Source organism: Sander vitreus, chromosome 14 (genome assembly GCF_031162955.1).
Source record: "Sander vitreus isolate 19-12246 chromosome 14, sanVit1, whole genome shotgun sequence".
Classification (NCBI taxonomy): Eukaryota; Metazoa; Chordata; class Actinopteri; order Perciformes; family Percidae; genus Sander; species Sander vitreus.
In genome coordinates, this window is record NC_135868.1 from 5,253,393 (window position 1) to 5,325,481 (window position 72,089).

The 72,089-nt window shown below is 40.8% G+C and overlaps 2 protein-coding genes across 2 annotated transcripts in view; both read right to left on the minus strand.

The window, feature by feature from the left end:
• Positions 1-16,232: 16,232 nt before the first annotated feature.
• Positions 16,233-51,541, minus strand: dbpa (D site albumin promoter binding protein a). Its single transcript, XM_078267461.1, has 5 exons — positions 51,133-51,541; positions 43,330-43,607; positions 40,725-40,938; positions 21,291-21,544; positions 16,233-18,178 (listed from the first exon to the last, which is right to left on the minus strand). Exons 1-5 carry the CDS (start codon positions 51,326-51,328, stop codon positions 17,963-17,965), a joined length of 1,158 nt encoding a protein of 385 aa, XP_078123587.1. The 5' UTR covers positions 51,329-51,541; the 3' UTR covers positions 16,233-17,962.
• Positions 51,542-61,453: 9,912 nt separating this feature from the next.
• LOC144528593 (uncharacterized) overlaps positions 61,454-72,089 on the minus strand; it is a 12,490-nt gene continuing 1,854 nt past the window's right edge. Inside the window, exon 3 of the mRNA XM_078267272.1 lies at positions 61,454-66,369. Within this exon, the coding sequence (XP_078123398.1) occupies positions 61,801-65,904 (4,104 nt within the window). The 5' untranslated portion in view covers positions 65,905-66,369 and the 3' untranslated portion in view covers positions 61,454-61,800. The remainder of the gene's footprint in view (positions 66,370-72,089) is intronic.

The window sequence follows — 72,089 nt, forward strand, 5'->3', positions numbered from 1 at the left end:
TTAACGGGGATCAACCACTCGGTGTTTAATCGGTTCTCAGGGAGCTGTGTTTCAAAATTGGTCAGCTTGAACTAAAAATCTACCGATGTGGTAAATAGAACAATATTGATGGGCTTTACGTCCTTCAGCGATGCAGGAAGTGTTCCATTTATTATCATGTCAAGAGTTTATAGCCTCTGGCAGGGAGAGTTTTTCACAGAGTGATCCATCTTTTGAACATATTAATCTATGGACTTTACTGTAGAGGACTATTGGATAACACTGGGCTGATACTGAATTATCACCCAACTCTGCAGCTCTACTTTTAGATTCTTTCAGCTCATTGTTTTGGTTTTCTAGCTCCTTTAACTTTGTATTTTTGGTTCAGTTTCACCGCTCTCATCTGTGTTGTTTCTAGTCGCATCAGGAAGCTGTTTGAAACAAACAATCCGTGGTAAACCCACTGTACACCTCCTGCTCAGCACTAAATTCACTGACCGTAATTACAAATCAGAAAAAAAATGATATGATAAACCAAAAGGTGTTGTAAAAATAAATGATTACAAACGAAACTCGATCCACAAGAGTGTAGATTAAGACCACAAGTGGAAATGTAAACAGAGTAAAACACACAGCAGTTAACAGTTATGTTTTATAAGCAACACATTAGTACATTAGTACATAAGTATTTGAACAAGAAGGGGAATATATAAATATACATAAAAAGCAACAGTGACCAAAAACATAATAAAATACAAGTCAAGTGTTTGTCAGTTTGAACCTGTGGCTGCTGAAAATACAACCTTCTGTTTACACCACATGAAGGAAGGGGATCAATACAGCAGCTTAAATCAAGAAAATCTCAGTATAATTAATATTTAGAAGTGAAGCACTTACAATCAATCAATCTAACTGACATTGATTTGGTCCTTAGAGGCCAGCCATATTAGTGATTTGAAATTCAAATGTCTCTACATTTTTGGGTGGAACATCTACCACACTCTTTTATATTCACATACATTGTATATAGCTTAAAATCAGCCTTGATGTAATGCACTCTAAAAGAAAACTGAAACTAAGTAAAGAACTCGCTTTCTGCTGGTTATTTGCACACATGTTCTTAGCTGTGCTTGACTTAGCCATTTAACTGTTTAATAACTCTTGTTGACAACCAATATTGGCAATATTCACTGTATATTTGGAGCATTTTTAGCCGCTATATTGCAGCAGTGCACCTAATGAGGATGAATCTCACAGAACAAGGCCTCCCAGTCGCAGCAACACACACGTGAGCGCTCTATCACATTGTTAGCGGCCTCCGAGTTAAGCCAAGTCAATGTCGGTAGAAGGCTTAGGGACAAAGGTTAGAGAGACAGACAATTGATTTATCCGTGGTCACAATGGAGGGATGGTATAGGGACGACTGAATGTATGAGACTACATGTAGCGGCGAGTTTGATTGGCTGTATGTGCGTCCGACATAGCTGAAGCCCTAATTCAATTAAATTGTATTTATAGTATCAAATCACAACAAGAGTTATCTCGAGATACTTTACAGATAGAGTAGGTCTAGACCCAACAATTCCAGTAATTCCCCCAAGAGCAAGCATTTAGTGCGACAGTGGCGAGGAAAAACTCCCTTTTAGGAAGAAACCTTGAGTGGTGAGGAAAACTTCCATTTAGGGAGAAACCTCGGACAGACCCAGGCTCTTATAGGCGGTGTCTGACGGTGCCGGTTGGGATGTGTGATGAACAGTAATAACAGTCAATAATAGTCACAATAAAGATAATGGAACTATGACTAGAAATAGTAATAATTGTTGTAGTAGTTCATGGCGTAGCAGGGCATGAGAGCTGGGAATGAAACCTCCATGGGGGAAAAATACCCTGCCTGTTAATCAACATTGAAAGCCATGATAAAAGACATTTTAAATGCACTAAATCGTTTTGTTACTTAATGACGACTCTAAATCACACCTGCTTGGGAGACAGAGGAAAGTTTGGCTAGCCGGCTCAACCGCAACCAAGAAAATGATAGCTCTGGTGCTGGTGCTGGTACCCCCCCAACTTGCTTTGTATAATACAGTGGTTGGCGTATTTTCTAGACATAGTTATGCTTGAGCTCTCTACAGCAAGGATTAACAAAGTTAAATCATCGACTATAGACCTATCGAAAAACGCAGCAGCACAAGTATCAGTCCTAATGACCTCAGCAAAAAACACAATAAAAAAAATGTATCTAAAAAAATCAAATCAAATCACTAAATACAGGCTAAATACGTGGCGGCTTTTCACAAGTAACCAAGATTTGAAAAGGGTGACGCAATTGGGCACTGACTAATGTGCAACCACGCAGTCGGACAGAAATATAATGTGCCAGTACTACTCTGTATATTAGTGGGTACTGGTCCAGTATAAGCTCTGAATCACATCATCATTTTCACTTAATAAAAAGGCTTATCGCTGAAGAAAAAAAACAAAACAGGCTTTGTTCTTTTATATTCGTTAAATGTTTAATCTTGTTGAGTTTCATTCTACAAAATTATTTTTTTATTGAAACTGTCACCACATGTTTCTTTGGGCTGCAGAGCTCAGATATGAATGTTTTTGTCACATTAACTTAACTCAAGAATGTTCATTTATGCATTTATACAATCTGCAGAAGAAACAGCGTGACTTTAAATTGTTATAATTATCACTGTTCCTCATATTAGAACAAGCTTTTTGTTTTTAATTACAGAAAAAAAAAGATCTCCTTTTACCTAACATATCAGCAGTATATATTAACTCCCACTGTCAATGTAATTTTCATTTTCCATTGTTTTATCTTCACTTATTGCTTATTGATTCGTTCTGCTGTGTCTGGACGCTGTATCTTTCATTGAAGCATTATTTCTGCTGCTGAAACAACTTATCTTCTCCACAGGGATCAAACGTTTCATCATATTTGAGGTTAAACCCCCTCCTCTGGATCGGATTCATTTGTTGTTCATGTGAGCACACTCTCCACTGAACTGCTAAATCCAGAGTTAAGTAGAGAACCAGCTCAATAATTGAATGAAGTCATGGCTCAAAGACAGAGCAGTTTGTGAGGCACTGCTACTGCTGCTGCTGCTGCTTCTGCGATGTCTGCCTTTCAGGATGTCAGGCCAGCTGTGTTTGAAAATAAAAATGAATCACCCATTGTAATTTTAAGATGCTGACAATCCCCGGAGTCAGACTGCAGCTGAGAGTCTAAATTCTGTTTCCCTCCTTCTGTGACACAGAAACAATGTTTTACAATCACAGTGAACAGCGCAAAGCTGTAAAGCTGCCTCTGCATTTGACTTTATTTTTCTTTTCCAAGCGAGATATCGGTGTGAAAACCTGGCACTGAAGTCGCCATGATCGAGGTCCCACAATGCATTTCTGTCTAATCGAGTCCACAGAGTCCGCGTTAGCAGCAGCAGCCTGGAGACAATTAGATCAGACCGCCTGATTCTCTCATCAGTATGCTGCTGTTGACATTTCACTGCCCGCTTCATCGTCTCTCAGACTCATACTCTCTCTCACACACACACACACACACACACGGGTGTAAAAACAATGGTTTGAGAAGGGGGAGACAAAATAGGGGGTCTAGGGGTCCTCCGCCAGAAAAATGTTTTCGATTTCAATCCCATTTCTACATACATTTAGGGACTATGAAGATACAAAATCCAGGAAATAATTAAGGTGATTATAATGATAAATTCTGCTAGAAAAAAATAGTACTAAATAGGGCTGTTGGAACAAATTCCGAAAGTCAAATATAATTCAAATCAAAATCAATACTATTCGAATGCTAAAATTAATATTCAAATGCGTTTTTTATATATAGGTTGGCTAACGTTAGCTAATCTCCCTCTTCTCATGTCACGTCTGATGAACAATAAGTTACAGGAGTGAGAAACACAAGGTATTGTGAGCTAACGTTACGTACCGAGTAACGTTAGTACAGGGGGGGGAGTGACAGGCTGCGGCTGGAAATCGGAAGAAGGATGGGAAATTGTTTTAACATGACTTTAAAATCGACATCCACCGACATCCAAAATGCTTGTTATCATTAGTTAGCTCGTTCTGGTTTTCCTAACTGCGTCACGAGTTTTAGGAGCTTAGCTGGGAGCTTCATGGAGGCAGCAAAAGTTAATGTTAGCTGCCCTACAGCTGTCAGAGTTAGCATCAACTTCATATATTACCTTCTAACAGCTGGATTCTCAGTAACGTGACAATCTGCAAGAAACAGGTTGCTTTTAAATCACTAAAATAGTAGTGACAGTACCATTTGGCTTATTTATCAATGTCGTTAGCATCGTGGCTAAGATTATTGTTACTTAGTTTATGACAAATCGTTTCGGCTGTGCTTTCTAACATGATGTCGTTGTGCTAACCGAGCAACATTAGCCTCTACAACAGAGCCACTTCACTACATTTGTTAGATAATGCTTAATTACAGAGTTCTCTGTTGATTTGTGTTTGTCGCTGTGTGCGTGGTGGAAAATAATGTAAACAGAGAGCGGCGTGCCAGAAATGCAATGCGCCATGACGTAGGTCCCCTTCAAGACCAGGCTATTGTTGGAAGTCCCTCTAGTGGACAGACCGTGTAACAACTAGAGATGTTCCGATACCAGTATCGATGTTCCGATACCAGTATCGAGAAGGAGAAGTACTGTAGTTAATGCACCGATCCGATACCACGTAATAAAGCCCTAAAGAAAATCTACGTTGAAGTAGTTTATTTGTGTTATTTTTCCGTTATAACTGACTGTCAAACTGCATAATAAAAGAAAGTTCTGGGGCGTTCATGTTTCACAAAGAGTTTAACCTGAGCCAGACCGACAACAAAGATATAAATAATATCACATCCCATCACATCCAGGGATAGTAGTATACAGTTGTTAAAACATGATAAAATATATGACACACTGGTATCGGATCGGTACTCGGTATCGGCCGATACGCAAGTTCAGGTATCAGAATCGGTATCGGAAGCAAAAAATGGTATCGGGCCATCTCTAGTAACAACCACATGCTTATAGTGGCATTGGCAATGCATAAGCCTGAGTAGTGTAGTACATATTTATTTTTCACAATTTAAAAGTAGGGGGGGGACACAAACGGGATTTGAAAAAGTGTGGGGGACATGTCGCTCCTGTCCCCAGTGGAAATTACACCCTAGACGACATTTTTTTTATGAATTGTCCATGAAAGAGCTTTATATTTCACTATTTCAACCAATTATTTTTTCTTCCAGGTACATGAGACAGTAAGTCCCATGTCTTCCCTTCACCCTTGATGCTTCCCCAACAATACATTGATCTGTAAAGTAAAAGAAAAGAAAAATATCAATACATATGATCATCTCTAAGATGCGCCTTTATTTTGAAATTGCCACTTCATATTATTTTTATTAAACATTTTGTTATTTATTTTTTATGTCTGATAGAGCTTAGTAACACAATTGTGAAATCACATTTTAGTTGCTTTTTGTAAGTTGATATAAATGTAGTCTCGCTTTGCCAGACCTTCCTCCACAGCGCTGCGGAGGAGGGTCTGGCGAGTCCACACAGCATTCCGGGACGGAAGTTGAATGTCGAGGATATAGCCTAATATGAACGTAACCGATTGTATTAAATGAAAATCCTATTGTGGCAAACTTTGTGATATGAGCAAATATCTTATTATTGTCCAAAATTTAAATCAATATATAGTATCATAATATCCGGGCAGGAACGATGATTCATTGAGGATACATGAACGTATATCTTAGTTTAAGTCGTGAATAGAAAATACCACATAAGTTCAGCCGAGAAACAGTGTAAGTAGGCAAAATACTAAAAGTATCTTGATACATATGGGAAATAATAAGCAGTTTAAATGTACCTAGACTATGAACACAAACACATGTTGCTCTCATACAAGCCAGGCTTCCTCTCCCATAAATACAATAAAACCAAAGAAGTAATAAGCAGGCGTTCAGCTATAGATTCTAGACAAGCCTTTATTATCTCACAGGTGACAGCACACAGCCTATATACACACACACACACACACCATATATCCATGTACAAACTAACTACAGTTAATATTCAGTAAAACACACAGATCCATATACACAGAACATACACACCAAGAATATTGCATGGTATCACACTGGTATCAGTACTCCAACAGGCCTATATTGCACAGTCTCCTAACAACATTGAATATTGCACAGACCAAATGTAAGTAAATTCTGTAATAGAAACCCCTAAAACATCCAAAACCAGTTCAGCCCTTATAGTCTACTATTCAAATGTAGGCCCTATCACTTTGGACATCAACACCAAGACAAGCCAGACAAATACAATAAATTAACTGCACAGCTTAATTTCCTTGATTTGAATGCAAATGCACACACAGCAAATGAATAAACAGAGATTCAGCAAACTGGGACGCTAGCAGCAACAACACCTGCAAGCATGCAGAAGCCATAAACGCCAATAATAATTCATGCTCGAAAAGCACGAACCGAGAAATAACCAACAACAAAGCAGCCTCATAGCTTACTGACACTGACACTGACACTGCCAAGCTAACTGCCTAAAAGCCTAGGTTGTGTGTGCTACTGAAAGTGTTAGCGTACTCTTTGAAGGGACAGAAAAAGTGTGCACACCAGGAGTCAGTCAGTAACATCTAATGGAGGTTATGATTTTATCATTTACTTTGGTTTTTGCTTCCAAATAAGTTTAGTTGATCGTCTGACTCTATTTAAATGGCATCATGGTGCAGATGTCAGGAATGACGACGTTGAGTGCAATATTATAACTCTGCACGATGTCTTAATGTACCTAAGTGAGAAGAAGTTTCATCTTGCTGTTTGTGGGGAGTGAATTCAAACACTGTGCCCACCCACACACACACACACACATACACACACACACACACACACCTGTCTGCTGTGGACCTCACAGGGCCGGAGGAGGCTTGTGATTGACAGCTGGTTGGGATCAGGTGGAGCTGCTGCTGCTGCTGCTGAAGGTTTTTGAGGGCAAACGGAGCCTCAGAGAGACATTTAGAGTGACGTCCTCACAGCGAGACAGAGAGTGACACAGCAACAGATGTGACAGTTAAACCCTGATCTGACCTGCCGTCTGTGCTCTCTCTCTCACACACACACACACACACACACACACAAACACCCACACACACAAATTATGGTATTTTTGATAATACCATTACAGTCTCTCTTTCCCTTGCTCATGTGTTAGACAGAAATCCAAACAAACACACACACGCACGCACGCACGCACGCACACACACACACACACACACACACACACACACACAGATGTGTTTGCCAAAGGTTGAAATGGGCTCAGACATCAGCTTTACAAAGTGTGAGTGCTTGAGAAAAAGGAAAATAAGGCCTGAACTATTTTTGTCATTTAAAAGATGGCATTGGGTGAAATTCCTCTTCTGGGTTTCTAGAACCAAACAATGATGTCAGAAGAAAACAATAACGTCTGATTCCGACTCATTTTATTTCTGCCATCTAAAACATTTCAGTTCACCAGACCTTGAACGTCACTCAAAATGTCATCAGCACAATTTAACACAGGCCTTGTTGTTTTGGTCAGAACTCACTACATTAAACTGTTTACTTTGACAAAATCATTTTCCATTTTACTGTTTCATTTCATTCTGTGTCAAAACGTTTTCCTCCACGGTCCTCTCTTTAGTTTTTGATCATGGAAAGAATTATCATTTGCCTCCATATCACCAGAAATGTTGCGATAACTAAATGATCACAGCATGTAGAAATAAGCAGGGAGAAAGTGTGGAAAGTCAGTCAATGCCACATTTCAAGTGGGACATATCAATATTTGTATATTCAATTCAATTCAATTCAATTTTATTTATAGTATCAAATCATAACAGTAGTTATCTCAAGACACTTTACAGATAGAGTAGGTCTAGACCACATTCTATAATTTTCAAAGACCCAACAATTCCAGTAATTCCCCCAAGAGCAAGCATTTAGTGCGACAGTGGCGAGGAAAAACTCCCTTTTAGGAAGAAACCTGGGACAGACCCAGGCTCTTATAGGCGGTGTCTGACGGTGCCGGTTAAGGGTATGATGTGGCAACAGTGGCAATTATAGTCACAATAAAGATAATGGAACTATGACTAGAAATAGTAGTAGTAGTTCATGGCGTAGCAGGGCACTGCAGGGCATAGCAGGACGTAGCAGGGTACTATGCACTGTATGCTTAATGTGAAGTCTGGCACTCATAGTGACAAACCCACAGAGATTCATCACCAGACTCTGTAGCTTGATCGTTTTAGCATCTTTTAGTTTGTTGTTTTGGTTTTCTGGTCCTCAACTTTATTGTTCATTGTTTTGGTCCATTCTCCCCGCTCTCATCAACCTCGTTTCACAGTAGCAGTTTTCAGGCAAAAAAGCTCTAAACTCTACACACTATCTGTTTAGCACCACAGAGCACACAGACACAGTTAGCAACTAGTGCGCAAAGTGGAGCATATAGCAGCTAAAGAGCCAGTTTTACAGCTAATTTCTAAAGTAATGTCAATATTGGACTTACCTTCGTCAGGGGGCCAGAACCATGACTCCAAATAAATGGTATTGTCCCTCTCTGTCTGCTGGATGTGTAACTAGGCAACTATTTGCTAACACATTCCCCATGTTGACTTATACATGTCATATATACTATATGCTGATAATGAGTCAGTGTTCACAGGTTGTTTGCCAGAAATCGATTACGGTCCAGTGTGTAACGTGTTTAGTTGTTTATTATCAAAATCTGTGTTGCCCGTTCACAAACTTGAATATTTACCACCACCATCAATTCCAAGTATTCTTTTTGGCTTGAAATTTTACATTTGCGTTCACGTGAACTGGGGTAGACGCTCCATATTCATGCGCCATCTTGAAATACGTTAGCTGGTAAGGGACATACAGGACATACTGCTCCGCCTTTCACGTTTTCGCTGTCACATGATAAACTCACAGGTGCTGCTAACGCTGCGAACGGGTATCGTCGCTTCCCGGCCCCGGCAAGTTTGAAGAAGGAAACATGGAGGACCACACGTATTCAAAATCCAAATTTAAGGAACAGGAGTCTTCTTCTTCGCCCAGAAAAAGAAAAAGGATATTGAAAAGAGCAAAAGACCGGCTTTTTGAAGCGTGACGGCTACCGTAGCTGTAATACGTACTTTGAACTGCGTGGTGCGAGAGAGTTGATTGCAATATATGATCTCAACTCTAGATGGGAGAAATTCCTACACATTGGACTTTTAAAGCTTTAATTCTAAAGACTAGTGGAGCAAATTATCTCTAGACTTTTGATAAAATTGAGTTTTTCTGGAAAATATTGTAAGTCAACTAAAGTAATTGTGTTAGTATGGAAACAAAATGTACTTGGGGTTAACAGTAGTTTTATAGGTGGTAAACTATGGAGCACAATCGATTCAACTCTAGTAAATTAACACTAAACAGTTTTGGGTGGGCTATGATCCATTTCAATTACATAATTGCTGCTGCTAAACTGCACAAACAGCGCCTGAAAATAAGCCTACTTAATTTCAATTTGATTACTGGTATATTAGGTTTGGTGCAAGTTAGTAATGATTTTCTAAAAGAGTTGTGATCTTAAACATCCAATTTGTGTCCTAAATTTAAACAAAAGGGCTGACCCATTACAAAAACACACACTGAGACCCTTGTATGACTCCAGAATTGATTGACAGAAATAAACATCAATCTAAACAACAATTAAGTTATTAGAGTTTCTGATGCTATTTAATGTTTCAAAAGTAAATCCCTGTAATTTGGGCTTTTAATCTCCTGCGGCTAATACTCTTTAGTTTTGTTAATATTCCTAATTTTTCCACATTGATGTTTAAAGTTAATGTTTATGTTTAATGTCGTCAGAACACAGAACTGTGTGTATTTTCTTTAAAGCCGACCACCAGGAGGCAGTGCAGCCTCCACCTGCAGGATTTTCAACGCTGATGTTTTTTGATTGATTGATTGATTTAAAACATGTGAAAAGAAAACAGAAAGGGTCCTACAGAAGATAATAATATTACAAAAAATAGAAAGCATATCGAGATACATGAATAAGATGACATGAAGACATGAATAAAAAACACAGATTTTTTTTTTGACATGTCCAAAAAGGAGTGGGAAGGTCACTTATTGTGGCTTTCCTATGGGGATAAATGAGAAAGGAGATTGAAGGGAAGAATAATTTCTTAGAATTTGAGGGAGGCTGAAACTCTGTGGACATACTCTCACACACACACACACACACACACACACACACACACACACACACACACACACACACAGAGTTGTCAAGGCAACCAATGGGACTAAAGGGATGACAGCAGAGTGTAAAAGGAAGAGATCTTTATTCTGTGTGTCTCAGGTGAAATCTTCCAAATAATTAACTGACTTAATGTTGACTTGTGATTTTTATTTAGATTTAATTGTCTTCGTGTCTGGTTCTCCCTGAATTGATTTGAATGATTCTAATAATTTTGTTTTTTATAGTAAATGTTATGGAGTCACAACCTAAAAGCTTCTTAAATTGAACTAACGAGGCATACATGGGTGAAATGTGCCCACGTGTTTGTGTGTGTGTGTGTGTGTGTGTGTGTGTGTGTGTGTGTGTGTGTGTGTGTGTGTGTGTGTGTGTGTGTGTGTGTGTGTGCGTGTGGAGGTCAGCCATCTGGATTCCATTGAGGCTCGAGGTGGAACATTGAACTTACCTTTCACCCAGTTCTCCTGCTGGACACACTTTCATGGAAGCACAAATTCCTTACATGTATCTGTATTTAAATTAGCTGGATACATGGTTAGCGTAATTTGCTCTTACCCGTGTATCGCCGTGTGTATTTTGTCGTAAAAATATGTTTACAAATGCCGTAAACATATTCTTTGTAAATCTGTACAATCATTACCTGAATGAACTAAGCAGGACTGCCTAGTTGCAGGATCCAAATTTTCCTCAAAACTTGCTATTTTCAGCGTGTAACGTTGCTCAGAGGTTCCGGTTAATGTTCCTTGATGCGACCGGAGTTTAAAGTAAACACAAATAAAGAGGACAGTGAGGGACATCACGCGGAACTTCCAGCGGCACCAGAACTATTTGGTAAATGAACCGTTGTCGATCCAGATAATTAATTAACTAATAATCTTCATAATTTTCTCCTTCTAAGTTAATTATTTTTAAGTTATTCAACAGTAGAGGGAATATTATTGAATTAGTAACTGGATGATTTCAAATCCTTGTTCTCTGGGACTCCTTCGGTTTGACTGTAAATAACTGCAGCAGCAGGGTTAAAGGGCCTGGTACCACCTGGTACCACCTGGCACAGCTCGGCACAGAGCGGGCCGATGTAGCACGCTTTGGCTCGCACCATCAGCACCAGCTTGGGCAGATGGTCTGCGGTGTGATGAGGGGGAGCTGCCGATGACGCAAACACTGCAGACTAGATACCCCCCCCCCACACACACACACACACACAGACCAGGATGGTGTGTTACATAACTGAGGTTGAGAGGCTTCGCTGCCTGTCCAGGGGGCCTACAATTCATAGTAGTAGTCATGGAAACACACACATTAGGACATGCATCCATGTAGAAAACCATGTAAATACACATGGACAGGATGAGATATACATACACACACACACACACACACACACACACACACACACACACTCCTTGTGGATCTGATGTCTAAACAGAAACGCTGTCAGAATGGTCTGAGTGCCTCCCAATGGTTTGCTGTTGCACTTTCTGTGTAATAGATTTATTTTTTTTATTCAATATCTCACATACAGGCAGAAGAGGGCACACAAAATCAGAGAAATTATTATTAAGTGAGTAACTATAAATAATGTGTACAAATTGTAACTGATACTTAGGATGAAACAGTAAAAGCTCCAGGGTTTACATTATTTACATTCATGTCACGTGCCATCACCTGTTTTATGGTTTTTGAAGTATTTTGGAAACACCATCCATCATGCACTATATTCCTAGTTGTTTGTAGCAAGAAAATCCCATTTTCATTTATTTCACAGGGCTTTCATTGACTCTTCCAGAATTAGCTCAATAGCTAAATTTCATCAGCAGTCCATGGGCAGGCAAATCACAAAGGAGTTATGGCATCAAATGTTATAATTTTGGCGACAGTGTGCAGCCTGGATGAAGTGGAGGAGGGCCAAGCAACTATGACTGCCGACTGTGATAGGCTGAGTTACCAATCAGGATGCCAATCAAAGCTCTAGCTTATTGTCAATAAATGCAATTAAAAGACCAAAAACAACACTGTTCTAATCCGTCTCTCAAAACTTTGATTTCCCTATCCTTTGTCTGTGGCTCTCAGCCCCAAGCCAAACACTTAAATCTTTAAAAACTGTTCACAAATATAAAGTTTCATTCTTAAAAAAGGCTCAGTAATACTTAAACAGCTGGTCACTGTAGTTTTTAGCAAACAATACCCAAACAGGTGAAAATAGCATCTTTCTGTACTGTTGGGGGGGTTCAAACTGACTTTAATATAGTGCTTTTTTCCTATAGAGCCATGCTCTAGTTGTCATTAAAACAACTGCAGGTAATGGCACTTCCCACATAGCTTTTACAGTCACCCATTGGTTTGTGGACTGCCGTTTTAAAGCGCGAGAGTTGAGCTGGGGAGGATGATGCGGCTATAAGCCAGTGTTGTTTATGGCGCTTCGCTTCGCTAAGCTAAACGCTAAAGAGGGAAAGTTGCAGATTTTCAACCCTTCTGAGGCGAGTCATCGGCAAAGTTTTGCCAGGGGGTCATCTGCATGTATGGTAGGCTAGTACACAGAGCTAGTTGAAAAAACAGCAAACATTCCCTTAAGTTATCAGATAACCCTAGCGCAAGCTAGCTAGCTTTTGGTTGACAAGGTGCTAGAGCAAGCTGAACAAGACAGCTTTCATGAAGTGGAAACACACAGTGAGAGGGTCAAAGCTTGAGATGAAAACATGGACACCACAAAAACAAATGTCCACAGCTATTTTAATGTACACAGGGCCATGGATACACATTGCTAAGCCTCTGTCCTGATTGACAGGTCAGCGTGTAGCCACACCCTAAAGCATGCCCTGCTTTATCGTCTATTTCAAAATAAAACTTCACGCTGTATTGAAGAAGAATTGAAACTAATGATAATTTCATAAATTACTTATGATACCATAAACTCATTATGAAAATGTTTATTGATGTTTATTGATAAATCAAGTGAGAAGTAAGGTCATTTTACCATAGTCTTCTATGCAATCAGACTTCTTTTTGTAGCAGTGGCCCCCTGTTGGAAATTAGATAGAATGCAGGTTAAGGGCACTTCTGCAGTAGCTTTACTTTTCAGGCCCGGACGTTGCCGCTTGAACTTTCAGATCACACAGCAAGACACCAGAAAAGCTCGGTCAGTGAGTGAGGATAAGCCTTTATTGGTGTTTGGAGGGAAAAACGCCAGACCATATCATCCCTGTGGACAGCACACAATATTGGTGAGGAGTCGGGGTAGTGTTGCACTCAAGGGACTTGCAGTTTAAAACAGTCAGTCACAACATGGAGAAGTTAGCTGAGTATCCACAAAATTGAAGGAGAAATAACAAGGCTGTGTACATTATTGTTATTCTATTATATGATGATATTATCATATTATTGTTTTCATCATTACCGTTATTATTTACCATTACCTTCATCATTTCATCAATGTTGTTTCATCATACAACAGCAAACTGTCACTGTCACCACGTGAAGAGTGGACCTCAAACGCCCGCCAGAAAACGTTGTTACATGCTCAACATCACAGTTACATAGAAAAATAGCACTGTCAAAAAGTTTCTGAAACGTCTTTAGAGAAATCCAAAAATCCCAGATATCAAAAAGAAGTGTAAGATGTTCTGAGACTTTTCTTCCAGGGATTTAAATTCAAAAGTTTGTGTCTGTGGCTCAGGTTTGAACATATTCGTAAAAAAGAAGACCAAGAAAAAGAAATATATATATCAAGGCTAGAACTACTGCTCCCATAATACACCTGGGATTCAGTTATGCCTCTGCGGATGGTGCCAACAGGCTCATGGGAAATCAAGTGAAAGTTGTTTGCGGGAATTGAAAGGGGATTTAGGTGAGAATCAAATCCTCCTGAAGAAAACAAGCTGTTGCATGAAACGACTGAAAATAAATGTATATCCACATCAACAACAGCAATTATTATACGGTATACATTTTACCAAATTCCCCGTAACGTAACCCCATTTGTACAGGTCCTATCCCCTGACCAATCGGCTATCCTAACCCTAACCACTCAAGGTCAAATGCCTAACCCCAACCAATCAAGCTGCTTCGTAGGGCGGGTCTTGGGGTGGCCATAGTGGAATTTGTGACGCTAAACTGCACGTAAACCTTATTATATGAGCAACTATGGCTGTAAAGCAAGTAACAATAACAATAGGTTACTTTTTTATCTAGTTAACCACGCATGCTAATGTTGGTAGCATGGTTAGCAGCCTAAACACACAGTTAAATCCATGTCTTACACTTTTGCTTTTGTGATGTGTTCAGTTTTTGGAAAGGAGATAAGAGATGCGACCCTCCAAACTCTTGAAATGCTGAGTATTGCTCTTACTACAGTGCCATGCACACCTCTTCAGTATGCTGAGAAATCAAAAGCCAAGTTGCGGTCGCTAAGCAATGATAGTCGCTGTTTGGGGGAGGGTTAGCGAATGGTTAATTAAGAGCTGTCGTGTCTTTATTTAGATATGGCGACTAAACCTTATTTAAAAAATAAACTAAAGTTACTGCCAAGGCCAGCTGTTAGCATATCGTTTGCTAACTACATTATCGTGTGGGGTAACCGATTACTTTAGATAAAGCCCTATTCAGAATTAACACATCAACTATGGAAGCCATTGTAGCACCAGTCCTGGATGCTACTAACTGCTATATTGGAGTTTAAGCGTTGGAAACATTAAAAAGTCGCAGTGTTTCCCCAAGATAACGTTAGCTTAATTAGCTAGCTAGCCACAGCTAATAAAATGCGGCCGTTGTCATTTGCCTCAGTCTTTTCTATATCATTACACAGTATTACATCTGTATGTAGCCATCAAGTGCATATTATAGACCCTTTTGCAAATGTCATACTGCTCAGCTGGAGACTGAGGTTGCACCGACTGAATGTTAGTTAGTTAGTTAGTTAACTAGTTACAGCTTATATAATCTGCTAATGACAGTAGTCGGTAAAATCAACAGTTCAGCAACAAAAACTTAGAAGATGTTTGTGTCCACTTATGTCTAAAATCCAGGACCCATTGTTTAAAGACGTATTAACAATTTTGAGGTTGATTCAAGTGTCCAACATCTAATTTTGCTTGGAATTGCGTAAACTATTTAGTGTCTATTATGTAGGAAGTAGTAAATGTGTATCAAAGGAGTGATTTCGGACACAGCAACTGAATCGTTAGTTAGCTAGCTACAGCTAATCAAATCTGCCACTGTTGCTATATTGAAAGTTCTAGAATGGAAGGCGTGACTGGCATAGCAACAGTAACCAGTAACTACGTTGGGCGGGGCTTAGTGAACGGTCACTTGGTCTGAGGAGAAAGTTATCTGTCCTAGTTAGTAATAAACCATAACAACAAACCCAACAGCTCTGAAACACTTTGTAACAAGAAAAATAAAATATAAATCCCCCCCAAAAAACAAACAACAAATTTTGTGTTCCAATCAAAGACTTTTTTGTGTTTTTTTTTTTTAATGTGTATTTAATACCTCAGACAAAAACACCTGAGAAAAAACTGACATGATTTCAATGGGATTTTCTGTAATATATTCAATATTCAATTATGTATATTACAACTATAATCACATAATTCAAGCATATATAATATACATTTACATATATATATATATATACATATACATAAATATATGTGTATATATATATATATATAGTGAGAGAATAGTTTATTATTCAATAGTTGTATGGTACAGTAGCAGTAGGGTGCATTTCTCGTTTCTCATTGGGTAAAGTTTGAAGGTGAGGTATAGACAAGTGTTTGTGTGTAAATCTATATACGATTTATCGATACAATATGCAACAAAATAAGAACAAAATAAACTAAAAAGAAGGAATAAAAGACAAAGAAAGGGTATAGGCAGTTCAGTACTGTGTTTAAGGTAGTGGAAGTGTTTTTGTGTTTGTGTGTGTGTGTGTGTGTGTGTGTGTGTGTGTGTGTGTGTGTGTGTGTGTGTGTGTGTGTGTGTGTGTGTGTGTGTGTGTGTGTGTGTGTCAGGTGAAGGATCAGATCAGATCAGCACCATAGAAGTCCATAACAACATCAACAACAACAATAAGGGTTAAAACCTGGGTGAGGACTGTGTTTCCGAGTGTTTGTTGTGTGTCTGCATGCTGAATGTTTCAGTCACTGGTCAATCTGGGCAAATCCACCCTAAACCAGTTAGTATTTCATTTTTGCACGTCCTGGACAAATCGAGGAGTAAACAGAGAGAGAAAGACTGCAACCGTGTTGTGTTATTATTGACAAATTGTCACTGTGAGTGTGTGTGTGTGTGTGTGTGTGTGTGTGTGTGTGTGTGTGTGTGTGTGTGTGTGATGTGTTATGTGTGTGTGAGCCAGACAGGTCCACAAAACTAAATGCAAACCCTGCCAGCGAAATTCTCCACCTTATTTATTTTCAAACACCTGCTCACATCCAGCTGTTCTGATGGCTAATTACTTCCTGTTTTCCTCTCTCTTTTTCTCCTTCATTTTCAAAAATAAAAGCCCTGCAATCATTTCAAAGTCAGACACGGAATCAAATAGAAGATAACAAATCAAGTGCTTGAACGAGCTCACAAAGAAAACAAACGAACACAAAAATTTCTTAAAACTATACAATTTTAGTTTCACCGTCTTCCTTCTAACGCCACCGCCACGATCCCAAAACAATCGTTACTAAGATACCCCCGCCTTGTCTCGCACCGTGTGAAATACCTGATTCAACCGTGATACATTCTCCGTAACGCCTCCGCCTCCAACTAACCAGCTCAGTGAAATCGAAAATAGATTATCTGTTGTTTAGCGATAAACAGCTGGGAGGAAAAGCGTTTTGTGTGGCCCCGTGACTGTCCAGCTAAGAGCCCCTCCCCGCCCCATATATAAAATATACAAAAGATTTTCTCCAAAAGCCTCCTCCTGGCTATCTTTGCTAATAGAAAAATATACAGTAATCCTATGTCAAAATCTCTTTGCGTTATGGACGAAAACTCTGCACCTCTTCCTCCTCCTCCTCCTCCTCCTCCTCTTCCTCCTCCTCCTCCTCCTCCTCTTTGCTGGACTGGTCTTGCCTTCCTGCCCACTTCAAAAATATACATGTTTCTTTTGTCCTATTTATAGAAAAAAATTACACATCTGACCTCTCCTGGCTTGTATCCGTGCCTTGAGCTTAAAAAGTGAGATTTCACTGGCATAATGTGAATTCAACACCCTGTTTGAACTGGCCGGAGCAGTGGCCGGAACGCACTACCTGCAAAAAATGCCGCGGGACACCGGGCGTAAGCACAGCACCGAGGGTGACGTAAGCTGCCGAGGTGACGCACGGTGATACAGCACGTTGAGTGGATTCAGCAAAGCAGCATGTACAAAAGAGAGTCAAACTGGAAAAGATGGCGTCGCTGTGCTTTCCTGTCGTGACATCCTGAAGCACAAGCCTGCGCGCGCTTTTTTTGTGTGTTTGCGCCCGGTGTCGCGTATTGCTTGGTTGCAGATCTACGCCGGCCTTCCCCCTCGCCACTTCAACTAAAGTGCTGCAGTTGTTGGGTTTGCCTTGTACCCTTTTTCCTCATTTCCTCCTGCCCTCCCGCCCCTTCCTCCTGCGTCTTCTTCTTCTTCCTCCTCCTCCTCCTCCTCCTCCTCCTCACAAGTCTCCGTGCCGACTCTCGTACTTGTTGAGGATGTTCCTGCAGCGGCCCAGCTCTTTCCTCATGTCGGCCACCTCCTGGCGAAGGGCTGCGTTTTCCCGCTCCAAGAAGGCGGCGCGCACAGAGATCTGGTTCTCCTTCAGCCGCCGGGCGTCCCGCGAGCGCTTCGCCGCCTCGTTGTTCTTGACACGCCGGCTCCAGTACTTGTCGTCCTGTCACCGGCGGCAGTTTGGTGTGTTGTGGTGTTTGGGGGAGGAAGGCAGGGAGAGAGCAAAAAAGAAAAAGAAGAGAGCATGGGGGTCAGTTATGAGGGTCAGATTTGTGATGAGAGAAAGGATGACAGTTGAACAGTTGCAACTACAGAACACAAAAACACTAGAATTTAGTGTAACTGCTGTGAAGTACTCCCTTAAAGCTATAGTGCGTAGTTTCTGTCGCCCCCATGAGGAATTCTAAGTAATGACAACAATACTGTCGGCGCGCCCACAAGATACAAATACCCCAAGAAGGACACGGAGGATTAAAAAAACAACATGATGGACTCTTCAGAAGAGATAATTAAGGTATCAATTATCTGTGACACAATCTTCTGAACATAGTCATACAGAGATAGAGAAAATAGAGAAATACAGAGAGAGCTGTGTGGAGCTGATAGTCTTAATTAGCTTTGTAGCAACTCATTTGGCAATGGCTTGAATGTAACGGACGTTCATTAATATAAAAAATGTACGCACTAAAGCTTTAAACTGCAACACTTCCTGTAGTTGGTGGCCATGGTATAAGAACAATAATACACTCTCATCTCAATAACAGAATCTGCCGTTATTTTCATGTATTGAAACACATCCTCGTATTTTTATTTCATACATATTGGCTGTCACAACGATGTTGACACCTAAAAGCTAACAGCTTTGGAGCAATTAAATTGTCTGCATGTATACAAAAGACCTACACATCAGTTTAAAGGTGTTACTTGCTAAACTCAATAATATTAAATAATCTAGCATCTTGCAACAAGTGAAAATAGTATTAATACATCTTTATGAAAGGCAGTTCTTTCTGAATGCAGCCGTACAGTCCTGCCCTGCTCAGCTGCTCAGCTGAATCAAGAAATGCTGGGCGGCACCCTCACAAATGTTGTTTTTTGGGGCATGAAAGAAATGCTTTGGCTGCTAAGGGTCTCATGAGAAGACGATTGGTAACCACAGATATTGTTGTGTTAAACTTTTGCACTTAGAGAAAAAAAATAAGAATCCAAATTGAAAGTAGAGATCGCTATCGGAAAGAGTTATGCCAGTGGAATCACTGCAGGCCCAAATGGTTTGTAGTGTATCCTCAAAGAGCCCTTTGAATATGTTTGTATTTGGCAAAGTTAACATCATTCCACCATTAACCTCTGCAAAAATCCTCATCCTGTTGCAACATTTATAAAAGGGTTCTAAGATTATCAGCACTTTGAGATACGTTTTTTTAAAGTTCTCATATTATGCTTTTTGGCTTTTCCCCTTTCTTTTATTGTGTTACATATCTTTTTTGTGCATGTTATAGGTTTACAAAGTGAAAAAGCCCAAAGTCCACCCCAAAGGGACTTACCATCTCCAACAGAAAACACTGTTCACAAACTGCTCCAAACAGCTCTATTGTAGTCCAGCCTTTACTTCCGTGACGAACGTGCGTAATAACACGTTATAATGCTCACCTAGCTGCTAGCGTGGCACGCCCTCATACTCTGCTTCTGACTGGCTAGTAGTCCTTACCTAGCTACTGAGCATGTGCGACTCCCAACAAAGATGGAACAGAAGTGAGATGTCTCACTCTGTAGCTAAAACAGAGAGCTCAACACACAGGGTGAAAAGAGGAGCTGCAGCAACGTGCAGTACAACAAAAATATGGTGTTTTTTGAAAATTAAACCATGTAAACCTATTCTGATACAACCTCGAAATACAATAATGAACCTGAGAATGAGCATAATATGGGCACTTTAATTACTACTCTTCAGTGGAGCGCTATTCAACAAAAGCCGACCCTTAAAATCTCATTTAGAGGAGCTGCAGTGCAATCCCAGCTTCATCTTTACTTTTGGTCAGAGACGATTTTTTTCCCCAACAACCTGCATACAAATGATTCATAAAATCCCTGTACGACTGAACAAATTCATCGCTCCATAAATTACAAACGCCTCAGGAGCTGCAGCTGCTCTGCACAGAACTATGAAAGCCTGAGCCATTGATCAGAGCTTCTCTTATTGTGCAACGAGCTGAGGACAAATTGTTTTAGGACTCTCGTCAGGAGGCATCAATACTATCTATACAATCATGCTCCTTCACTTTTTTTTTTTTTTACATTAATAGAGGAGCTGTCAAAGAGCGGTGGCCTTCGTCATGCAGCGGTGGAAGAAGTATTCAGATTCTTTACTTAAGTAAAAGTTCTAATACCACAATGTAAAAAAACACTCTGTTTCAAGTAGATTTCCTGTAATGAAAATGTTATGTAAGTAAAAGTATGTAAGTGCTAAACACTGACGGGGTGAAGTAGGGGGACATTTTAAATGTCAGGTTTTACATTTGATCTCATTTCAGTTTTTAAATTTTCAGTGATGATGATTTCGGTTCGACTTTTATCTCTCTTTATCTGTGACTTTGTGCATTCATTACAGGAGAAAACATCTTCATCATCAATGACTTTTTAAAGTCCCAAAAACCTTATTTCCTGCCAGCACTGTAAGAATATTTCAACCAGTTTTTTAATAGAAATGTATTATCTGGAAATGAGAATAAAGGCAGGTCACTGCGCCGAAATTGTTAAAAATGAAACTTATACTACTAAGTTTATTCTAAATTATATTACTTTATAAAATACCCATTATTAATTGAATTTGGTGAAATATTTTTGCTTTACAGGCAGATTTTTTTCTCTCTTATTTTAAGAAAATAAGATTTACTGACTCAAATTACAGATACTTGATTATAAGGATGTTTTTGCAGCTTCGAGACAAAAATCATGATTCTTGACAATTAATTTGAAAGTACAACTAACTTTGAAAGAAGAAACTGGTTTCCCTAAATCATTCATTAATACAAGATAGAAAACTAAAAGGCCATTTGCCAGCAAAAATATGTACCTTTCAGTCATCATACAAAATGTAAAAATGTATTTATTTATTCATTTTAACCTGTCAGGATCTATATAATATCCACATATGACCTTAAACAAACTAGTCAAACCAGTTACACCACAGACAAACTGTTTGCATTACATTACCGCAGCGAAGCTAGTCAGAAAGTGGTCTACAGGACAGCCAAGAATTGTGGGAGATGTAGTACCTTCTGCTCATTGGGGACCAGCATCTTGCGGGCCTTCTTGATCATCGGCTGAGGTTTCAGCTCCTCGTCGGAGAAGCGGTGCCGCCGCGGGTCAAACGCCTCCTGGCCCGGCACGCTGGACAGCGCCAGGTCCGCTGGGTCGGGGTCAAAGTTCACCATGACGTCGCTGCTGCCGTTGGCGGCCGCCGGAGGTCCAGAGGGTCCCGGAGGGCAGGTAGAAGTGGGTGACTGGTCCTGAGGCACCGCCCGTCCCCCTGGGGGAGAGAGAGAGAGAGAGAGAGAGAGAGAGAGAGAGAGAGAGAGAGAGAGACAATGACTTAATTTGTTGTACCTAGTCTCGCATTGCCAGACCTTTTTTTTTTTTTTGCCTCGGTGTCTTTATAGACACGGCCACCAGGAGCTGCCAAAGTCAAAGATTTTCAAAGCCTTAAGTCATATTTGGGCTCACAGAAATGTTCTCGACATGCAGTGCCAGATGTGGATGCTGAGATTTAGCTGTTGATGATAGGACACACAGCTAGACACTGGAGGAGGACATTTTCATTAAGGGCATTTAAGTTTGGTTTAAACTTGAAACAATCTCTTCTGTCTGCTGATTATTCTATGCAGGTTACTTTGTTATTAATAACAAATTGTGTCATATCAATAGAACAGAACATACATTACAAGAAAAGAGGGAGAGAGGGGTGGTGAACATGAGAGAAGAGAGCGCTGGTTAATTCCAGTTAAGTATAATCTGCTCTACAGTCCATTCATACGGTATGCAATTAACACCGGAACAGCAGGACTGGCTCCATTACTAATTTAGCAGTTCAATCACCATCATCTAGTTTCATCTGCAGATTAGAGCCCATCTGCCCTCCAAAGACGGCCACAGCGTGTCGGAGAGCAGCAGCCGAGCTACAGGCTAACACGCTAAAGGTGAAAAGACAATCCACAATGGAGGTTTTGATCACATCAAACTTGAACTTCGGACACCAACATGATCCCAGAATGGGTTTCAACTATATAAAGTAGCTGTTTCAAAACAAAGTATAACACTTTCAATTACATTCATTTTCTTTATACATTTACTGTTTTTGCTCAATCAGTTCTTTTTTTAATTAGTGTATTCCACTATTTTCCCTTTCTTAAAACCCCAGCAGCTTTCATTGTAAAACACATCCAATATTTCTTGATTTCAGCCAATGGTAATACACTATTTTGAAAACTGATGTTAAAAGCTTGAAAAGTCAAGCTTTTAACATCAATTTATCTGCCTCTTCATCATCATCATTATTGTATTTATTTTTAAAACTTGCGGACCTCACTGTCTAATTTCACCATATTTATATTAATTTAGAGATTATTTTCAATGTGGAGAACACCAGCCTGCTTCTGGCCAGACTACATTTTACAATCCTGTTTATTGATACTTTCAAATAAAGAAAGATCTTATTAATAAATATATTCCAATCGGCACCAAACATTTCTCATGCTTGATAAGAGCTCAGGCCTGAGAACATCTACATGCCAAAATACTGACTCATAGTCATAGCGATACCGTCAAATAAAGAAATATACTTTGATGTAAAGCACATTGTAACTGTTATTTTATAATTTACATTAGTAGTAGTAAAATATAGATAGATAGATAGATAGATAGATAGATACTTTATTCATCCCGAAGGAAGTTTTAAAAGTAGTATTTCTTATACTTTTTAGGGCGTGAAAAAGGACCTGATTTCTATTCTATTCTATTAAAAATAGCAACAGACAACTTCATTGGTTTCGGTGTCGTACGCAGGTCAAAGGTATGGGGGGTGTAGGAGGGTTTGGTGTTGAGGCCGCAGGCAGGAGAGCAGCGGTGGAAGAAGTATTCAGATCCTTCACTTGAGTAAAAAGTACTAATACCACACTGTAAAAATACTCTGTTACAAGTAAAAGCCCTGCATTGAAAATGTTACTTAAGTAACAGTATGTAAGTACCATCAGGAAAATGTACTTAAGGTATTAAAAGTAAGGTATTTTAGATACTGGAAATGAACCAAACACTTCTGTCAATCAACTAAGTGATTCATCTTCTAATGATTTCAGCTGGACTTGTATAGGCCTGTATATTGTTGGGTAGTTCAATTTATGATAAAACATTGTATTTTATAAACTACATGTGTTTTTGTGTAGTGGAGTAAAAAGTACAACATTTCTCTCTGAAATGCAGCGTAGTAGAAGTAGAAAGTGGCATGAAAAGAAAAGACTCAAGTAAAGTACAAGTACCTCAAATTTGTACTTAAGTACAGTAGTTGAGTAAATGTACTTGGTTACATCCACCACTGCAGCAGAGTGACATGTGCTGTCTCGCTCTCTCGCTTCATCCAGAGATCAGCGAGCCAAGAATGAGGCCCGCTGAGATGAGTTGACCATAAAGAGGATTACCCTATAGTGGACAATGTGTTCAAATTCAATTCAAAATGGCGGTGGAGGGGAAAATGCAAGTAGGTTTGTTTGTTCCCCCCCACACCTCTCTTTTTCTAATAGTGTCTTACACATTCCATAACAAGTGGATGCTGTAACTCTACATATTCTCACTTCACTTCTCCCAACAAACATCTCGACTCTGTCGTTTCCCACAGCAGTCACGGTGCAATTGTTTTTTTCACCACCAGGTGTCCGTATTGAGCCAGAAACTGTGAGCGGGGCAGCGGGTTCACATCATGCTGGATTTACCAACCAGCAGGAAAGATCAGGATTTAGTTTAACCCTTTGCGGTGCATTCACGTGAGAAAAAGCAGCTCGTAGGACTGAGCACAGAGACAGAATGATCGTATCTGAACCACAACAAGGAAATGAAAGAACATCTGATCAGAAAGCAGATCTGCTGTGACTGTTTTACATTTAATAATGCTGTGTTGAAAGACAACACATAATGTGGGTTGGCTGCTTGTGTGGCGGTCAATGCCCCCCCCCTTCTGCATTAGCACTGCGTTTCTTTTCTGAACGTAACACTGTAGAACCAAGAATAACGAGTCCATTTTCAGTCGTACAGTATCTCTTACCACCAGTCTTTATATCTGATATAACTTGATTTTTCTAAACGTTTCCTCTCTGGAATACATATGTTAGTTTGAGCAATCATCCAGCACCAGTCAGAACTGTACTGTGGCAGCATTTGTAAGATGCTTTTTCTTTTTTTTTTAGCTCCAGGCTCCGAGCCACCGATTATAAATAACTGCAGAGCTGCTGACCAATATAATCGACCAAAACAGTAGTGGAAAGATTTCACATACTTGAGCACAACTAAACAGAAAGGAGACATGTTTGCAGTATGTATTTTTGACTTGTAAATTATTTTTACCAGCAGAGAGAGCAGAGATACCATCCAAACTCCCTCTCATTAACAAATGTAAGGATTCAGCTTTTAATGATGTACGTATGTATGTTGTTCTTCATAGAAACCCCCCCCAAAAAATGTCCTCAGCCATCAGAGACTTTGTGCAACCGTTTTATAAACCGGGAAATGTCAAGTCAGAGCAGCACGACTGACACTGATTTACTTGACTGCTGCTTTGAGCTGTCAGTGATTTTATTTTGCGCATCAACCACAATACCACAACCAAATCCTCTGCAGGCTCTGAGAAGTCAGGCTGATGTTTCAATGGCAGGCAGGGGGTGCAATCATTTCAGGGGAAGTACATGCCCCCCCCCCCCTCCCCCCACCCCCTGAAAGCCAGCTGAAAACACTTGACTACACACTGAGCGAGCAATGCTGGTACAACAGTGGGAAATTCTTGGTATATACATTCGTGAGTGACTAAGTTCAAGTTCAAACTCATGTCAAACTAAAATGTTCTTTTCAGGATGATTGTGTTTACATCCAGTCATAAGAAGTGGGGGGAAAAAGCTTGACTCCTCGTTTCTCCTCTGTGATTTTGATCTGCTCTATTTGCCTGTTAATATATTGGAGGTTTTCCTTCCATGACTCTTAAATGTGTTATTTACTTATTTTATGATATTATTTACTCATTTTATTACATTTTAATATGTCCCTTAATTTTTCTACTTGACTATGTTGTTTTTTTTGGAGCTCAGAACATAAGCTTTCCACACGCTTGTATTTAAGATCTGTACATTTTGTGAAAATATATATCCACATTTACTACTTATATCTACCACTACTAGTATCATCTACACTGTTTTCTCCCTGCTTAGAGCTCATATTTACATAACCGCCAGTGAGACATGTATGCATCGTCCTACTGTAGTTGGTTTTGGGCCAGGCCAAAGAGTGGAAAACTTTGTTGAGTATTTGGTTTGTTTGGGCTCACATTGCCCAGCTGCAATCAGACCAGGGCTTATAAACAAAAGTCAAATGGACTCCCAAATACAGAAGCTTGTTGATTAGCCAGAGTGTTGTCAACCTGTCGTTCTGCAGAGTTTGACATTTTGGCAGAAGAGTCACAACCTGAATACTCATCTCTAGGAAGAGGCTTCACTTTCCGTGTCCAGCGTTCAAATGCTTCTGTTTGCTTCCAAATGACTGAACTCTGCAACCTGTAAATGAACTGCTGCAGACCTCCAGCAGGAAAGTTACAGTATAATCGCTTATTAATTACCTCCGCCAAGGAGGTTATGTTTTCGGTTTGGTTTGTCAGCAGGATTACGGAAAAACTACTGGCCTGATTTTGATGAAATTTGGTGGAAGGGTGTAGCATGGGCCAAGGAAGAACCCATTAAATTATGGAATCGATCTGAATTACAGGACGGATACAGCCATTATTTTTCAAGACCCAAAATGAATGCTAATGTTTCTCTGTGTCTGTTGAATGTGTAAATAAGCAACTGTTTGCTAACGCTTTCAATCTATCAACTTTATTATGTGATGATATGTCAGTGTTATGCTGGCAGCTTGTTTTCCGCTGCCCCCAGGTGGCCCAAAAAAATAATGCATCTCTTTTTTATGATTTGCGTGAATCACGGGATCCTACGGAAGCCCTGAAAGGCAAGGTGGAAAAAAAGTTTTTTTGGGCATTGTTGGCTAAAACCTAAGTTTAAATCATACGTACGAGATAGTTTCTCCTACATACGACTTAAACTTCAAGTCTCTTCAAGTGATGCGTTAGTGTCCGAACAGCTGCAAAAAGAACCAATCAGCGTCCTGTAAAAAGCTACTGGCAGCTACAGGCGTGGTTTAGGTGTTTGGCAGCCTTTACTATTCGTGCAGAATAGTAAAGACAGATAGTATATAGACAGATAATTTGTCCAATTACCTGCCAGGTATTTTTTGAAAGTGCCTCGCCCTTTCCCAAACAGTTTCCAATGACGACTTCTCGGGTGGTTCTGTGTTAACAAACCATCTGGTGTGTCAGGTTAGATTTTTGGACTGATGGTTGGACAATTTGCGGTTGCATTTTACGGATCAAATAATCAAAAAAAAAGTTCATCCGTAGCCCTACATCCATCCTTGAAGCACACACTACGTCACAAATACACATAATTACGCGCGTTTCACATTAAATCATCATGAACCTCTTTGGATGTGTTGTTTACGACCCATAATGCAATGATCCCTATATCCTCCTCTTTATCCATCTATACATCCTCTGGTCCATCTGTTTGTCCGTGAAGCAGCGACTCCTTCAGATGAACTGCTGCTGACTATGTCTGACTCTCTGGCAGCTGGACGGGGTTGATCCTGGATAAGTCTGGCCAAACCCCCCGTCCTAATGACAACCATTTTGGGCAAAAAGTTGAAAATGATCCAAGAACATGGCTCCCGCTGCTGCCGGGTAAACAACCGCCAAGCGCGGCTTCGCCTGGCTTCATTTCCTGTCTGTGAACAGGAGCCATTTGGACGAGGCAGTCGCTGACTCTCGGATTCTCTTTCTGCTTTCATTAATTTATCTGAGATTATGTGTTTCTCTCTTTCTGCATGTCGCTCTGCCTGTCAAGCTCTGCTTCTCCCTGTCTCATCTGTCCATCAGTACACAGTCTGCGAAGTGCACCGCCTTGTATTTAATAATATCTTTGGGATTAAAGCAACTAATACTCATTTCTTTTGAATTTAAAATGGACAATTTTCAGGCCAGAAACATCACACTGAAACCAGTGTTTCCACCCGAACTCCAACACCAAAGTTCCTGCATTAACATCAAGACTTTTTAAGGTCTTTGAAGGTCTTGTTCAGTGCAATTCAAGGACGCTAGGGTTTAAAATTAGAGCCTTCATTTCTTATTCATATTCCTGTCAAGTTACGAAAATCCTGGTTGAAATCCTTCATTTAAAATCAGCTGCTGTATCATCTAACATCTCCATCACAGGAATGGCCTCAGAATGATCCTCGGATGAAGCGATCAGAAGCATACTGATGAATTTGGGCAATGTATTGTAACTTAAGAACGGAAACTTTTACAAAAAAAAAAACCTTTTCAAGGTCCAACAGAGGTTGATAGAAGAAACTGTAAATTTGCTCCAGTGTTCACAAAGCATGCCGGGGAGAAACCAGCTGTAGTGGGCAGAGACGCCCACAGAGGCAGAAAATAGACAGGTTGAGGTTGGGGAGTCAGGTGAGCAACTCTTCCTCTTGACTAATCGTGTACTTGATCTAACTATACCTTCACTTGATCCACCTACACATGAAACTAACCGCTGAACGCAACAAACCCACTGCTGCTCTCCGGAGGGGATTGTGGAAAAAGCATTTCGGGAAATGTAGGAACCTTAACAAAAACTGAAGTGAAAGTGGGCGAAACGGGCGAAACTAAAGACGTAACTGAAGCACAAAAGCCTCCCCAAATACACTGAGCTTCACAGGCTCGTCATCGTCATCGCCCTTAAGCAGGACAGAGCGTTTCGCTTTGAACGCCGTTTAAGCCTTTTTCCTGTTTCAGTATCTCCTTATGTAATAAGGGAAACAATAAATGGGAACAATGGTTATAATTATGCTAATTGTACAAGGATGGAGGTGACAATTAACTTCTATTGATATTACTATAATTTTTTTTGTGGTTTTAAAGTCTGTCAGTCCATTCGCTTTTAAACAGAGTCTGAGTTGCTTTGTTTCATGCTTTACTGCAACAATACATTTAGTGATACACTACTTTTGTGAGAGAATCAGAATCAGAATCGGAAAACATGTACTGCCAGGTCAGTAGCACTTACTAAGAATCTGCTTTGGTTTGGTGCATACATATAAACATATTTAAACAGAAAAATTTTATCACCTTTTTGCTTTTCATGACAAAGATCATTAAATATTTTTGTTGGGTGTCCCAGTATACCTTTGTTGTCTAAGGTGCATGCCATGTAATCATATCATGCACCTTGATCTCTTTCCACGTATCCCGGCGGTCTCTACTGTCAACTTGAGCTGCAAAGATTAATCGACAAATCGATTTGTTGTGAAATATTAAATTAACCAGGCGCCTGGGTAGCTCACCTGGTAGAGCAGCCATCCATAGAGGTTTACTCCTCGACGCATCGGTCGCAGGTTCGACTCCGCCCTGCGGCCCTTTGCTGCATGTCATTTCCCCTCTCTCTCCCCTTTCATGTCTTCAGCTGTCCTATACAAATAAAGGCCTAAAATGACCAAAAAAAAATCTTAAAAAATATATAGAGATCTATATAAAATGTATCGCCAACTATCAAAATGATCTGCTTCTTGCATTTATTGAACTTAAAAAAAAAACTTAATCAACAGTGAAAACACCTTGAACTGTGAAATTTCCCTTTAAACTTTTCTCGATTGTTTTTGTGCAATCGCCATCAAAATTTGATTAATTGCACAGCTCTATTACTAATAAAAGTAAGGCGCCGATATATTTGCTTTTAACTACGCGTTTGCGTATGTAAGATGGCTGCCACGCGTATCCTGCGTTCCTTTGGAGCGTAGGTTGTGCACGTCTTCAGAAATTAACGCTACGCGTCTGCAAGATGCAATTCAGCACATGAACATGGTGGCAGTATATCATCTGACAGGCAGGATCTGGCCCAGGAGCTGGCTTCTGGTGTCAGCCAGGGATGATATGGCCCTAAACTACCCCTTACATGTTTAATTCTCCAGGTACACGAAAAGTACGCAGGCAAGTATGTGAACAATGCCTTTGGCACCGCCACCGCTTGTCTACGCGTACGCATTGTTAAAAAGCTAGTATATCTGGGCCTTTAGCAGCAGCAGCATGAAATGTACACTCAGTAGCCTCCGCAGCAGTCCTAATATCACTACTAATAGAGCAGTCTTAGCAGCAGCAGTATTATTAGCTAGCATCCATAGCAGTCCTAATATCACTACTAATAGAAGCAGTCTTACCAGCAGCAGTATTATTAGCTAGCATCCATAGCAGTCCTAATATCACTACTAATAGAAGCAGTCCTACCAGCAGCAGTGTTATTAGCTAGCATCCATAGCAGTCCTATTTTCACTACTAACAGAAGTAGTCTTAGCAGCAGCAGTGTTATTAGCTAGCGTCATTTCCTGTTCAGTCCACTTTGGACGACAGGCAGACAAACTCTGAGCTCTGCCAGCAGCTGTTGGTGCCAAACACCAAAAACATGGTCTGGGAATTCAATACACACATGGAATGTGATATAGGAAGGGTGTTGCATAAAGAGGGCTCCCCTCCCTGTAACGTAAACACTGCAGCTATGTTTGGCTTCTTCCTCTCTCAAACACACCAACTGGGAGCTTTAATCAGACGTAGACAAACAACACAAGACTCCTTCGGGGCTGCAACTAACAACTATTCTCATTATTGATCGATCTGTCGATTATGTTTTTGATTAGGCTAAGTGCTTGATCTACTTTTATGAAGCCCCAAAATGGCAAATAGCTTGTAAAATATCCTAAAATATTTAATATTCACAGATTTATGAAGATGCAAAGAACAAATGCAAAACAAAATAGTATAATAGTTGTTGAATAATCGGCTGTTCACTTACACACACAAACAAACACACGCGCACACACGCACACACTTACACTGCTTTCTGCATTGTAATTTGGGAGTTTTTAATAGTTTTGATTTTATTTATAGATGACATATTTTCATTAGTGGTCAAACAACAAAAGAAAAAGCACATCTAATCAGTGTTGAATAAAAATAAAACAGTCTTTGCCCCAAGCTATTTTAATACTATTTATTTTTTGTAAGAACACAATGAACATTTTATTATTATTACATTTTCTATCCCAGTTTAAATCTTTAACATCTGGATTTAGTTTCAGTTCATGTTTTCACTGTCAGACTCTTGAGTACACATGTACTGTACACACCCAGCAGCAGGCTCGGACCCGCCTCTGCACACACAAACAAACACACAGCCAGGCACGTGCACGTTCATATGAGCGCGCAAGAATGGACACACACACACACACACACACACACACACACACACACACGCACACGCACACACGCACACACACACACGCACACAAGCACATGCACACAATAAATAATCCAGTCCAGGTGACACACCCCAGGAGTCTTGTTCCTTATGTCAACAAACTGACTGTTATGTCACATGTCACCACGTTTTTTTTAAATCACTGCTCCCTCTGTGCCAATAGTCAGATCAGATTATGAGACGCTGGACTCATGACGTGACATATAGTGTGAGATTTTGCATTTTTTTTACTGTATAACTGCATCCGAATGTCAGTATTTTGTTTACGTTGGGGATAAATCCAGGCTCTAACTGTTCTCCACACTGACACTGCTCTCCTTTACAAAATACTACTACCATACAGCAAAGCTTTTTCTGCTTTTCAAATGTTTGAAATACATGAAGGAAAAACCCTTAATGGTACGGGGTTCCATTTGTGCAGCTGTGTTGAAAAAAAAAAAAAAAAAGAGAAGATCTGTGCCGAGTGAGGATGTCCTCACTAGAAATACAACAGTATTAATACTGTTTGTTCAAACGCCATAATGTTCATGTTTTCCCGACAAGCGACCTCTTGTGCAAATAATAACTCTCTAAGAGGCAAAGTCTTAAGCAGAGTGACGTAACAACGCTGCAAAACCTCTTAGGGTGGAGGTTAAAGCTTCTGACTTTGACATGTTGCTTTCTTTTAACCGTGATCATAATCTCCCCAACCTTAACCAGGTTAGGGCTGCAACTAACGATTATTTTCATTATTGATTCATCTGCCGATTATTTTCTAGATTAATCTATTAATTCGGTCCATAAAATGTCAGAAAAAAAGTCAAAAGTCCAAGGTGATGTCTTTAAGTGTCTTGTTTTGTCAGTCAAAAACCCATACATTTAGTTTAATATAATATAATGCAAAGAAAAGCCAGAAATATCCATATTTGAGAGGCATAAAGTAGCATTTTCTGTCATTTTTGCATGAAAGATTTGTTCAACGATTAATCGATTATCCAAACTCTGCATAGATGAGTGCACAGCGAATGATAAGTGTTATCAAATGATGAGACTGTAGCTAAGTTTCCATCCACTTGTCAATCGAATTTTCTGAAGTTCGGTAAAAATGTGACTAAAGCTGGTGAAAGTGTGTTTCCATCCAATGGCTTTAAAGCGAATAAAAACCTGCGCGTAATGACGTCACATGCTGTTTTGTGGTCAAATTGGTATATCGAATTGATTTGAGACATTTTATGGTGTTTCCTTTCATTTTCGCACTGAATCGCACAACATTCAAGCTAACATTTGCAAACAAAAGTTTTGCCAGACAAAAGAGATCGCGCCGTCTACCAACAAATGATCAATATTGCAAAAGTTGTAACAGTGCTTATGTGCCAGCTGACAGCGACATATCAAGCTATAATAAGAAAACAACGACGGTATCAACACATTGCTATGACGATGCAGATGCAGATGCGCGTAAATGCCCGACGACAACGGAGGCGCCCTGTGGTGTGGTTACGAGAGCGCGCCAAACAGTTCTGGAAGCTCGTGGTTTAGAGACGCTTCACGGAAACCCTTTGGTTGAAGCATTTTTGGATTGTGTAATTTAACTGGCCCGTCCTTTGACCCAGATACGCCATGGCCCTCCGGTTCCAACCGAGAAGCGTATCGCCATTGCGCTCTACAAACTGGCTACACGCGCAGAGTACAGAGTGGTAGGCAAACGTTTGGGTCAGCAAGACCGACGTGACATCATGACTTTGCATAAACATACACGCCACTTTGGCGTGTTATCTGTACGCATTTTGAGCTATCCGCGTGCATGTCTACGCCGTATACAGCGGACGGGTTGGGTTTAGGAAAAGAAGAACGGGACGGTTGGGTTTAGGAAAACAATAACGGGACGCGGGACAACAACGGCACGGTCGGGTTTAGGAAAAGAAGAACGTGACGGTTGGGTTTAGGAAACGTGACACGCAGGACACAATCCCCGGTCTCCTGGGTGAAAGTCCTGTGTTGTTTGACCCATCCACCACCCCAACCAACCTCCTATATGCAGATTTCCGGGCTTTCATTCTACTCGCTACGGCGTAAATTGACACTCAATCGCTAGGTAATGTAAGTCAATGGAGGCCAAATGGCGTTGATAAACACACTAAAAAGCGATTATGCGTCTTGATAACACGGCAAAATGGCATACGAATTGGCGTGTCATACATACGACACTTATTGAGATCAGTCTGAGACCTCTGTGTGTTTACGCCATGTGCAATGCCATACGAACGAGGATGATGCGAAGGTATATACCTACCTGGACTGGATATGGCACATGATATCTCTCTGCGTAACTATAGCGCGCACCTTGTGCCACAGGTGTATGGCGCAATAGACGGGACTCACTCGGGGATTTTGTCAATAGAAAGGGCTGGCTATCAATTGTGCTACAGGCTGTAGTAGACGATCGTTGCATGGTTGGTGGGACATTTGCGTCGGCACTCCCGGCAGTGCGCATTGGGCGCGCGGGCTTCACCACTTCTGACCCGTACAGGTGTGTCTGTTTAACCATGAAATGACCTCAAACTTAATCGCAATTCATTATTTATTCAGCAAATGACATTTCCATCAGCGTTTAGCGCATAAGTCGTATATCGATCAAGAGAAAATCCGATGAGACCGAACATTTTATTCAATATCACATAATTTGCATAAAAACGTGTGGATGGAAACATAGCTACTGCGTTGCTGCAAACCAATTGTGTGTTTGTTTGTTTGTTTTTTTTGTTTTTTTTCACGCAGTGCTATTGTGAGTCTGGACATGACCTTAAAGTGAAACACACATTAGCATCGCATGTTTCACTTACACGCACTTGATGCATAATACAGCAGCTGGGATCTGGCGATTCGAGAAGCAAATACAATTTTAAAAAAAAATCCATAACAATGCACATCATTGCTGGAAAATAAGGACGATGGTTTGTTGACGCACACTGGTGTATTCTGCTTTTATAACCACAACGGTAGCAGATCAAAAGAAAAGCTCGGCCTGTATGACTCATTTTTAAAAGGTCAAATGTGTTTTGAAAGGTACTCCCATAAAAATAATCATATTGGGAGGCGATGCCACACTATTTTATTTTGGGGTTTTGATTCTGAACTGAATGGTTTGTGGCTCGTCTAGATGTATTCTGTGGCAGAGGAGGTGCATGCTGCTACTGTATGGTACATCTGTGAATTTGTAGTTATTAGACATTAAGTAGAGTGTCTTTGCTCAATAGTATATATATATACTGCTACACAAAGACCTGCTTTAAAATTCAATTAGAATTCTCCTCCTGGCTCACTGTTTATTCTGCTGTTCTCATGATTTTATTTTGCTTCGTCCTCTGTGTTTATTCTGTTTCTTTCCTTATCTATCTCTCTCTCTCTCCTTATCTCCCTGCACTTTCCTCCAGCCCCTCTCCTCCCCTCCCCTCCCTCTCTCTTTTTCTCTTGCATGCTAGCTCACTCTCGCTCCGATGCTTTCTGCAGCGGCACGTGACGTGGAGGCCGCACATGGCCCGAGCGTGTGAGAGAGAGAGAGAGAGAGAGAGAGAGAGAGAGAGAGAGAGAGAGAGAGAGAGATATTTCAAAACGTGCAAAGCGAACACTCTCGAGTCGCTCTACCCCTCCAGCACTGCTCTCTCCCTCTCTCTCTCCCTCTCTCTCTCTCTCTCTCTCCCTCTCCCTCTCTCTCTCTCTCTCCCTCTCTCTCTCTCTCTCTCTCTCTCTCTCTCTCTCTCTCTCCCTCTCCCTCTCTCTCTCTCTCCCTCTCCCTCTCCCTCTCTCTCTCTCTCTCTCGCTCTGTGCACAGTTACAGAGTGCAGAGTCAGTGTCTTGGTTAACCCTTCACTCTCCAGGATTAATCACAGCCCTGAATGTTAAATCACTGACTGCCTCGGCATGGCATGATCCTGCACTCTCCTCTTTTAAAGAGACAGCAGTTCACTTTGATTCTTAAACAATGCACAGCCAGATTGGTCCTTTAATACCTGAATTTAACTCTTAATGTACTGTATATCTCGTCTCACTGGTTGATGAATCGCTGGTATTTGGTTTCTGTGGTGAAATACTGGGGAAGTCATGCACCATATGTCATTCGTGAAGCCAAGGACGGTTTAGTCAGTGCTCAGATTGTTTGTCTGCAAGAGAAAGTGACTGCAGTAGTTTTGACTGCTGACCTTTTCTACGTACTTCATTTTGACATACGTTTTCGTCTCAGCGGTGAAAACAAAGAAATGCAAAAGATCAAATATATTTATTTGGGCTGTGCTCAACTCTCAAATTCTCAGTCGACTAACGCTCATATGATTTTGTCGACTAATCAATTAGTTGATTTAATAGACAGATGTGTAAAGATGAGTTTCTCTACAAAGAATCATGCAAAAGCACCACTTTAAATCTTGTGTTTACTAGAGATGTGCTCATAAGTTTCCTGACCAACTATCAACTGACTAAATAAATCTTAGTCGACTAAGACCAAAATGACCGATTAGTTGACTAATCGACTAAGACGGGGCAGCCCTAATATCTATATTTATTTTGAAGAATGTAAAAGAGCAGCTCATCGGCCATAAATACTGTTGTATGAAGAGTCTACAGCCATCTGTGATACTGTACCTCAGCTAAACGCTGGTATGTTAAACATGTTAGCTTAGCGTGTTAACATGCTAACGCTTATTACAGTAGCACTAAACAGATAGTACAGCTGAGGCACTAGATGACAAGTAAAGGGAATCCAAATTATAACAATTCATCCTCACAGCAATCTATTTAATAGTTGTCGAGATATTTCAATAAAAAAACACAAATGTCAACCTCAGGGTGGCGCTAGAGGAAAAGTCACAGGATAGCCAAACTCATTACAATACATCCACTGGGAACCATGAATGACAATCAATCAATCAAGTGGATGTTGAGATATTTAACAGGATTAAGTAAAAACGTTGACCTGCTGATGGCGCTGGAGGAGAAGTCAGAGGATAACTAAAGTCAAAGTGATTGTGTTTGTTCAAAGTCGGAGACAACTGGAGGGCAAAGAGATATCTGACAGCCCATTCTTCTGAAGATCAAACTGAAAATGTTTTTAAAAATGAGGCCTAAAATCTTAACAGGTCAAATGTAAATGTCAGTTTAAAGAGCCGGTTCTTGCGTGTCAACTCTGGTTTGTTTAGGGATCAGAGCCCGTATTCCACTATGTTTGTTTTTTTTATCTGTCCTTCCCTCTGAAACTTTACCACTTCTGCTTTCACCGTCAGTTTCTTCACGTGTCAGTCTGTCTGTTTGGTGGACAGATCAGGGCAAAAGAAACAACTGATTAGATCTGGGGGTGGTTATTCCGATTTGGGATTAATCTCTCCAGGTGCCCTTTGCTTTATTTTACGTGCAGAAATCTCTTACGTTCACTCTGTTCTACGGTTTAATAAGTAATCACCGTTAAAGGCTGCCTTTGTAATAGCTGTGGTAAATACGTGCAGCAGATGCTTCCTTCCACAACACATCGCAGTTCAATGAGTTCATGCGTCCTGCAGCCGGCTCAAGGGAATATGAGTCTTCAAAATCTGCGTTTGATTAGGAAGGTTTCTGACTGAGAGAAGTGACCTGGAAGTGTCCAAGCTGCAGCCTCATAACAGCTGATTTGAACTACAAGTTGAGGGATTCGTGTTTTACTTTAAGGACTTTTTCTGAAGGGGAAACAAAAAACTGCTCTAGCAAGGAAAAAAATAAGACAAAATGGCTTTACTGGTTGAAGCTCAGTGGGCCTTTGCTTTGTTAAAGAGCATCGTTAGTGAGTGGGATGATTGGATCAGGCTTCAATCGGACACATTCTCTCCTTTACTAACTATCAACATATCAACATGAACAGATTGGACAAATGGGGTTCCCGATTTATATACTGGGAAATGTTCTGCTGTTCTGGAACAGATTTCAGATTTCTTCTGAATCATCCAGCAAAATGACTTTCTGAACAATACTGATCATGTTTCAATGTATAGATAAAACAATTATTTTAAATACCTGTTCATCAGTAGAAAAAAAAACTGACAGGACTTTACAAATAATAAATCTGGGTTTCTTAAAGGGGCAGTTTGGGCCATTTCTTCGCTGTTTTCTCGCTTTTTGCTTGCAGGTTTCTCTATAGAGCTCCCCCTACAGCTTCGGAATAGATATTTGGCAACACTGTGTAAAAACTTGCTCGGCCAGTCTGCCGTTTCCTCTTTCTCTGTTCCTCCGACAATCCTTTTCTAGCTTTCTGCTTCTTTTTTGCCAGCTCAGCCATGACGATAGTGTGAAAAACTCCATCGCTACCTTGTTTTTGTTAGCCGGTTCCTGGATGGGGCGTGTATGTGTGCAGCGCCTAAAGCAATTCGTTACATCGCGAGACCTGATATCACGCGATACTTCCTGACGCTGAGGCCGGCGATGTGGTTTTTCCGTTCACAGGCGCTAGGGGGAAGCGAGACGACCACCAGTCAACACAAATTTAAAATAAAGTCAAATAACCATTCCAATGTCCGAAGCTGTTCAGTTAAGGTAAATTAAGCAAAAAAAATTTGCATAGTTCCCCTTTAAAATACCACTTGCAGCATTTACAGTACATTACATACTTGAGACATGGCTTATTAGCATTTTCTGTTTTTCTTGTGTAGCATTAGCTTAACAGACTGGTTGCCACAAGAGGATTTTGTTTAATGTAAACTGTGGTGACGGAGGGTTTCTTGCAGTGGAAAACAACTTTAGGATGTGTGAGGATAAAATCAAATGCAGGTGAACATGGGTTTAAACCATTCTGGATTGCAGTATAAAATCCAAGTATATTCAATTTAAAATCTGTTGACAATGAAACGCTATATTGGGAACGTTTGGGGGGTTTTGAGAGCCAGCAAATGACATCAAAGCACTGTTTGGCTAAAATCTTGAAGCAAAGCTCGCCAGGCATAGCCTGGTTTTGTGAGGTGAGGAAAAGCAGAAAGAAAAGGAAAACCAACATTATTTTGGGGAATATTTGTGTCCAGCTCCACCACAGCTGTTTAATCTATGCAGCGTTCCGTTTGAATCCTCGCAGATGTAAATGTTTAGCATTTACTGCATTTTAAGCAACAACAGAGTAAAAAACGAACCTTATAAAACCACAGCTGCATCCATTTTTTGTTCTGTTCTCGCTCCCTCAGAGCTCTATTCTGCCCTGAATAAATTCAAATCAAACCAAACATGCGCATGTGGATCAGATAATTTATATGATATTGGTTTTTTTAATATATTTTCCATCTATTCTCTGGTTGAATCTCTCTCTGTCTCTGTCTCTCTGCAGCTCTGTAGTAACACTTCAGCTCCACAGCGACCTGAGGGATTTCTGGCTGAATGCATCATGCTCAGCCCAGTCATGTGTTTATAATTCAGAATAAAGAGGACACACACACACACACACACACTCACACACACACATACACACTCTCTCACACACACACACACACACACACACACACACACACACACACACACACACACACACACACACACACACACACACACACACACACACACACACACACACACACACACACACACACACACATGCTCAGAGCCCCGCAGCAGTATGAAGTGGTATTCGCTCCACTGTAGCTCTGCTACTTCTTTTTCATGCATCTCTCTTCTGTCTGTGTCTCATTTTGAAATCGCTTTGTTGCTATTATTTCTTTTAGTTTCTCTGCAGCTCGTTCTCACAATGAAACATCTCATCTCGCATTGTGTATGACTCGTAATGAAAGGCAATGTTCACAACACAGACAAACATATGAAGTACGGAGCTGATTATCACTACATGATAAAAACAGACCCACAGAAGTGGCCCATTCAGGGAACCATTTTCTAAACAACAAAGAAAAGCAGAGGCTGGTTAACTTAAAATGAACCTCTTAAAATCTGAAGTGCTTCAACGAACCGTTGAAACAAGCAGACACAAACAAACATGTCATGTCATTCTTATCCCCCGTATTGATGCCATATTTGTAGTTTTGTGTGTGTACCTTAAGCTAGCTAGCTAGTGTTTTAAAGCTAATCAATATTTTTACATCATCAATGTATCAAGTGACAATCAATAGTGTGAAAGGTGTTGCTCGTGGTGATAAACCCACAGAGAATAATTAACCAACTCTGTAGCATTTTAGCATCTTTGAGCTCATTGTTTTGGTTCACTCTCCGGGCTCTCATTGGTGCTGTTTCCAACAGCAACAGGAAACAGTTTTCAGTTTCAGCTCTAAAAAACACACCGTTTGCTACCTGCTCGGCACCAAACAGCAGACAGACAAAGTTATCAACTAGCAGGTGAACAAAGTAGAGCATTAAGCAGCTAAAGAAACAGATACTTCCTTCAGGAGTTAGCCAAGACCAAAATGGACTTACATTACCCCCGGGTGACAAGAAACACGACTCCAAATGAATGCTAACGTTGTGCAAATAGCAACTGTTTGCTAACATATTCACTACTTTATTAGTCAATGTTGTGTTTACAGTTTGACCCCAAGTGGCCAAAAAAATCAATTAATGCAGGTTTAACTACACTTCATGCTGGCAGGTTACAGAACGACAGCAAGGAAAGGAAATCAATCGCTTCTCCCCGGCCTTGGTGCAGTTTTAGCGCGGTAAGCCTGTTGCCTGGGAGGAGACTGCCTTGAAGACTTAAAGTAGCCAGGAAACAAACGTCTCCTGTGCAGAGTGAACCATGAGAGATTGTAAGAGATTGATCATTCATTATGCAGCCTTTTCCTGCAAGATGGATAGTGATTCTTGCTATTTTCTGTATGTACAGTATACAGTAAATATTATGACATCGGCAATTATTTCCCGAATCAATTTGAGGCCCAGATTTGATTACATTTCCGATTAAATTCGATATCAATTAGGTAAGGGAAATTTCGGTTGCATTATCAATTTTGCTTGGATGTAAAAGAGATTGTCAAAGAACTTATGCTGTAAATTGTACAAGCAATAACCAACCCTTAGAGTTTTATAATTTTTTGTAATGCACCATGTTTACATTAAGAATTGATCCCTAAAAATGGGGGTCAATTCACCACATCCACATTATAGGTGGCTTGTGGCTCGGCGGTAGAATGGTTTATTTTAACCCAGCCCTAAACATATGCCATATATCTGCATTAAAGTAGCATCAGTTAGATCAGTTCTGCTTCTCTAAAATCTGATAAACCAGCGTGAACACAGTCTTTTACATACTCCATCACTCATCTCATCCTTTAAATGTCTATAAAGCTGCTGAACATTCACAAAGACGTGGCAATATGTCATCAATAAATCATCATGAAATGATCTGTGATCCATTCGAAGGCTCGCAGGATTAAAAGACATGACATAGAGAATGGCTTTGGGGTTTCAATTAGCCAGAATTGGATGTTGTCTGACTTATGAAAAAAATAAAAAATAAAAGACGAGAGAGAAAAGCTCTTCTGATGTTCCTGCAGTTTGGTTTCACATCAAAAACAGCAGAGAGAGGAAACAATAAATTATGAATATATAATGGATGAAACAGGCTGTTGGAGAGAGCCGGGTGGAGCTGGAGAAAAACCGTTTATCCATTTATCACACAGTATATAATTAGACAAAAGCCTTCTCTGGTTATTGTTGAAGGAGTGGGTTAGTTAATGTAATGTATCATGAGTCTGTGTCCTCATTAGTGCCAGATCACATTAAAGCCTTTGCATGTGCAACTTCAAAAACTGCGTGTCTGAACGAATTAGCTGGTGCAGAAATGCTGCCTTCTCACGTGAAGACATCAATTTTAATCTCGCTGTCGACTTCTCAGGATACAATAAGAAAACCTTTCTAATTTCTGAATAGAAAGTTGTTTTAGTTCTATAAAATGTGAATAAGTTATCACCTCCTTCTGTTTAAAAGACTTTGGAGTGACTCAAAAAGTGAATAATTAACTAATAATGTATGAACTTGTCAAAAAATTCTTTAAAATTTCAATCTTATGGGGTCTAAATGGAACAAAACAGACCGACAGCACCCCACACCCCCCAAAAGAGCTAATTTACTCACCATGTAGACACTCAGGTCCTCCCATAATGCCTTGCGGCTGCTGCTGAGGTGGCAGTGGCGGTGGCGGCGGCGGTTGTGGCTGGACGGTCTCCAGTCCCAGCAACGAGGAAGAGGAGGACGAAGACGACATGGAGGAGGAGGAAGAGGAGGAGCAGGGCGGAGGAGAGCTGGGAGGGCACTGGGAGCTCTGGTTGGGCACCGCCGACTGGGAGCTCTGGGAGGACAGAACATTCAAAATAAACATAACTTTCTTTCCAAGATATGAGACGATCATCAGTCTATATCATGACTAGGGTTGCAAAATTCTGGGAATTTTCAAAGTTGGAAACTTTCCATGGGAATTAACGGGAATAAACGGAAATTAATGGGAATAAACTGAATATTTTTTATATTGCTTGTTATAATACTGTTTGTCTATGACAGGGAACTTACATTTAGTTGCACGCACGCAGTAATCAGCATAGGCTACCTACATATTTGCCAACATTTAGTTTTTAAAATACGGGAGTCCACTTGTTCTTGATAGGCTGGAAACAATAGACAGCGCTGATGACAGCGTAGCACACATATAACCATAACCACAACCATAGTAAATCAAAGGCAGCATGCTAGCTACCTTCATATGTTAAGCTAAAGGTCAATGGTTTGGGCTACTACTTAGCCTACTGCAGGGCTATTGAGGCCACACCCACTGTACAGATCATTTCTAGAATCCAACATTCTACAGCAGATTGAAGCTGATTGAAGACAGATTGAAGACAGTACTGCATTTGAGCCCAAGGACTACATCCCATCCAAATTCCCATAAGTTCCATTAATTCCCATGAAAGTTTCCAAATTGGAATGTTTCCAAAATTCCCCAGCTAAGCTTTCCATGGAAAGCTTCCAGAAAGTTTCCGGAAATTTACCGGAAAATGTCCGCCCCTTTGCAACCCTAATCACAACGCAGACATAGACAACAGCATGAAATCCGGTCTCATTAAAGTTCCTGTAGATTCGTCCAATTCACCAAAATTAAATTCAGGTGTTCAAACTTTCTCCTGAAGAGCAGTGCCTCTGGCTGACATTTTAAAATGACCACATGCCAAATGTAGACAATAGTTCTTTGTTTTAAAATGATGGGAAAGTTATAGAATAGTTATTGGTCGTGCACCTAGAAATGTTTCAAATTAAAATGGATCGTCATTGTAAAACAGAGTAACAATTGCAGACTTTCATACAGACAGTTTGGCATCAACTCGTTTACTCACAATCCCCAAAGCCATTCCACTTTAAGAAGAAATATGGCGCTTATAGTTGGCTAGTAAACTAACTAGCAAATTCCAGTGAGTGAGATAGTTGGAAAACATCATGTCCTGTTTACATATTTTATTTCTTTAAATTATTTAAATTACAGAGCTTAAGAGTGACCGCCCACTTTTTGAATGGCTCCAGTTCTGGAAGTGATTTTCTCCATTCAGTTGCTCCATTGTTTCATTAAATGCTTATACGAATCGTGACCATAAAACATTTGATTCAGCGCAAAAAAAAAATTTTGAAAACAGCAAAAAAGGCAAAGGTACAAGACTACATAAATAATCATAGAGTTCCGCTGTAGAAGCTGGCTATAGCCGCTGGCGGGTTTACCGGTTAGTAAACATTGCCATGGTAACAGCAAGCTCCACCAATCAGAGAGGTCTGTTACGCTTAGGAGTGTAGGTAGTATTCTCCATGACATTGTGATAAAACATGTTTTTCCTAAAACAATCTTGATTTCATACGGACTTCTACAGAAGCCAACCATCATTTCACACTCTTGTAGCTCATGGTAAGTCTACCTTGAATGGTTTAGACATTATGGCTAATGATCAAAATCCTTATAGAGAAAATAAATGGGATTTTCACTCGCAGAACCACACTGTTGAGCTCTATTCCAAGATAGTTAGCCCTTATGTCTTGCCTTCTACACCTGATAAATAGACTTTTTTTTTATTGTGTCAGTGTCACATATTTATGCTGTTTGTAAATTAGCTGAATCAGATTATTGGTGTTAATATTGAATTTTATTTAAATGAAACTGCCACTTAAACATGGCTACTAACACCCTAAGCTTATTAATATACAAGAAAGATAGTAAGTTAACCTGCTAGGACACAGACATGCTAGCTAGCAAAAAAGCTAGCAAGCTACTCTCAAAATGTTTTTAGTGGCTAGATGTGAGACTTGTTTTGTCACTAGATACAATGCGTTTGGTTTCTGTACAGTGGCTGGCCTACACCACAACTTTGTCCACAGAAAGAACTTAGCCTAAGTGAGGTCAATACTTTTGGTGCTAAATTAAACAATGTCATTAGCTAGCTAGTTGGCTGACACAGGAGCTAGTTAGCTCACTGAACTGCACTGATGATTCAGAGAAAAACAAAGGAAGGAAGGATATTATTATTATTATTATTATTATTATTATTATAACTTCTCCTAGTTAACTGTCCTAATGGAGGTGAATGTTTAATTTAAAAAAGGGCCAACTGCTACACAGTGTCCAAAGAAAATAAATCATTTTCTTGAAGCTTAGTGAGGTTGAAGTGAAGTTTTTACAGCTTCAGTTTTGGTCTCTCATCAGTCTTACCTGGGAGGGAATCTGGGCGCTGGTGGAGCTGGGCCCGTTGCCGTGCATCCCCATCCCATTTTCGGTCAGAAACTCCTCCAGGTCCATGTACTGCAGCTGGAACAAGCCTCCGTCACACGGCAGGGTCCTCTCCCACAGCAGTGGGCCCAGGAACGCTGAGTTGGGCCGCAACACGCCGGGCCCAGGGGCCCCTCCGACCCCGGCGGGCCCTCCAGGGCCTGCGCTATTGACACCCTGCGGCTGTGAGTCTTCATCAGAGTCCACAGGCTTATCTTTGTCTGGAGAAAATTGGAAAAGCATGTTAGACTATTTCACCTTGGTGAAAGAAAAAACAAAACTCTCCCGCCCTCGTCTCTGTGTTTGTGTTGAAGGGTGAAAGGAAAGATGAGAGACGATAACAGCTGAAACTTTGCAGCTAGAAAGAATGAGTTTGACCATCGGGGAGTGAAAATATTCAGTATTTTGTGCTGTGAAACAATCCAGCATGAGACTGAAGCTGCACAAAGGTTGATAATCTCATTTGTTTACTGTAATCACACTGCCTTCAGATTAATGTGGTTTAGTGTGATTTATTGACTCTGCATAAAGCACTTTTCAACTAATGCAGTCTTTCATTCCCAACACACTGTGCCCACTTTGGAAATAGTGTCATACCATTTCAAGAGCATGATTTTATCTATAAAAATGGCTCGTTTGAATATTACTATATATGATAAACTAAAGCAAGTAAGCTATCCATGTGTAACCTGACGCACCAGATGGTTTGTTAACACAGAACCATCTGAGAAGCTATAATTGGAAACTGTTTGGAAATGTGCAGGCATTTTCAAAAAATACCTGGCAGGTCATTGGATGAACCATCTGCCAATTATGTCCGCCACTGTTTTGAACGAACAGGGAGGCTGATTGGTTCGGTTCGCTGCTGTCTGGACACAAACGCATAACTTGAAGCCTGACAATTTTTTATACATCCACGAGCCTGACAAAATGGATTTTCGTGTGATATGCATGGACGCATTATGTTAGATTCCCGCGTGATCTTGTGATATCGCGATAATCCAGCTGCCGTGCAAGGTAAATCCATGTGAGTAGCCCCATATTTCTCTCGCTGATTTCAATCCCTATTTACAAAAAAACGAAAATCTAAAAACTGATACAGTTGTGGCCACAAAATGATGAATTTGAAATATTCCGTTACACACTTTGTACAAGTGCTGGAAGAAAGAGTCTGGTAGCCAGATGGTCACCGGTTTGATCCCCTGAGGGTAACACACACAAACACAGGCGCCGCGTGATGCACACACCCATGCCTTTTGTTTTCTATGCAAGCTATGTTCTATTTAACGCTAACATGTGTCAACACAACAGGAATAGGTAAATAAAACACGCCTTTGTTGAATTTGATACAGTCAGGGGGTTTGTTAATACAGATTCACTTGGCCTGGTCTTTAGATGTTGCCGTGTGACTGTCATTACTAAGTCAGTTTGCTGACTTTCGACACTTCTCGACTTGTGCTTCTGCTATGTTTTTGTATTCATCTTTATCCTGCCACACGTTTAACTACAGCTCAGCAACAGTTCTTCATTGCCCTCTGAGAGCCTTTGAGCAAGGCACAAAATGGACATTTGGGTTCAACAAGCTCTGGCTCCTTTCTTGGACCTCACCCTTGTTCTGGTCATTTGTTATTTAAAAAAAACAACAACTCATTTCAGGCTGATATTTAATGGACAGATAGCTTTTGAATCACTTTGTTTCAGAGGTGATCCAGATCTTGCATTTGTCTACAAGAAGCTGCATTACAATCGTGTGCAACTTTGTCAGAAAACCGCTTTAAAAGACAAACAACAATCTTTTAACAATCAACAATCAGCTCCGGAGGCGGCATTGTTGTTTGATGAACACCAGCTGAGGGTTGTGTTTTTGTGCCCTTGCATTGTGTGAGGCACTTAGTTGCAATCATTAAAAGGCATCTATAAATAAATTTGACTTGACTGACCCTGCACTCTGACCTCCCACAGAGGGAGGGGTTCTGATGGAAAGATAGATATAGACATCAATAAAGCATCACCAGAGTCAATAAATGAAAAATCCTGCAAGTAAACCAAGAACCAAACCTAATTGCAACACATGGAATGAATTGTCAAAGGGATTGTTTTGAACCCTGATCCTTTGATAATATTATTCTACAGAAGTATGCCATAAAAATTGAATAAATGGCACACTGAATAACAAAACCCAATAAAATAGTAATAAAAGAGCATATTTAACCGGGGTGGGATGACAGAGCAAGTGAGAGTAATGAGAAAGAGCGAACAAGCGAGAAACAGAGACTGAGGGAAGGCCGGAAATTTAAATTTAAAAGGGATTAAAGAACATAAAAACACTGGAGATTACAACGTGAGAACAGCAGAGAAGGGATGGAGAGAGATGGAGGGAGGGAGAAATAGAGCAGAGATTCAAGGCCAACATAATCTCTCTGCTATCATCATTATCTTCCTCATCTGGCTGCCAGTTTCCCTTAAAAGACTGTTAATACCAAACTAAAAGGGACTATATACTGAAAGAAAAACAGAACAAAATGAAAAAAAGTGGTAACTAGAATGGCACTCGGAGACTGTAGACCTCCGCCAAGGCCAATGGTGCATTCACATGCTCCTTGGATGGTCCCATTGCCTGAGTTGGGAAGATGTTCTTCCGACTTCCGTTTGTTTATGAGCTGTAAAGCTATAGGCTACATTTACATTGCTACGTTTAGGTTAAAAAACGAATATCTTTTACTACGTTTACACCTCGCATTCACACTGCTCTGACGTTTTAGAGCCCCTAAACTGGAGCCATTTGAAAACACTTCTGACCCCGTTTTGTGTTTCAGTCTCAACGGCTGCAAACGGAGACCTTTGGCAACACCGACACACTGACAACACACATTCTCACTACCATCGCATCAAAAAGCATCGCTTTGTCAAGTGCCTTTGCCGGTTTTAATTACTCACTACTGGTTGGTTAAGGCCTTTCAAAGAGGTGTATGGGCTGGGTTTCCATTTAAATGTTAGGTACATATTAATCAACAGAAAATCAGCAAAAGAAAATACTAATTATTGTCTGTTTCCGTCCACTACTGTTATGCGAATATTAGGAGATAGTTTATCGAGTTAATCAGCTGGTGGCGCTTCTACCTGCAGTCAGGTGCCATTAGACCTCTGCAGAAGAAGAGGATGTAGGTTTTTTTTCGAAATTGCGTTTTTTTTCTGCATGTTTTGGGCGCAAATTCAAAATGCACATACAAATGCATTTATAGTAACATACAAAACAAATGAGAACAGATGGGTGAAAAGATGGCAAAGATAACACAGGAAAGTAAAGATAATTACAGAGCAGAGAGTAATTCATACTATGAAATCAATATTTTACAAACTGTTGTAGCAAAATGTTAAACAATAGTATTGACATTTCAAAATATATAATTTAAGGAAAAGACACCAATACACAGGCAAATATCAATCCAAAGCATAGCCTATCCACGTCGCTCCGTCCAAACAAAACTGCATTAAACCCAAGCAACCCATTTAGAAATTGTCTTGACGAAGTTCACTCTTTATTGTGCTCTGCAGCTAAAGTCAGCGACACTGTGCATCACAACTGTATCAAACACTGTTGAGGCGACAAGGAAAATGCAATAACAGGAAGGAATCATTTAGTGATTGTGGGGTACCTCAATACAAAACACAGCTGCCAATGTAGCTACAACAACCTGTAACTTAAGTTCCTCCTGCTACAGTGATGTGACAGTAATTTAAGAGCACAAACAATGTGATTTAAGAGTATATATTTCTAATTTGTGTGCACACGTGATTAATTCAAAAGCCCCCCAAGTCACAAATTATAAACACACCTGCTGGCTCCATAGAAAGGAAAGGAGCAAAATGACGATATAAAAGCGACTTGAAGAGAAAAGAGGAAATCCCTTTAAGAGGAGCAGGAGGAGAGAATAAAAAGAGGAGCAGGAGGAGAGAATAAAAAGAGGAGCAGGAGGAGAGAATAAAATGACACACTGTGTGTGTGTGTGTGTATGTGTGTGTGTGTGTGTTTGTGTTGTTGAGTTCTAATACTTGTGAGGGCTGAGTCTTGACAGTCCATTCTGTTAGTGATGTCATTTTAGCACATCTTCATCTTAATCTTTATCGTTAACTCGAACGATTTAACAAAAATAGAATGAATAAAAGAATAACATAATATGACACACACACCCGTTTGAAAAGGGATCGGAAAAAGCCTAGGCTTGTCAAGGCTTTATAGACAAGTGCACAATCCAATAAAATAAACTAAACCGACAATGTTAGGCCTAAATAATACAAAGATATACTCCAATATACGTCCTACTCCGTCAAGCTATTAATGAATTAAAAAAGGACAAAACAAATCCTCACAGTGACTAAATAATACAGGTAAGAGCAATCCTGAAGGGAATAAATGTACGTGTCCTCACAAGCCCAACAAAACCAGTGTGTGTGTGTGTGTGTGTGTGTGTGTGTGTGTGTGTGTGTGTGTGTGTGTGTGTGTGTGTGTGTGTGTGTGTGTGTGTGTGTGTGTGTGTGACTGGTAGTTATGACATCCCCACAGCAAGAGAGAGGAAGGAGAGGCAGCCTGGTTAATATTTGTCATGGCAGCTGATGGATGGGAAACCATTCAATCCCACTCAGTAACCTTTATTTAAACAGAGCAGAGAATCAGAACTCCGCCATCGTCGCCGCTGCTTTGGCTTTTTGATGGCATCCACTCCAGATTGTGCTTCTTTTTTTATACCCTCTTCTTCCCTCCTACTCCTCCTCCTCGTGATCATTTCATTTCACCACCAAATGGAAAAAGGAAGCGTTTAATATAAAAACCCAGCGGGCCAGAAGGAGGGAGGCTGAAGTGAAAACAGAGTGTGTATGTGAGTGTGAGTGTGTTGGATAAGCAAAGCCTGTCTTTTACAATCACACCCACTCAGTCACACACAAACACACACACACACACACACACACACACACACACACAAGCAGCAATGAATAATCACTGTAATATTGCTGTGGTATTTCTGCAAAGACTTATATTGAGTAAAGGCTCTCTAATGAACACTTATTATTGTTTGTTTCGGCAACTAATGATTATTTTGATTATCGATGCATCTGCCATTTATCTTCTTGATTAAAATGTTCGAATAATAATGAAAAATGCAAATTACAAACTCAACATTGCTTGCTTTATCCAACCAACAGTCCTAAAACCAAATTGATTCTGTCATTATATCAGATTTGACAAAGAAAAGCAGCAAAAATAATCGCATTTGAGAAGCTTCAACCAAAGACTTTCTGGCCTTTTTACTCGAAAAATGTTCTGTAATCGAGTAGTCTGGATCAACTGAAGTACATTAGGATAATTGCCCGACATCCCGTGCGTTGTTAATGCATCTTCCGCTCTCTGTGTGTTGCCATTCCCAAACTCCCTTCACTTTGGGAAACAACAACAAACTTCGAGCTAGCAAGCCACACGCTGAAAATGGCAAATTACGCAGAAAATTTGGATTGTGCAGTAAGGCAGGACTGCTTGGTTCTTTCTGGAAATTATTGTAAAGATTGACAAAGAATATGTTTACGGCATTTCCTCTCTAACTGGGACGTTTTGGGACCGATTGGTGGGATAGCTGTGGGCGAAGTACGGATGGCGATACGGTAGGAGTAAATGAGGTTTAACCGTGTATCAGCTAATTTAAATGGCTCACGTTTCTGTGTTATGTGAACAGTTAACTTCATTTAATACCGTATGTGACGTTTTCTTTAGCGGGGTGCAAATGGTCCACTAAAACAAGTTCCTTCCTGAGACAGAGCCACCGTCGTTGCGTCCGGAGCTTAGCGCCACCCAAGATGATTGTGATTGGTTTAAAGAAGTGTAAACAACCCAGAGCGTTTTTTTTTTCCTCCTATCCCAGAATGTATCTGTGGTGGAGCCAGACCTTATACTCCACAGCGCTGTGGACATAGCTCTGGCAATGCGAGACTATTGACTAATTAATTAATCAATTAGATTTAGTTTTAGCTCTATGTCATATTATATCACTAAAATCTTCCTATACTATTTCTACAGGGGCTTCAAATGTCTCTAAGGTGAATTTATAGTTAGGTTTATGCCTTAATGCATATTATTACACCTAACATGGATTATTATGAATCTCCTACAATACAATTCACCATAATGTATCACTCAAACACAGGCACAGGCAAATAAAAATGTATCAAAGTTCCTTTGAATGCACTCGCTGTACATTAAAGGGGTGGTTCAGAATTTTGGACAGAGGACCTCATTTCCAAGTTAGCCAGTGTGTTGTTTATCAGTGGAGACAGTTTTCAGCACTTTTCATCCAGTCCTTCCAGTTGCAGAGTTCGCTGGTGCTAGGCTAGTGCAAGTCAACAGTAACTGCTAGCCTGCCACTAAAAAGTCTTACCCACTCCACAGTACACCCGAGGCAAATAAATTATAACCCCAGACTATTAATGTAAATGTCTGTTGATATAATAATGTTAGAATTAAAACTACCCTTGCATCTCATTACAATAGTTATACTTTGTTCCATGTAGTTGGTAGTAGGCATAGCAGCGGCGGAGTGATATTACCTAGGCTACCGAGAAAGCCGGTTTACATGACAATCACGCAAGTTTTTTTACCTGCTGCTGTCACTCATTGCTACAGAAACAGAGTACAATCAACAAGATATAGTACTATGGCAACGTTTGAAAGCCATGCCGATGTTTCTGACTTTGAATATGATGAAGACGACTAACGTTGTCAGTCTCAATCTATCAGTAGCAGCTAGGCTAACGTTATGAAAGGGGCTAGCTTTATTAGCTAGAGTAGCCTACCAAAAGTTATTACCTGTTCATCAGTAGCTGTTGGTGCATCTGGAAAGACGGATGGAACCGCATTCGTTGTCAGTGACTTGTGGTCCTTTAGATTGCGGGGTTTTTCAAAGTCGTCTGGTCTAAAACGATCACTACACATTCGTAACTTGAGTAGAGTCTCCGCCTTGATGTCCAAGCCAGCAGCAAGAAGCCACAGTTGGGTCCTTTCTGGATCTCGCAATGGACATTTGTGGAAACTTTGTGGTGCCCATCTGTTTGGTTTATTTTTACAATTTCTAAATGCACACTGAATCACCATGTTGCCTAGTCCTTAGTTTCCAATCCAATGCTTAATTACCAATGTACTAGGCTACTACTAGGTGTCCAGACTGGAGTGCGCGTTTTCGGCACAGTACTACTAACCGGAGCAAAGTAAAATTCCGCCGCTGCTGAGAAACCAGACCCTCAAAATGTAATGTGATCATTGAGATACAAGGGTAGTTTTATTTTGAACATTATTATATCAACAGACATTTACATTAATAGTCTGGGGTTATAATTTATTTGCCTCGGGTGTACTGTGGAGTGGGTAAGACTGTTTTTAGTGGCAGGCTAGCAGTTACTGTTGACTTGCGCTAGCCTAGCACCAGCGAACTCTGCAACTGGAAGGACTGGATGAAAAGTGCTGAAAACTGTCTCCACTGATAAACAACACACTGGCTAACTTGGAAATGAGGTCCTCTGTCCAAAATTCTGAACCACCCCTTTAAAAATGCATTTCTCTATGATGTCCCTGCAGTGACTTGTTGGAGCTGTTTTCCTTACTGTCCCTTTAAGAAATGTCTCGACTATAGGATCCCCCTCTCTCCACACACACACACACACACACACACACACACACACACACACACACACACACACACACACCTTTCATCTCGCAGCAGTCCTTGGGGCCTCTCTGGTCGGCCTTGATTGGCAGCTGAAGCAGGGTCTTCAGGTTGGTCATGGAGGTCAGATGTCCACCTTGGGGGGCACTTCCAGCCGGGTTGCTGGCCCCAAATTGGGGGCTGGTGGCCCCAGCAGGGAGATCCGGAGGTAAGAGCTGAGTAAGAGGCCTTGACATAACTTCAAGGGAGGAGGAGGTGGGAGGCGAGGAGGCGGAGAAGAGAAACCTGCAGACTCGAAGTTCAAGATGATCAAAATAATCCAATTAGTGGCACTAATTGACAGGCGCGCCGTCAAAAGGTGCGCGGACAGGTGACGCTTCAAAATCTCCACCTGATGTCCCGCTTGTCCGGCCGTCCCATGAAGAAAATGTATTTAAAAAAGAAAAGAAAGAAAGGGGGGACTTATCTCCAAAATGGCACCATGCTCACCGAGTCTAACGCATCCTCTCGGACTGGCTGAGCCTTCACGAGTTGCTGTGTTGCTATCACCTCTTTAAACTAACTAAGCTCTGCACTAATAAAACGCACACAGGAAGACAGACTGAATCCTGCAGCTCGCAGCGAGGGAAGCCCCGTTTGAGTTTTGTGGCGATAAAAACAGTCACACAACTCACGCTCGGGTCCAGTTGCTTGATCGATGGGAGATTCTTTAGTCCGGAGGGCAAAAAGCAAAAATAAATAAGGCTAAAAGCAGATTCAATCGCGGATGGCTGTATAGTCCCATACAGTGAGTAGAGAAAGAGGATTAGAAACAGTAGAGTCGATGCGAACAGTCTCCAAGACAGAAAAAAACAACAACTTGTGATTTAATATGAGTGGAAAATATAAGATGAAGGAAATAAAGAGTTCCCCCCCCAAAAAAAATAATAATATCCAGTAGTATGAGAGTCAGATAGATGAGACTGATGGCTCTTATTTTCCTCCCTCTCTCCCCCTCTCTCTCCCTCCCTTTCTCTCTCTCTCTCTTTCTCACATTCACACACACACACACACACACACACACACACACACACACACACACACTTCTCTCTATTTTCGTCGTTCTGATTCTCTCTCTCTCTCTCTGCCAGTCAGCTGGAACCAACACGGGCCGCTCGTGTGACGTCACCGCTCACGGGGGAAAGGCGCCCGGGGGGCGTGGATCGTTTGCATACAGAGGCCACGCCCCCTTCCCTCACTGGCCCCCTTGGTAACTCCTTCTGCGTTCACGGATGCATGGGAAAGCTGGGAAATTTGAAAACATGTGAAAATACGATTTCAACTCAAATTTAGGAAAACAAATTCAAAAACAAGATTTTGGATCACCTAAAAAATTTAATTATTATTATTATTATTAAAAAAATGTGTTCCACTTGGTTATACTAGAATAAAATAGAGGTCATTGTGTTGCTTTTTTGTTTGTTTTTACAATTATGATTCCAACTCAAATTTAAGAAAGTAGGAAAACAAATTTTAAATTGTTTGGATTATTTGGATTTTGGGTGCTACACTGTAGGCTACTTTATTGATGTTTACACTGTAGGCTATTTTATTTATGTTCATACTGTAGGCTACTTTATTTATGTTTACACTGTAGGCTACTTTATTGATGTTTACACTGTAGGCTACTTTATTGATGTTTACACTGTAGGCTATTTTATTTATGTTCATACTGTAGGCTACTTTATTTATGTTTACACTGTAGGCTACTTTATTTATGTTTACACTGTAGGCTATTTTATTTATGTTCATACTGTAGGCTACTTTATTTATGTTTACACTGTAGGCTATTTTATTTATGTTCATACTGTAGGCTACTTTATTTATGTTTACACTGTAGGCTACTTTATTTATGTTTACACTGTAGGGTACTTTATTGATGTTCACACTGTAGGCTACTTTATTTATGTTTACACTGTAGGCTACTTTATTTATGTTTACACTGTAGGCTACTTTATTTATGTTTACACTGTAGGCTACTTTATTTATGTTTACACTGTAGGCTACTTTATTTATGTTTACACTGTAGGCTACTTTATTTATGTTTACACTGTAGGCTACTTTATTTATGTTTAGACTGTACTCCAATAGCATTTGTACAGTCCATTGTTTTAGTAACAATCTTTTAACCTAATCTTACTTTACTTTAAATGTTTATTTCTTGCACTTTAGCCGTGTTACTTATACACTTATTGACTATTTATTTTTTTTACCTTAAATTTGACTGTGAACAACTGCAACTAAACAATTTTCCTGAGGGGATCAATAAAGTATTTTGATTCTGATTGATTCTTTGATTCTAAAAAAAATATATAAAATAGGGTTCATTTATTAGCTGATGTATTCACAAAAGTCTGTAATTTTATGATGTATAATATTTCATTTATTGTTTTGTTTACTGTGTATTGTATGTTTGTGTGTTGCACGTTTAACTTCTAATACGATTCCAACTCAAATTTAAGAAAGACAACATTTTAGATCACTAAAAAATGGTGTTCAACTAGTAGTATAAAATGTAGACTATTAGCTGACGTATTCACAAAAACGCCAAGCCTTCGCTGGTTCCAGTTTCTTGAATGTGATTTATTTGGACAACAACAATCAATTAATGAATTAAGAAAAAATTCAAAAAATAATAATTAATTAGATATAAGTTTCAAACCAGAAATCCAAAAGATGGTTAAATGAACACAATTTATTTCCCAACTTAGTCATAACAACTATTTGACACTCTATAAAGACTGTTAATATTATAATTAGGCTATACACTATTTGTATAGTCTAATTTTCAGTTCAACAGAGAAAGACATTTTTGTTTACGTAGCGTTAGGCCTACAGTGGTTAACGTGAGAAAAAATAATGTTCTTGCTGAGTGAACCCAATATGTTTGGTGTGCTTGCTTTTAACAGCATGTATTGGTTTTTTCTCCGGTTGTACGGGAACGCAACGTACATTTGCATAAAACCCAACACCTCCCAGCCGTTTCAGCCAATGGCTGACTGCAGCTGGGAAGTCGCGCCCCCTGAGCTGAGCGCCTTCCTAGATGAACTCTTCTTCTCTCACGCTGTCATTTAAACAAGGAGGCCGAAACAATAGCGATGACCACTGACTTAAAAACAGTCCTACGGTCCTGTCAGGATGTTGTTTCCTTTTTGCACGATTCCCCCTCACTGCCTTATCTGAGAAATGTGGGAAAACGTGAATATTTTAACCCACAACGTGACAGGATTTGAAGAGTCGGAATAAGCAGCTCATACTAAATCAAACACGCGCATCAGGTGTCGCATGTGGGCGAGGTAGACAGTCTCATAATATTGCCAACATTTAGCATCAGAGTAATACAGGCTGCTACATTTACACGTACAGATACAACCTCCATGGTGTGTTTTGTCAGGAGTGTAAGCTGAAAAACGATATTTATAAAAGGTTCCTTAAGTAATTTGGTTTTGTTTTTACTCACACAGCAACTTTATATTATAAAGTCGTGAAATGATCACATTGAAAGTGGTTCAATTGTGTTTAATACCATAAAGATGGTGGCAGAGCCATGGTTGGCCTGTTTTTCTCCCTGTTAAATGTCCCTATCTGCCTCTCGCTCTCTGAAGAAGCACATGGCCCCGGCACGTGCCGACTGTTGCCTACCGGCGACCCTGCTGCGTCGCGATTGGCTAAATCTAGGTCACTCGCTGCCTCTCCTGGCCTCCTATTGGTTAAAAATAGGTCACAGTCTCCGCCCACAGGTTTCCCCATGCTACTGCCGCGTGACAGGCCGTCTGGAGGGGGGAGGAGGGAACACAAAGCCAGGGGGCTGATTGTGTGGGGAAAAAAAGCATATGTATTTCTTTTTTTAATAAATTTAACAACGTTAAAAAAATAACTACAAAAAAAAACAAATTTACAAAAAGATTACTAAAATAAAGAGCTGAAAAACAGCAACATGAAACTAATAAAATTAAATACAGAATAAACATTTTCAAAAAGTAGTACTAATATGTCAGATTGTTCTTGTTTGTTGACATCAGACTAATGTTCTTTGACATGTTAAGACATGTTAAGGTGCGCAGCCTTGCTTTTATTGTGCTGATGTGGCTTATTTTTTTATTGTTTTTATGCATGTCATGCTTGTTCTGCATGCCCTTGTGTTGCATGTTTTATTTACATGACATAACATTTACATAAAATGTTATGTATATAAATATAAAGGTTGTTGCACTACATGTTTGTCATATGTCTGTACCTTGTCCTGTATCTTGTTCTGAACCTGTTTTTGTATCTTGTTGTTTGAACCTCATGTTCATTCGTTCATTCTTTTGTTTTTGCACCGGGGACCAGAGAAACGCAGCGTTTTTTTCCTCTATGTACTGCACTGCACTATAGATGGGTGACAACAACAGCTCTCTTATCTTATAAAATATACAAGTTTCCTTTTATTGTTTTGGATGCTGTGTATTGTGTATATTTTATGTATGCATGTTAGTAGCCTGCCGTACAGTCACTTTATTGTCATAATATTAACTTTGAATCATTACTAACACTGCACGCGGTATGTCTAATTTTAATAACTTTTTAATTGCATAGTCCTTATTAGGAATACGCTGTAATGTCTGTCCAGGAACTACAGCTAACAATATCCTTCAATTGTTTTTAAATTTAAAAAATGAAATAAAAGACAAAAACCCTTGTGGGTAAATCTAATAAATACCCTACAGCGCACTGTCCTTGCTAAATAAATAAGTAAATAATAAACATCTTAGGAGTTAATCCTATCTTAGTTTTAATTTTCTCATATGGTCACATTTTCGTGACATGTCGTGTTTGGCCTTGTTAATCATGTACCGTTGGGTATTTTTTTGGTGCAGATTCAAGTGAAAGCTAAAACGGTAAATCTGTAACTCCAATAACAGTCGAATATTAACAGTCAATGAAAGGAAATAAAGGCTTCCATCACACATAATCATGCAACATCATGTGTTTTTTCCCCCCCGTTGATATCACTTTGATTGATTCCTGAATCAGATGCAGCAGCTGCACTGTTGGAACAACAGTTCCTAGAAGGACCTTGAAAAGCCTGCAAGTCCTATCTGGTGACAGGGTGCTGTCAAATATACCAAACAGGAATGTGCCAGTAGTAGGAGGCCAAAATGATCTGTCACACACACACACACACACACACACACACACACACACACACACACACACACACACACAGGAGCATGTGTACGCTGGCATGCATCAGTGAAATAGAGGAACACCAGCTTGACTCCACTAATGTGTGACCAGAGTTTCACTAGCCATTTTCAATTTTCCCCTTGTGCCTTTCCTCCAGACTTGAGCTGAAGCCATCATTTAAAGTGTAGACATGGCGCCATCTGGTGGCCATTTGTCAGCACCGAGGAGTAAGACCTGCCTTTTTAAACGGGCTTTTGATTGACCTGTCTGCACTTCTTTATGCATTACTTTGTGATTTGAATTGTTTACTGTGTTTTAATATGTATCGTCTTGTATGTTTTATGTAAAGCACTCTGTGATTTTTATCTGTGAAAAGCACTCTTACTGACAAAGCATTTCAGTCGATTTAGTCTGCAGCTACAATGTGGAATCTAACTGTGTGTAAAAGTGCATTTACTTGAGTACAAATTCGAGGTACTTGTACTTAACTTGAGTATTTCCATTTTATGCAACTTTATTTCTACTCCACTACATCTCAGAGGTATATATTGTACTTTTCTTTCTTTGTCTGAAAGCTTTAGTTACTTTTTAGATTACAATTTCCATCCCCTTCCTGTCCAGTGACTTAGACTTTTTCTGATAAGCTGAAGGATGTTTGTGTGTTGAGAAAGTTCTCCTACTTCTTAAGTTTAATAAAGTCTTTAAAAAGCCTCTTGACGCCGCTGGAAAATACATCGCCGCGAAGTCGAAAACAGGTCTGTTGTTCAATCTTCATGACTTCTTAGATACGTGTTTCTCATAGGACAGCGGCGCCACAAACATATGATGATCTCACAGAATATGATGCATTGCTGTAGATTAAACTACCGAACAGTATATTAAGGAGTTACAATTAGCATAGTCCCGTATTGCCAGACCTTCCTCCACAGCGCTGAGGAGGAGGGTCTGGCGAGTCCACACAGAATTCAGGGATGAGAGAAAAACTTGTTCTGGTTTATTGCCATTTTTAATTAGCCTCGGGAAGGAACTCGTTTTGGTGGAACGTGTGTACATTCAAAAGTTGTTTTAGTCGTGCAACAGAAAACTCAGATTGGACAGATAGTCTAGCTAGCTGTCTGGATTTACCCTGCAGAGATCTGAGGAGCAGTTAACCATAGCTCTTAATAAATCCACCGGAGTTTAGAACGCCAACACAAAGAACGAGGAAGGTGACGGACATCCGGCCAAAATTGAGGACTTCCGGTGGAATTTCCGGCGGCACCGGTGCAATCCCAGAACGTCGTGGATATAGACTACAATTAGCATAACCTTAAACATCTAGAGCAGTTAAATGCAACATACATTATTACATTTATGCAGCAGTAGACTCTTGCCAGACCTCCCTCCACAGCGCTGTGGAGGAAGGTCAGGCTACACCACACATACAGTACATTCCCGGATAGGAGAAAAAAAACAAAAACGCTCTGGGTTATTTGCATTTCTTTCAACCAATTACAATCGTCTTGGACGGTGCTCAGCTCTGGTCGCAAAGACGATGGCTCTGCAAAATTGTCTCGGGAAGTTAACTGTTCGCACAATACAGTAACGTGAGCTATTTAAAGTAGCTGGATACATGGTTAAACCTCATTTACTCCTACCAGTGTACTTTGACCACAGCAAATCCCCGCCAATCGGTCCCAAAACATCCCAGTTAGAGAGTAAATGCCGTAAACATATTCTTTGTAAATCTTTACAATAAGTCCCTAAAAGAACCAAGCAGGCCTGCCTTGTTGCACGATGCAGATTTTCTTCAAAACTTGCCATTTTCAGCGTGTAGCTTGCTAGCTCGAAGGTTGTTTCCCAAAGCGAAGGGAGTTTGACAGCAGCAAACACACACATTGAATATCCTGGAAATGAATTGTTGTCAATCCAGACTAATGCAGCAGTAATATTAATCCAAAAACATTTATACTGCACAATGAGTACTTTCACTTTTGATACATTTTTCTTAAACCTTTAAGTAAGGTTCTGAATGCAGGACTTTTACTAGTAGTGGAGTATTTCCCACAGTGTGATTTTAGTACTTTTACTTAATGCTCTGAATACTTCTTCCACCACTGCTCGCTCTGCCTTCTACAACTAGATCATTCTCTTCTCCACACTGTTTTGTGAGACACGTGACAGTGCACATGAGACTCCCCCAGTTAAAAAGCAGGGGGGGGCAGCTGGGTAATGATGAAGGCATATAAACAGCTCACCTGACCGCTTGCTCCAGGTGCACAGCAGCTGACCTCCTGTCATTGATTTATATGGAGCTGAGCTGCAGCTCTCTGAACGTCTACTCCTGTTGTGTGTGTGTGGGGGGGGCAGGCTACATGTGTCAGAGCGAGACACCACTTCAGTGTCCCTGTAGGAGGAAAGGGTGGATAAAAATAACACACATTGGATTAATTATCTGAAACAAGCTCTGAGGGCGATGGAAGTTGTGGCTGAGCTGCTGTTTTGCGGGGTCAACAGATTTCAGCAGATCAGAATTGTTATTGTAGAGTTGTTGGTCCTGGATCTTCATGGGGGTCAGGGCTCAGAAACAAAAAAAAGGTTTTTGGAAGTACATGAGCAGTTTAATGGCAGCTGCAAATATTCCTTAGATCCATACAATGACTTTAACCACACGAGACAATATTTGAATGGCACAATTTGACTCATTTCTACCTTAATGCCAGTATCTTACCGTCATAATATAAACCTAAGACTGATGATCATATGTCATCTCCATGTCAAACTATTTCTCCAATGAATTAACTTCTAACTCTTTAAATGCTTGCCCTTTCAGAAACTTTAATCAACTCCAAACAATGATCACTTTCAGTAAAAAGTCTTAGACGGCTGGACATAAAAGAACTGAACTGAATCCATTTCCAACTTTATAACAAAAGAAAATGTATCTGCTTAATGGGGTTGAAAGTGAATCTACATAATCAGATGTTAAAACTAAAATTGGGGATTTTTTTTTTTTAATGTTTAACTGTTAAATCAAAGTATACCGAAATAAAATACATGCGTTTACAGGTTTTGATATGGACCGTGTCTTCAGTATAAAGAAGTATTTTTTAATGAAATCCGTGAGGCATCGTTGTTTCTGGAAAGACGTTGCGGTTCATTTCACTTTTTCTAAGTAATGTTGTGATGCTTTAACCCTCGTCTTGTCCTCGGGTCAAATTTGACCCATTTTTCAAATGTTTTTTTAATAACAGAAACATGGGTTTCTTTCAACCAAATTGCCCAAAACTTACAATGGATGCGTGGATGTATGTTGTATGGAACCCCATACATTTTAACAAATGAATGATTACTTCCATTCCATTGTGGAGTGTTTTACTACATTTTTATAGCATTTGAAAAAAAATAATTTAAATGGTTTCAAAACCTGAAACTAAACTTTGACTTTCTGTGATCCACTAAACATCCTCTGATCTTTACTATTCGTCAAGTAATCCATAAGTTCTGCTTTTTTTTAACTAAAGAAATGTGGTATAATGTCATATAAAATAGGTTTATTGACCCTGAAAGACAACTTGTTCTTGGTCAACGGGAAGACGACACAAATCTCATTCATCGTCTTTGTATTGGGCTGCAGGAAGAAACGGCATGGAGCGATACAACCAGAGAAGATAGAAAATGTTTTTTTTGTGTGTGCTTTGGTTTTAAACTCCCAATGATCCCATTGTTGGCTGTGGCCATATCAAACACCCCTGCTACAACTAATCGGTCTTTTCTTTTTACAAGTTAAACAAGCATATGAACAACATAAGCACCATTACTCCATTTTCCTTATGAAGTGTTATAGCTAACTTAAATTTGGGGAAGCTTGAGTGATTTGCTACTGACATGTTACAAGTTAGTTTTGTTGTTGTTGTTCGTAAAACTTAAAAAAAAAGAAAAAAAAAGCTGTAGTTTTGGAATATTTTTATATTTTCCAATAGGTTTCCTGTAACGAACCATGACATTTGATAGTCATTTTATTACATTTTAAGTTGTCAATAGGATGGCATACAGTTCAAATAAATAAATATTTACTTGTCACAGCTTTAAATTGAGCTTCTCTTTTCAAAAAAATCTTTTTTTCCCCCTTTATATTAATTACTAAATTACACAGTTCTATCCTGGAGGAAAATTAAGGACTTTTATTTTTAATTTTTTTTTTTTTTTTTTTTAAATCATTTCTCACTACTATGGAGGGAGCCTTCAGCTTTTAACAGACTTAAACCAACAGTACCATTTCAGTTTTTTTATTTGAGGGTTTTCAACAACTCACTTTTAGGCAAAGAAAAGGATAGTAATTTAGTAATAATATTACATGTTTTAGTTTTACAGAAAAAAAGAAAACACGTCTGGACAGGACCTAAGTCATGAACTAGGTGTACACGCTTTTGTTACAAAAATTGGGCATAACTGTGGCAATGAGGGAGTAGTCAGAAGGGGTACAGGGAGGGGGAAAAAAAATATCACATCGATACATATACTCATCCCGCTGTTTTACAAAGATAGTCCCCAACTTGCTCCCTCCCACCCATACAATACCAACGAGAATAAAAGAAATGATACTTGGAGTAAAAAAACAGCAAAGAATCAATATATAATAAAATATAATACGAATTGTACAGTACACTCCGGTTATTTCTGTTGTCCTTTTCAAATCCTGAACACGTTAACAGTTTGAGTCGCGTTTTCTCGCCATCCACGCCTCTTTAAAAAAAATGACAAAAGTAGTGTACATTAAAAACATGGTCACCAACACTTCTAACTCCGTTTTTCTTTTTTTCCAGTCACTTTATCAATGGCCTTTCGCGACCAATACGACCCTTTACTGTTTATATAATGAGGTTCTTTAGGATTTCTTTTTGTCTTCCTAAAAATTCATTTATCTTGAGGGCAATGTCATCTCAGTAAAAAAAAGGGAGAGATTCTCCACTGGGGTAAACAAATAAACACATACAGAGCAAGAGACACGGACTATACGGTTTAACTGTGAATAATGTGAAAACTATTTGAAAAAATAAACTGGTACTAAAAAAGGTACCTCACTTCTACAATCCGTATTATGCGCAAACACTGCTAGTGGGAAATTTCAAAATAAAATAAAAACTGATGATGAAAAGCAAACTGGATTGATGTTTGTTTTTTTTTTTTGTTTTTTTTCTTCAAACGGGTGCTACTAAAAATTGTCACATGGTCCAGAGTTCCTCCACCTCAGGCGGGACAGATGAGGAGGGTGGTTCTGATTTTGGGGCTTTTGAAGTCCACTCTAATTTATCAACCACCTCTGCTGCAGTAAATTAGGATTGTATACAGATATATCCCGGATGGGTGTGGGGATATTCTGCTAGTTACACTAAACCCTCCACATTCTCCCATCTTGTTCTGTTAAAAACTCACTAGCTCTTGCTTGCTTCTTGGATTATTTAAAAAAAACAAAAAAAAAACAACATCAAAACAATCTAATCTAGAAAACTTTTTTTTTTTACTGACTGAACTCAGTCAGAACTGTTGATCTCTCTGGCTGGACCACAACCGGGACCGCTAGCTCGGCAACTGGGGGCGTTAGCTCAACAACGGGGACCGTTAGCTCGACTGGTGAATGGTCCGCCTCAGACGGCAGAGATTTAGTCTTCATCAGTTCCCAGATCCCACCGGTCATCGCCCCCCGACAGCAGAACTTGTGGCGGGCCAGAAGCTGGGAGTTCCAGAAACGGTGTCGGCATTTGCGGCACTGGAAAGCAGCTTGTTTAAGATGCTGGCCCCTGTGTTTCAAGGCTTTGTGTAGGGAGCTGGTGTGCTTGCCACACACCTGGCACCGCAGACGGGTGTGGCACCCTGAGTTTCTCGGCGGGTGCCTGGTGGCGTGGTGGACCAGCAGAGAACCCTGCTTGGCGTATGTGGTGCTGGGGCAGATGGGACAGGGGAAGCGCTTGATGGGGATGTCCATTGAGGTGAGTCCGGTGACTTTGACAGCCCCTCCGTACCACGACTTCGCTCTCGTCATGCCGCCCTTCATCCTCAGCTGGGCCAGGAGCTTTTTCTTCTTGAGCTGCGCCTGCAGTCGACCCCTCCTCTTCCTCAGAACCAATAGCTTCCGGCGGGTGTCTTTGCTCAGAGGGACACCCACCAGCTTTCCATCTCTCATGATGCTGTGGATCAACACTCGCCTTTTTTTTTTTCTTTGCTTTTTTGTTTGTCCATGCTGCTTTTGGAAGTTTTTTGAGCGGTAGTGAAAAGGGTGCTGCTGCTGCTGCGAGCCAGAAGTCCCCTGCTGCATGTGAGACGATGCTGCGTAGTTTGAACCTGATCCGGAGTCATAGAAGAGCGGAGGGTACCCGGAGGGTTGGGACTGGTTGACACGCTGGCCACTGCGGTCGATGCCGTGCTGGGACAGCTTGTGGCGCACCAAGCTGTTGGAGTAGGCAAAGGCTTTACCACATACTTCACAACGAAAGGACTTTTCCAGCCCTACCCCACCACCGTGGACAGTCTGTTGATGTGCCGTCAGGTGGAAATAGTGGCGGAATGATTTCCAGCACACTGTACAGGTATAAAGCCTCTGAGAGGGGGTGCCAGATGTTGGAGACTTCTCTCCTTGGGAGCAGGATGAGAAGTAGTCAGAGTTCCCCGAGGTGGCGCCTTGACTGATGGCGGCGGCGGCGGCAGCAGCAGCAGCCGCTGCAGCGGCACCTTTCACCCTTCTCCCCTGGCTGTCAATCTCACCTTTTCTGTGCAACTTCCCGTGTCTCACTAGGCTCTGTGCATAGGCAAACATCTTCCCGCACAGATTGCATTTGTAGTTCTTTTGACCAGAGTGCACGGTCAGATGCTTGGTGAGGTGGAAAGGCTCACGGAACAGTTTGCCACAGACGTCGCAGGGGTGGGGCTTCTCCCCCGTGTGAACGCGGTTGTGGCGCCGCAGGGTCTCCGCCCTTCTGAAGCGCTTGCAACAAATCTGACAGCTGTACGGCCTCTCTGACCCGTCCCCGGGAGGTGCAGGGCTCCTTCGTCTCCTGACGATGGTGCTGGGGTCCCTCTTTTCTCTGGGCTTCCTTGGCCTCCTGGGCTTCGTGTGGGGGTGGCTCGGGTGGGTCAAGGGCATGGTGGAACCGTTGAGGCTGGACGTGGATGACGGTCCGCCCATGTTACCAAACCCCAACCCCCCCAGCAGGCCTCCAATGATATCCCTCCTCTCTCCTTCCCGGCCTTCCGAGTTTATATCACAAGAGGCTGCGGCTGCAGCGGCGATGGCCGACATTGCACTGCTGGTGACCTCGTCCTCCGAATCGTCCAATAGGGAGGAGAGGGGGAGGTGTGGCTGCTGTGGCTGTTGGTGGTGGTGCTGCTGCTGCTGCTGCTGTGGTTGCTGGCTCTGTGGGTGGGGATGAAGAGTTGGGGCTAAAGGGGCCTTACGCAGAGTTTGATTGGTCATGTCACCGGCTAGCGTACTCTCCGAGGAGTACAGAGACGAGGATTGCGATCGCCTGTAGTCATCGACTCCGCTGTTGTAGGACGACTGACTCTGGTAGCGATTTCTGGAATAATCGGTTGCATACTTGTCATTAGCCATTGCTGCCCCATCGTTTTGGATTCCCACCCTGTCTCCACTGCTTCCCATTTTACTGCCATTTGGGTTGGACGACCCACTCCTGCCGCCGCTGGCCCGGTTTTTTGAACTCCGCGGAGGTTTGCCACAGGCACCTGATGCGGCATGGTTGAGAAGAGAGGTGCTCTCACGGAAGCAACGCCCGCAAGCCGGGCAGCGGAAAGGCTTCTCGTCGTGAATCTTCTCGTGTCTCGTAAGTGACTCTCGGCGGTTGAAGGACTTTTGGCAGATATTGCAGGCAAAAGGCCGGTTTTCTGAGTGGGTGACACTGTGTTGGATGAGGTGACCCCTCTTTTTAAATCTCTTCCCACACTCGCCACAGCAGAAGACCCTCTCTGGGCTGGGGGAGTTGCCGTCCAACTTCCTGCTTTGGCTTTCTGGTGGCAAGCCATGGCTGCGGAGATGCCTTCGGAGACTGGAGAGGTGGGTGAAGGTTTTACCACATTCACCGCAGTGGTAAAGCGGCTCTGGTTCGGGCTGGCCAGATGAACAGTTACGGTCTTGGGATTTGGACAACTGTTGGTTACGGTTGGCGACAAGCACAGAGGTGGAGTTAGAGGAAGGGGGGCCAGACGAAGAGGAGGAGATGGTGGAGGATGACTGCTGTTGCTGCGAGGACGATGAGAGGATAGAGGAATGCGATGGCTCGCTTGCAATGCCACTTATCCTAACACCCCCGGATCCTCCTCCCACGAGGCCTGATGAGGAGCTCTGACTGTGCCCACTCGAGCTGCTGTTATGGCAGTTACCCACACTGCTACTGCTATGGCTGTGACTGCTGTGACCACTACTCTCCGCTTTTCTTTGGGGCAGGTAGCCCGCCATTGCTTTCTTCCTCCTGCTTCCTCCACTCGAAGCTGACGAAGACGAGCTGTCTCCTGTCTTTGCATCGTCTTTAGAGAGGGACAGGTGCAGGGGCAGGGGGAGGGGAAGGCCAGCCTCTTGCTGCATTAGTGATGCTATCTGGTTAGAGGAAAGGACCGGAATGCCTTGGAAATCAAAGCCACCCAGCGGGGCAGGCTGGGGAGCCGGGTGGAGAGGGTGCGGGTGGTGTGTGTGGCTGTGTGGATGAGATAAGGCATGAGGGGTCAGCTGCTGCTGCTGCTGCTGAGGCGGTGGAGCTGTGTGGCTGTGGCTGTGGGAGGAGTGAAGGGCGGGGGGAGGGGCCAGAGCCGAGTTTGACTCACTGACCCCTTGGCCCAGACCCAAGCCCAAGTGGTTGTGAGTGCCTTGCTGGACGAGGAACTGCTCCAGGCTGCTGTTGGTGGGGACGCCGGACAGGAAGTACTGGTTGGCGGCAAGCATGCAGCTGAACTGCTGGTGGAGGCTGCGGGGATCCGACTGGCTGACTAAGGGGACTGCAGTGCTGCCGGAGGGGTTGTTGGAGGCCGAGGAAGAGGTAGAGGGAGAGGCTGAGGAAGAGGTGGGACCAGTGGAGGGCTGAGGGACAGAGAGACCTGGATGCAGCGGTGGAGGAGGGGGCGCAGGCGTGACAACTCCACTGCTGCTCCCGCCAAAGTCAAAGCGGCCCATGCCGGAGTGGAGCTGCTCCTGAGCCAGCGCAGCCTCGGCTGGGTGGAAAGGCCGCAGGAACTGGGGGTACCCCGAGCTCCCGCTCCCACTGCCGCTACTGCTGCTGCTCATCTTACTGGACTTCCTGGAGCTGTGGGACGAAGAGGACGACTGGCTCTGATGGGAGATGGATGGGGGAGGGGCGCCCATTTTGGCGAATAAGGACGAGGAGTCGGCGAAGGCATTGCTCCGAGAACTCTGGAGGGAGCCGAGGCCGAGGCCAGACAGGAGGCTCCCAGAAGCGTCAGCGGAGGGCTGGTGCTGCTGCTGGAGCTGCTGCTGATGCTGCAGCTGGACCTGCTGCTGGTGGCTCAGTTGTCGTTCCAACCCGAGGCCTTTGAACTGGTGGGCCTGGTGTCCACTCAGCATCTCCAAAATGTCCATGGGGTACTTGCTGAACTGGAACATCTTCCAATACAGCGGTGGCAAAGTGTCACGTAGCCACAACTGCCACGTGCACTAAGCTGGTTTATCTGCTGGAAACGGCAGCGACCCCTTGTCAAACCGACCAGGTGGGATTTTCAGAGGTAGTCCTGACCCTCACACTTCCAACAAACTGCTATATTCCACCAAAAGCCGATGCTCGAGTTTTTTTTCACATAAATGTATAAATATTTTTACTCTTCATTTAAGAGTGCTTCTGTGAGATTTTATAAAAAAAAAAAAAAATAAAAGGTCATAAATAGGCAATAAACTAAATTATACTAAAAAAAAAACAAAACTGTAGTGTTTCTTTAAAGGGTTCCATAACCATCTGTGGATTTTTAAAATTCAGGTCAGTAGTCCCATCAAGTGGAGTGTGTGTTATTTCAGTGGAGGGTGAACCATTGCTTCACTGCCCTTCTGTCCCCCTCACGGAGTTCTTCGGACAGCCTGAAGAATGACAGGGAAAAGGAAAGACACAGTAATGTCAGTTAGTGATTCAGTGACTTTATACAGAGACAAAAACACTTTGGGCACTGTGAACAACACTGTATTGCTTTTCTTGCAGACGGAGCCTCAAATCCCGGATGCTGAATGTATCAACGGGGAACTGAATAAACAAACGCAAGAGACTGATTTAGCTGAAGATGAACATTTTTTTTGCGGTTTTTAATTTTGAGCTTTAGTACTCAGTATTTAACGCTGGCCAGTTCATTTATTGAGCTGATGATATTATTGATAAAAGAACCTATAAATTCACTTTTGTTTTTAGTGAAGTTTTTCTGCATACTGCAAATTCTTCAGCTGGCTTCCTTATATCAGACAGTTTAAACCCAATGGACCCACAGCGACTGTAAACTTATAACTCCCCTTTGTGCGAGGTCTTCTCAGTTCTTTAAAATATCCAAAAGAAGAGTACAGTCTGGTTGCACAATGTCTTTCTGTCACTGCTTTAATGTGATATAGCAGTTTTAATCACACTAGTGTTGAGTTAAAAAATGCATTACTAGGCAGGCACATAGCGGAACAGAGTAACTAAACAGCATTTAAAGAAATGTATAAACAGAGTTAAAAAGAAGATACAAATGCAACTTTCATCCACTGGTTTCCATTGATGAAACTGAAATATTGGTGCAATAATCAGAACATTTAATTATGATATTGGTTTTCTAAGTGTGGCCGACTATTTGAAATGTATTTGTATCTTCACACTGTGCAGACACTAGAGAGAGCGAAAAGAAATGGGAGTGGTGGCTCAAAATGCCACACGACTCCTGGATAACAAAAGAGGCCCGGGACTAAGCAATGCATACCAACAGGTCTTGGTCTGGTTAGTTTAGAATCAGTGCTCAAAAGAAACGCTTTAAGAGTATTATGAGCTGTATCGTTTTAAAATTTTGAGTAATGAACACTAGTTGTTTCTAACAAAAATATTTAGATTCTACAACATCTCCTTAGTCTGAATACTGCCATCTGCAAAGATAACTTTCTTAACAACAGAAATGAGGCTTCTTTCTTTCACTGTAGGTAACCACCTGCCGCTTTTCCTTCCTGACCAAAGCATTAGCATGAAAGAAACTAATTTTTAAAGATCTTAATTCTGACCTTCCTCTGGCTTAGCACAGCGCGCTCGGCATGAACAACTCTCCCGAGACAGAAACCAGAGAAGCTAAACATCCTCATATGTGCCTTCGCATCTGCGTACAGCCTGAAGCACGGCAGAGCGACGCTGTGGAGGAAAAGCTTATTTCCTTTTGAAACCTGCTGTTACTTAAAGCTCTGTATGTCTTAACATGTGAAATGTTCTTCAGAAAGCACATAGTACAAGTAACTGTTAAAAAGCTGATGAACCACAAGGCGAAACATACCAATGTTGATTTTGAGAAGAAAGATGCTTCTGTTCACCACATGGTCGTCTATACAAAAATATCCACTCATAGAAGTGGTTCCCTATAACTCTGACCCTCAGATAATTCTAGGAATGAGACTGTCGAGGAAGAAAGGAAGCATTTTGAACAGACATACAATAGGGCTGCAGCCCTTAAACAAACAAAACAAACATTTGTCAAGTGTAGCTTTCACAAAAATCACACTCAAAACCACAAAACAAACGTCTGCTGCTGTCCAGCTACATCTAAATATTGCTCAGTTCCCAGTTTGTCCAACTGGCACGGACTGAAAATAATGGCATCCAACTAAGATCGGTTAGAAATATTTGTGTGGTATTGTAATTGACATGTAATTGGTATGCAAGACATACATTCGCAACAATAACAATCTAATACAATGCAACACAACGATAAAAATGTCAGTTTTGTAGCTTTAGGATAGATCTATTCATTTTTCAGAAAGCAGCATGAAGCAGCGTGCTGTCAAACCTGCCTCAAATGCTGCCGAGCTTCATTCCAGCTCTCTCCCAGGAACAACTAGTTCACACCGGTTACACCAGGTTTTAACGTAATCGCCGTTTCTTTGTTTAACCGCAATGAATTGTTAACATTAGCTAAGGTCCTAAGGGGTATAACTGTTGTGTAATGTAATTGTCAGTTTTATGTTCATTTAAGAAAAAAATACAATGTTTTATGATAAAAAGGAGGCGCGTTGTACTTCACAGGCTGTGTACTTGCGTTGTTACCATAGACAGTAAAAGAAATGGACACAGACTTCGACGGAGACCAGTGAAATATATTCTAAGCACTTTTCCGGTGATGGCTGAGTGTTAGTGCGCAGCCTCAAACTGAGCTTGAAGACGTAGATGTGACGTGAGCAACCTGTGTTGAAACTGAAAGTTGGAAGTCTTCTGGTAGCTGTGCCAAGAGAAATCTCAATCATTCCCAATCTTGCCGAATAAAGGAATAACGTTAACCCGCGAGTGGCATCGAGATGTTTTTTTTTTTTCCAATTGCCTGTTTAATTTCCCCATCCCCCGTGAACATAGGTATACCTCGTTACCCCTACTTCATTATTTAACATACTTTTTTTTTTAAATATCCTAGTTGTTTGTGGATAAATGTTACTTCATATGAATTCACTTGCCACATACCAAAGTATTTCCAATCCATCAAAACGTTGCTGAAATATTTTGATCAGATGCTGTCATGGACTTGAGATGGCTTCTCCCTTGACTGTATGCCTCCACGTCCCCCCCAATTTCCTGCGAGCTTCTCCAGTACTATACGGTAATTTCTCTACTGTGCGACAGTAAGTCCCTACGGAGCCATAACGTGAGGTACAAGGTAATGGAGCCTTTTATACATTGTCGTGTTTCTTTAGAAATAAACAATGGACAAAAAGTCTTTAAAACGCTTCAGATGTAAAGTTATTCACTGAAAGTGACGCCAAAATGAATGGGAGTCAATGGAATGCTAGCAGAAGGTGATGGCTTGTTAGCCTCAGAATCTCCCCAAAGGAGGTACGCTTTCCGGATGCTCACTTACCCCCTTGGTTGTTACATTATCTGGGTCACATGACAGCGATATTACCAAAGATGTATCTGGGATTCATTCAAAACTTTATTTGCTTGAAAAAGTAATACATGAATAATCATTTTGAAATTTGACCTAAAGAGACAATGACAGTTGATCGCAATCATTTCCGAGACAATTAATCGTATGGTATAATTTGGAATTTGTTACAGGTAAAAGCAGGTTAGCTGGACAGAAAACTAGCGCCACAGAGAGTCTGTAGCTGACCTTACCCATTATTGCTCTTTCACCCAGACAAAAAGGGAAAAAAAAAAAAACATTGCATGTGCTGACTGTCTACATTAAAAATCAGACTCAGTTCTCAGTGGCACATGACCGCTCAGCCACGATGTGGGAGGAATTTCCTTCAACAGCTAGACCTCTGATGTGTTGACTGTAAAAACATTTTGTTGTTGAAATGATATATTACCTCCTAACGGTTAAGGAAAGAAAAAAAATCAATACAGCATAATATCGTGATATCTTCCGTGGCAATACTGAATCGATACACAAACGCCAAGTATCTATTATACGTGTTGGTCAGTCTGTCTGCTTGACAATCCCGTTTGGCAGCAATACAATTAAAGTGAGGTGAACAAACAGAGAAATGTATCTTTTTAGATAAAACAGATGTTGACAAAGTTTCCTTTTGGGGGACATAATTTGAAATTGGGAAAAATTTGAGATGTTCAAAATCGCAATAATATCGTATCGTGAGGCCTCTGGTGATTCCCACCCTACTAACGGTATGCAATTCTAAGGAACCATCTGTGAAGTAGGGCTGGGCGATATGGAGAAAATCAAATATCTCGATACTTTTGACCAAATACCTCGATATCGATACCGCAACGATATGGTAGTGTTGACTATTGGTGCTTTCACAAAATATTTACACAATTAGATTTTTGATAAATAATCATCAGTAATGTGGCTATAATGACTAAGTGGGAAAAGGTAAATAGAACAGTTACAACAGTCTGGTAAGTTCAGAAAATGATCACTTTACTGTAATGCAGCCTTTCAAACCAGGAAAAGACAACACTTAGGCCATATTACGATATCCAAAATCTAAGACGATATCTAGTCTCATATCACGATATCGATACATTGCCCAGCTCTACTTTGAAGTCTGTTTGCTACAGTTTTGTTGGTGTGCCACATATATATATATATATATATATATATATATATATATATATATATATATATATATATATATATATATATATATATATATATATATATATATATATATATATATATATATAGGAAAGGATTATGCACTGAACGTCCCTGGTGCAAATGTTGGTCACAGTTTCTTGTGGTTTTCTGAGACCATTTAACACAAATGTTCACACGTGTATAAAGATCCAAACAGTCCTACATAGTGCGTTCAGTCTGTTTTGAACACTGCTGTTTTTTGTTTGTTTTCTCCGTGGAGTACATTTTTTTTGGACGTTTGTTTTTCCCACTGGCACACCAGCAATAAATATTATTTATATATATATATATATATAATAAAATTATGCACTGAACACTTGGCAGTGCTGGATGTGACCCTGGGCTCAAATCCCCCAAACAGCGAACACCCCTCCCTGTTGAAGTGTCCCGTTACATGACGGGGGGCAAAAAAAAATATATGGATGTTAGATAGTGAGCAGAAAGAAAAGAGCCTAAATCACAGTTGCATCAGTTCATATATATATATATATATATATATATATATATTTTTTTTAAAACTGATGTTTAAGTACAGCTGACGTGAGGGACGTTATACCTGTAACTATAACCTAAAATTTGATTTAACGTGACAGAAAACATTTAGAGGGAAGTCATTTTCATTACTTCTCATTGAGCTTGTTCTATGATAAACATAAAAAAAAGAAATGAGGTACTTAAACAATTAAACAAGTAGTGTATCACTGGGGAAACATTATCTACGCAATTAAGAGGCCAAAAACAGGACTGCAGGACTGACTGAGCTTCTCTGGATGTATTGGGATAGTTGTGGCAGCTCTTTGTGGCCCTACACCTCATTAAGAAACTTTAAAAATGTTCTGCATGCATTTAAAACATTATGGAGATTTCTTTTTAAAGAAAAACTACCTTAAACCAACGCCATCTGTCGCGTTCGTATCAACGATCACAGTAAAGTAGGGCTGCAACTAACGATTATTTTCATAGTCGATTAATCTGTTGATTATTTTCTTGATTAGTTGTTTGGTCTCTAAAATGTCAGAAAATGTGGATTAGTGTTTCCCAAGGCCCAAGATGACGTCCTCAAATGTCTTGTTTTGTCCACAACTCAGATATTCAGTTTACTGTCACAGAGGAGAGAAGAAGCTAGTCACATTTAAGAAGCTGGAATCAAATTTTTTTTTTTGTCATAAATGACTCACACTGACTAATCGATTATCAAAATAGTTGCCGATTAATTTGAGAGTTGACAACTAATCGATTAATCTTTGCAGCTCTACAGTAAAGCTTCTTAAGAGTCTAAATCAACTGATCAGTTTCAGGTTATTAAACAACCTTCTCTGTGAGGGAAGAGGAAACGTGTCGGTGACTCCTAATCAACATAAGAAAAAATGCACAACTTGTCACACCACAGCTCCACGGTGCACAGCAGGTATTTCAACCTATTAGTCCATTTTCAGGTTCTTCTAGTGCCAGAATAATATATAAAATTTCAACCTATTTACTTTT

Coding starts and splice junctions, on each gene's coding strand:
- dbpa (XM_078267461.1), bottom strand. CDS start 51,328: ATGTCAAGGCCTCTTACTCAGCTCTTACCTCCGGATCTCCCTGCTGGG. Junction 40,939..43,329: donor GCGCCCAGATTCCCTCCCAG/GTAAGACTGATG, acceptor CTGTCCTCCCAG/AGCTCCCAGTCGGCGGTGCC. Junction 18,179..21,290: donor TGGTCCCCAATGAGCAGAAG/GTACTACATCTC, acceptor CGCCGGTGACAG/GACGACAAGTACTGGAGCCG.